Source organism: Micromys minutus, assembly GCF_963924665.1.
Source record: "Micromys minutus genome assembly, chromosome: X".
NCBI lineage: Eukaryota > Metazoa > Chordata > Mammalia > Rodentia > Muridae > Micromys > Micromys minutus.
In genome coordinates this window covers 17778887-17850975 of record NC_137970.1, presented here as the reverse complement: position 1 = coordinate 17850975, position 72089 = coordinate 17778887, and the positions used below count along the sequence as shown (strand labels likewise).

At 39.6% G+C, this 72089-nt stretch overlaps 1 protein-coding gene across 1 annotated transcript; it reads right to left on the bottom strand.

Moving 5' to 3' along the window:
* Positions 1-38610: 38610 nt before the first annotated feature.
* On the bottom strand, positions 38611-39024 carry LOC308414310 (uncharacterized protein; the record flags this gene model as incomplete). The annotated part of the gene is made up of 1 exon (XM_080909538.1): positions 38611-39024. One exon carries the CDS (start codon positions 39022-39024, stop codon positions 38611-38613), a length of 414 nt encoding a protein of 137 aa, XP_080765664.1.
* Positions 39025-72089: the final 33065 nt, after the last annotated feature.

Genomic DNA, 72089 nt, shown 5'->3' with positions numbered 1-72089 from the left:
CAATATCTCTCAACATCAATGGACTCAATCCTCTTATACCATGATACAGGCTAACAGAATGCAATCCAAAGCAGGATTCATCATTCTGTTGCACACAAGAAATATATCTCAGTAATAAATTAGCCATTATCCCAGAGTAAAGGGATGCACAAAAAAAATCCTAGCAAAGAACCCAAAAGTAAGCTGTTGTTTTCATTTTGATGTCTATTCAAATAACTTACAACCAAAATTAACCAAAAGAGACAGAGAAAGAAACTTTATACTCATCAAGTAAAAAATAAGCCAAGATGTCATATTGATTCAGAACACATATACCTCAAACTAAGGGCACCCACATTCTTAAAAGAAACATTGTTAGAGGGAGCAGAGAGATCTCTGTGGAGTGCACACGTGGAGCGCGCCCTCTGACCAGCGTGATCCAGGGACCAGGAACAGAAATTTGGAACTTCTGTTTCCACCCAGCAGTGACTTCAGGGCGTGGAGCAGAGGCCGGCCCATCTGCCACGCAGACTGCCAGCTCCTAAGGTTGAGAGACTGGTGAGTGGGAGATCTGGGTGGACGGGGAGCAGAGAGATCACTGTGGAGTGCGCACGCGGGGCACACCCTCGGACCTGCCTGATCCGGGGACCAGGAACAGAACTTTGGAAACTCTGATCCCACCCGGCTACCCTGAGGCATAGAACAGGGCTGGGCCCATCTGCCACCTGGACCAGTGGAGATCCAGGGACACAGACCAGATACAAGGGAAAGGCGAGAACATATCACTGACAACAAAATGGCAAGAGGAAAGCAAAAGAGTATATCCCAAGGAAACCAAGACAACCTGGCAACACCAGAACCCAGCTCTCCCATAACAGCAAACATCGGAATTCCAAACACTCCAGAAAAAGAAGACACAGACCTGAAATCATACCTCAAGATGCTGATAGAGATACTTAAACAAGAATGGGAGGAAAAGCAAAAAGATTCAGAAGCTTTTAAAGAGGAAACAAGAAAAACACTCAAAGAACTCAAAGAACTAGAGGAAAACAGAACCAAAGAAATAAAGGAATGGAAGAGGGAAATTAAAGCGGAAATTGACACAATAAAGAAAACACTAAAAGAGATAACCCAGAGGTAGAACACCTAAAAAAGAAATCAGGAGTCACAGAAGCAAGCATTTCCAATAGACTACAAGATATGGAAGAGAGAATTTCGGGGGCATAAGACAACATTGTAAACATAGACAAAACAGCAAGAGAAGATGCAAAAACCAAAAAGCTCCTAACCCAAAATGTCCAGGAAATCCAGGACACAATGAGAAGACCGAACCTAAAGATAATAGGAATAGAAGAGGGAGAAGAGTATCAACTAAGAGGCACAGTAAATATCTTCAACAAAATCGTAGAAGAAAACTTCCCTACCCTCAAGAATGAGATGACCACGAGCATAAAAGAAGCCTTCAGAACTCCAAATAGGTTGGACCAGAAAAGAAATACCTCCCGACACATAATAGTCAAAACACCAAGTGCCCAAAGCAAAGAAAGAATACTAAAAGCAGTAAGGGGAAAAGGTCAGGTAACATATAAAGGCAGGCAAATCAGAATCACACCGATTTCTCAACAGAGACTATGAAAGCTAGAAGAGCCTGGACAGACATCATGCACACCCTAAGAGAGCACAAGTGCCAGCCCAAGCAGCTATACCCAGCAAAACTATCAATCACCATAGATGGAGAGATGAAGATATTTCAAGACAAATCAAATTTTAAACAATATCTGACCATAAACCCAGCACTACAATGAATTATAGGTGGAAAACCCGATACAATGAGGGAAAATACAGCCTAGTAAAAACAAGAAAACTCTTAAGCAATAAAACCAAAAGAATAAAAAGACACAGACACAACTCAACCCACAAAAGCAATAATGGCAGGAAACAGAAACAACTATTCCTTGATATCTATTAACATAAATGGACTCAACTCCCCAATAAAGAGACATAGGCTATCAGACTGGATACATAAACAAAATCTAGCCTTTTGCTACATACAGGAAACTCATCTCAGAGACAAAGACAGACACTATCTCAGAGTAAAAGGGTGGGAAAAAAACTTCTGAGCAAACAGCCCCAAGAAGCAAGCTGGAGTCGCTATTCTAATATCGAATAAAGTAAATTTCCAACCAAAAGTTATCAAAAAAGATAAGGAAGGACACTTTTTACTCATTACAGGGGAAATCTGTCAGGAAGAACTCTCAATCCTTAACATATATGCTCCAAAAAAAAGCACCCACATTCATAAAAGAAACTCTAATAAAGCTCAAAAAATACATTTCACCCCACACAATAATAGTGGGAGACTTTAATACCCCACTCTCCCCAATGGGAAGATCATGGAAACAGAAACTGAACAAGGACACTGCAAAGCTAGCAGAGTCTTTGAACCAACTAGAATTAATAGATATATACAGAAAATATCATCCTAAAGTAAAAGAACACACCTTCTTCTCAGGACCCCATGGCACCTTCTCGAAAATTGACCACATAATTGGACACAGAGCGAGACTCAATCGATATAAGAAGATTGAAATACTCCCACGCATCCTCTCAGATCACCATGGTCTACGGATGGTCTTTAACAACAACAAAGACAACAAAAGGCCTATGTACACATGGAAACTAAACAATGCTCTGTTAAATGATAGCAGGGTCAAAGAAGAAATAAAGACAGAAATTAAGAACTTTCTAGATTTCAATGAAAATTAAAACACAACATACCCAAACCTATGGAATGCAATGAAAGCAGTACTGAGAGGAAAACTCATAGCCCTAAATGCTTCCAAAAAGAAACTGGAGAGAGCTTACATCAGCAACCTGACAGCACAGCTAAAAGCCCTAGAACAAAAGGAAGCAGATATACCCAAGAAGAGTAGAAGGCAAGAAATAATCAAAATTTGGGCAGAAATAGACCAAATAGAAACAAAAAGAACCATTGAAAAAAATCAACAAACCCAAGAGTTGGTTCTTTGAGAAAATTAACAAGATTGATAAACCCCTAGCCAGACAAACTAGAGGGCAAAGAGAGAGTATACAAATTAACAAAATCAGAGAGGAAAGTGGAGACATAACAGCTGAAACTGAGGAAATTCAAGACATCATCAGATCCTACTACAAAAACTTTACTCCACAAAATTGGAAAATCTGCAGGAAATGGACAAATTCGTAGACAGATACTAGATCCCAAAGTTAACCAGGACCAAATAAACCATCTAAATAACCCTATAACACCTAAGAAATAAAAGAAGTCATCAAAAGCCTCCCAACCAAAAAAAAGCCCAGGTCCACACGGGTTCAGTACAGAATTTTATGAGACATTTATTGCAGATATAACACCAATACTCTCCAAACGATTCCAAAAGATAGAATCAGATGGAATGCTACCCAACTCATTTTTTGAGGCTACAGTAACCCTCATACCTAAACTACACAAAGACCCTACAAGGAAAGAGAACTTCAGACCAATCTCACTTATGAACATTGACGAAAAAATACTCAAAAAAATCCTTGCAAACAGAATCCAAGAACACATAAAAATGATCATTCATCATGACCAAGTAGGCTTCATCCCTGGGATGCAGGGATGCTTTAATATAAGGAAATCCATCAATGTAATCCACGATATAAACAAACTCAAAGAACAAAATCACATGGTCATCTCACTAGATGCTGAGAAAGCATTTGACAAAATTCAACACCACTTCATGTTAAAAGTCCTGGAAAGAACATAATCCAAGGTCCATACTTAAACATAATAAAAGCAATATACAGCAAACCAACAGCCAACATCAAATTTAATGTTGGGAATCTTGAAGCAATCCCACTAAAATCAGGGACTCAACAAGGCTGCTCACTCTCCCCCTACCTATTCAACATAGTACTGGAAGTCCTGGTTGTATTAATTAGACAGCAAATGGAGATCAAGGGGATACAAATCTGAAAGGAAGAGATAAAAACATCACTCTTTGCCGATGACATGATAGTGTACTTAAGTGACCCCAAAAACTCCGCCAGAGAGCTCCTACAGCTGATAAACAAGTTCAGCAAAGTGGCTGGATACAAAATCAACTCAAACAAATCAGTAGCCTTCCTATACTCAAAGGACAAACATGTGGAGAAATAAATTAGGGAAAAGCTACCCTTCACAATTGTCACAAAAACTATGAAATACCTTGGTGTCACTCTAACTAAGCAAGTGAAGGACCTGTAAGACAAGAACTTCAAACCTCTAAAAAGGAAATTGAGGAGGATCTCAGAAAATGGAAAGATCTCCCATGCTCATGTATTGGAAAGATCAACATTTTAAAAATGGCCATCCTACCAAAAGCAATCAACAGATTCAACACAATCCCCATCAAAATTCCAACCCAGTTCTTCATGGAATTGGAAAGATCAATGTGCAATTTCATATGGAATAACAAAAGACCTAGAATAGCGAAATCCATCCTCAACAACAAGAAAACATCTGCGGGAATCACTGTCCCTCACCTCAAGCTATATTACAAGGCAATTGTGCTAAAAACTGCATGGTACTGGTACAGAAATAGGCATGTGGATCAATGGAATAGAATAGAAGATCCAAAAATGAGCCCTCACGTATATGGTCACCTGATTTTTGACAAAGGAGCCATAAACATTCAATGAAAAGAGGTCAACTTATTCAACAAATGGTGCTGGTCCAACTGGCACTCAACATGCAAAAGAATGAAAATAGACACTTTCTTATCTCCCTGTACAAAGCTCAAGTGTAAGTGGATCAAAGATCTTCACATTAAACCAGATACACTGAAACTATTAGATGAGAAAGTAGGGAAAACTTTAGAACATATAGGCAGAGGAGAAAATTTTCTGAACAAAATACCAATGGCTCAAGCTTTAAAGTCAAAGATTAACAAATAAAACTTAATGAGATTGCAAAGTTTCTGTAAGGCTAAGGACATTGTCAAGAAAACAAAATGGCAGCCAACAGAATGGGAAAAGCTCTTTACCAACTCCACATCATATAGAGGCCTAATATCTAAGGTATACAAAGAACTCAAAAAGCTAGACACCAGAGAATCAAATAACCCTATTAAAAAATGGGGTACTGAGCTAAACAAAACTTTCTCAGTTGAGGAATAACGAATGGCTGAGAAATATCTGAGGAAGTGCTGGACATCTTTAGCCATCAGGGAAATGCAAATCAAAACAACCCTGAGATTCCACCTCACACCAGTCAGATTGGCCAAGATCCAAAACTCATTCGACAACAGATGCTGGCGAGGTTGCGGAGAAAGAGGAACACTTCTCCACTGTTGGTGGGGTTGCAAACTAATACAACCACTCTGGAAATCTGTCTGGCGATACCTCAGAAAATTGGACATAATACTACCTGAAGACCCAGCTATTCCTCTTCTGGGCATATACCCCAGAGACCCCTTAGTACACAACAAAGATTTATGCACCCCAATGTTCATAGCAGCTCTATTTATAATAACCAGAAGCTCGAATGATCCCAGATGTCCTTCAGAAGATGAATAGATACAAAAATTGTGGTACATTTACACAATGGAATACTACTCAGCCCCCAGAAACAATGACTTGACCAAATTCTTACGAAAACGGCTGCATCTAGAGAATATCATTCTGAGTGAGATAATCCATTCACAAAGAACAGACATTATATGCAGTCACTGATAATGGGATGCTAACCCCAGAGGCTTGTTCTGCCCCAGAAACAACTCACAGACTGTATGAATTCAAAGAAATAAAGAAAAGAAAACAAAACAAAACAAAAAAATCTCTATACAACAAGAAAATTTTGACTATTTCCATGTTACATTTTATTTTACATGTACTTTATGTTCATTGTAACTATTAAGTTTTCAATGTGTCCTATCAAACCTTTAAATAATCAAGTACTGACTAAAAATATATTCATACAGTTTTATGTAAAAATTATTTTAAAATCTGAAAAAAAATTACTGACAAAAATGTATTGTATAATTTTATGCGAACAATGCTTACAATCTGTACATTTATCTTTGTTTTGTAAAATTAAGTTGTTAAAAAAAAGAGCTTCTCTTGAGTCTCCTTTTGAGATGTAATTTTTTGTGGTTGTTGATTAGGTTTTGGTTTTTTAGAAACAGGGCTTCTCAATATAGCTCTGGCTGTCCTGGAACAGACTCTGTAGACCAGACTGTGTCGCGGGCCCCACTTCTCACCGGCAGGAAAAGGCGTCCAACAACAGGATTCTTCTGCGAACAACCTTTATTCTACAATACTCTGAGCAGGGGATCTCCCTGAACAGGGGTCTACTCCTTTGAGCAGGGGACTTCTCCTTTGAGCAGGGGACTTCTCCACGTGGGAGAGAAAAGCATTGCTTATATATGCCCAGGAGACTTGTGTCGCTACCTGATTGGTGCGCCGTCCAGTAACTCAATAGTATGCCCCGAGAGCAGGCTATGACATATGTGGCGCATGCGCATTAAGTCTCTTGGCTGGGCAACAGCTCTGTTTGCTGAGTTCTCGGCGGGAAGCCGGCGCCATGTTTGGGTGTGGCACAAACGGCTCCCTACATCTCCCCCTACTTTCTTAAATAAAAACATGGCCAATCAATCATCAGGCTCTTGTTGGACCTTTACGGTTCAAGACCATGATCAGCAATAATTTTGGGTTAGGCCAAAATTTTTATTTGTGCCATGGGAACAAGCCCTGCAGGGTGCAAAGGCTGCCTTAGTGTAGGACACCCGATCCTGGTGCAATGCCTCGAAGGGCTCAGGGTGTAGGGGCTATCCATACACAGACCCAACATTTTTCCTAAAGCATACTAAGCCAAACAGAGGGAGAGGTACCCATTTTGAGTACAGCAAGAGCTTGTGCTATGACCACTTTGTCACGATACTGTTGAGTATAGAGTTTGCACACCATCTAGAGCAGAAACACAGTCTCTCTGCAGAAAAGCATGCCAAAATTACTTGATAAGGCAAGAGTTCTATAATCCCCATAACCCTGCTATCTCTGTGTCTAAGGGCAAGTACAGTACATCAATGGTTACAATGGTGTCAAACAAACAAGAAAATAATTATGCATTAAGGCATATGGGCATCGGTTTTGGGAACACCGACAGAATCTTCCAACTTGGTTCCGCTTGAATCGTCATGCAGCACAGGCTCATCAGAAGCAGGTGGAACAGCTTCTTGTTCTGGTAGCACTCGACGTGTTAGATGTTCTGGGATCCAAATTGGACTTTCTTCTCCCTGTGGAAAAACACAAATAGCTCCCCTGGATCGTATTAAAATAGGATCCGGGCCTTTCCAATTACCAGTGAGGACATCTTTCCATTTCACTAGCTCTTTAGGTGGCACAGGCCATTGTCCATGGCGCTCGGCAGCTGAATGGCCATGAGCGTCCAAATTTAAAAAATTTAAAGTAAGAAGTATAGTCGAAATGGCCATTTTAGGCATAGGGGGTATCTCTCCAATTCCCCCTGATTGTTTGTTTAAATAAACCTTCAGGGATCGATGAGCACATTCAATGATGCCTTGACCCTGAGGATTATAAGGCAATCCTGTCAGGAGTGAAACTCCCATGTGATGGCAAAATTGCTTGAATTTTCCTGAGATGTATGCAGACCACTGTCCGTTTTTAACACTTTAGGAATGCCCCATGCACTCCACACTTCAAGACAATGAGTAATAACATGAGAAGCCTTTTCTCCTGATAAAGGAGAAGCAAAAATAACTCCTGAGCAAGTGTCAATGGACACATGTACAAAATATTGAGTATTGGTCACACATAATCTTGAGAATTTTTATTGGCAGCCCAGCTGGGCAACCTACCACAATATTTCCATCTGTTTTTGAACCAGATCAATTTTTCTTTTAGGTATTATTATAAACAGTTCCTATATTAGGAGAAAAATTAAAGCGGTCATTAACTGCCCAACGTACTCCCAGAGATTGACAGACAGTCTAAGGATGCCGGGCTGAATCTCTTTTTCTTATATAAAAATGTGACAACTTAGGTTGGGCTGGAATAAACAAATTACCCTTTGTGCTGGGAAATAGGCCAGCAACGGCAATCTAGGCAATCCAGGTGGCATCAGCCTATCTAGGTTTTTTGAATAATTAGCAGTAACTCTATAAACTGACTGACTCTGCCAACTCGCCAACTCTTTGACTTGTTTATGTTCTAGAGGGTGATAACTGTGGATGTTGTTATTCTCCTCAAACACTGGAAACATTTGCCTGAGGGCATGGTATGTCTCTGGCGGACAAAAGGAGAATTCACACTTCCTCTCAGCATGAGGTGGAAAAGCAGAGACTGCCTTTTGTTTTGTTAAAGTTTTTGGTTTCCCCTGAAACTGCTCTGCCCCAAATTCTTTTGTCTCTTGATTTTCTAAAATTTTCTCTTCAGATTGAAAATCAGTTTGTGATCCTTGTTCTGCCAGCTCTAGGGCCTTTTGTTCCTTTAGCGGATACAAAGCATTCTCTCCGGGAAACTTGTACTCTGTTTCCCCGGACAAGATCCTCTCTTCTCTCAGCGGTTTTTCCACCATATCTCTGTTTCTGACTTGTTTTGAACATGTCTCTCGGAGACTACCTCTTTTAATTTTTTTTTTTTTTTTTTTTTTTTTTTTTTTTTTTTGCCATCTCTCCATTTCTAACTTGTTTTGAACATGTCTCTTGGAGAGTACCTCTTTTAATTTTTTTTTTTTTTTGCCATCTCTCCATTTCTAACTTGTTTTGAACATGTCTCTCGGAGAGTACCTCTTAAGCTTTTTTCTTGCTCGCTCCCTCTTTCATTATGCTCCGTTTCTGACCCACCCTCTTGGTGCTGTGTGATAACTCTCTGTCTAGATAACTTCCACAACAGTAATGTTGCGACAGTTACCACAAATGCAAGCAATAATTCTTCTACTTCCGGAGAAAATCCAAGAAGAGAGATGCCTAAGTTTTTGGCACGCTCTTTTGGCACCTCGTAAAATCCAAAGAGAGACATGTCTCTTGAAGCTTACGATTTACCTTTTCGCAGTTCTGAATCCACTTCAGCGAACTGAAGGGTCCCCTTGGTGCTCCCAGGATTTTTGGCACCACTTGTTGTGCGGCCCACTTCTCGCCGGCAGGAAAAGGCGTGCAACAACAGGATTCTTCTGCGAACAACTTTTATTGTACAATACTCTGAGCAGGGGATCTCCCTGAACAGGGGACTACTCCTTTGAGCAGGGGACTTCTCCTTTGAGCAGGGGACTTCTCCACGTGGGAGAGAAAAGCATTGCTTATATATGCCCAGGAGACTGTGTCACTACCTGATTGGTGCGCCCTCCAGTAACTCAATAGTATGCCCCGAGAGCGGGCTATGACATATGTGGCGCATGCGCATTAAGTCTCTTGGCTGGGCAACAGCTCTGTTTGCTGAGTTCTCGGTGGGAAGCCGGCGCCATGTTTGGGTGTGGCACAAACGGCTCCCTACAAGACTGGCCTTGAACTCAGAGATCACCCATGTCTGTCTTCCTGAGTGCTCGAAATAATTGTGTGGATCACAATTAGAATAAAAAGGCTTACAGAACCAAAAAAAAGGAAACATTGTTAATGCTAAAATTGGACGTTGATCCCAACACATTAATAGTGGGAGACTTCATCACACAATATTCACAAATAGTCAGGTCAACCAGAGAAAAACTAAACAGAGAAATAATAAAAACTAAACAAGATTATAAATTAAATGGACCTAAATGATATCTACAGAATATTTCACCCAAACACAATAAAATATACCTTCTCCTCAGCATGTCATGGAACCTTCTCTAAAATTGACCACATAATTTTTCACAATGCAAGCCTCAACTGACAAAAAAAAATTGAAACAACTCCGTGTATCTTATTAGTTCACATTATTAAATCTTGATTTCACCAACAACAGAAACATTAGAAATCCTGTAAACTCATGAAAATTGAACAATCAATGATCTCTGAGTCAGAGAAGAAATAAAAAAAATTAAAGACTTTCTTGAATTCAATGAAAATGAAGCCACAACATATCAAATTTATGGGACACAAGGAAAGTAGTGTGAAGAGAGAAATTTATAGTGTAAAGTACCTCCATAAAAAAACCAGAAAGTTTTCATACCACCAATTTAAAAGTACACTTAAGTATGCACTCACTGATAAGTGGATATTAGCCTACCTCATGGAATACCCAAAATAAAATTCACAGAACATATGAAGCTCAAGCAGAAGCAAGACTGAAATGAGAATGCTTCAGTCCTTCTTAGAAGTGGGAACAAAATATTCACATGAAGAAATACAGGTACAAAGATGGAGCAGAGACTGAAGGAAAGGCCATCCAGAGACTTCTCCACATGGGATACATTCCATATGCAGTCACCAAACACAGTCAATATTGTGGATGCCAAGAGGTGCTTTCTGGCAGGAACCTGATATGGATGTCTCCTGAGAGGCACTGCCAGAGCATTACTGACACAGATAAAGATGCTTGCAGCTAACCATTGGACTGAGTACAGGGATTCTAATAGAGGAGTTAGATAAAAGACTGAAGGCGCTGAAGGGGTTTACTACACTGAAGGAAGAACAGCATCAACCAACAAGACCCCACCCCAGAGCTTCCAGGGACTAAACCACAAACCAGAGCACGCCTGGAGGAACAGATGGCTCCAACCACATATGTAGCAGAAGAAGGGATTGTCTCGCATCAATAGAAGGAGGTGACCTTGGATCTGTGAAGGCTTGATTTCCCAGTGTAGGGTTATGCTATGGTGGTGAGGTGGGAGTGGGTTTGTGGTAGGGGGAGTATCATAGAAGCAGAGGGAGGGGTATGAGAGAGGGTGAGAGTCAGAAAAGGGAATAACATTTGAAATGTAAATCCATAAGATATCCAATAAAATCATTTTCAGAAACAAACAAATAAATGTCTAGCCATAAATAAACAAATGAATAAATAAATAAATGTACACCTAAAATCTTTAGAAAAAAGAAGCAAACTCACCCAAGAGAAGAGAAGATGGCAGGAAATAATCAATGTGAGGGCTGAATTCAATAAACTAGAATCAGAGAACATTACAATCAACAAAACCAATAGCTGGTTCTTTGAAAAGATCAACAAGATAGATAAACCCTTAGCTATATTAAGCAAAAGGCAGAGAAAGTGTATGCAAATTAACAATATCAAATAAAGAGAAGTAACAATAGACACTGAGGAAATTTAAAGAATCATGGGGTCTTACTTGAAAACCCCACACTTCCCAAAACTGGAAAATATAAATAAAATGGATTTTCTAGATAGATACCACTTTTCAAATTTAAATCAAAATCAGGTAAAATATTTAAATAGTTCCATAACCCTATTTAAATAAATAGTATATAGAAGCACTCATTAAAAGTCCCCCAATTGAAAATGTAAACAGGAACAGATTGTTTTAGCCCAGAATTCTACCAGAGTTTCAAAGAATTGCTGATACCAATACTTCTCAAACTATTCCTCAAAATAGAAACAGAAGGAGCATTGCCAAACTCATTCTATGAAGCAACAGTTACCCTGATAACTAAACTACACACTGAACAAAGAAAGAATTTGAGACCCATTGTCTTCATGAACATTGCTGCAAAAATTCTCAATAAAATACTCACAAATGGAATTCAATAACACAACAAAGACATAACCCACCATAACATATCAAATGCACTGTCCACTATGATCAAGTAGGGTTTTTCCCAGAGATTTGGGAATTGTTCAATATATGCAAATTCTCCAACATCATCAAACATATCAACAAACTGAAAGGAAAAATCATGTGATCATCTTTTTAGATGCTGAAAAGGCCTTTTGCAAAATCCAATACTCCTTTATGTTAAAAGACTTGGAGAGAGCAGTGATACAAGGCATACGACCAAACACAATAAAAGCAATATACAGCAAACCAATAGCTAACTTCAAATTAAATGGAGAAAAATTAAAGCAATTCCACCAAATTCAGGGATGAGACAAGGTTGCCTCTATCTATTGAACATAATATTTGAAGTTCTAACTAGAACAATGAGACAAACAAAAGAGATCAGGGGGATATAAATTGAATGGAACAAGTCAAATTATCTATATTTTCAGACGATAGGATAAGGTAAATAAGGGATACCCAAAATTCTACCTGAAAATTACTACAGCTGAAAATCACCTTCAACAACATGACTAGCTAAAAAAATTAACTCAAAAGAGTCAGGAGTTCTCAGGTGTACAAACAATAACCAGTCTGAGAAAGAAAGGAGGGAAACAACACCCTTTACAATAGCCACAAATAATATAAAACATCTTTGTTGAAATTGTTACCAAGTAAGTGAAAGTCCTATATGACAAAAACTTAAGTTTTCTAAAGAAAGAAATTGAGGAAGGTATCAGAAGAAAGATCTTCCATTTACAAGGATAAATAGGATTAACATAGTAAAAATTACCATATTTCCAAAAGCAATCTACATAATTAATGCAATTCACATCAAAATTCCAACACAATTCTTACAAAACTTGAATAATAAACTCTCAACTTCATATGGAAAAGCAAAAAAAAAAAAAAAAAATACAGGAGAGCTAAAACAATCCTGTACAATAAAATAATTTTTAGCAGTATTAGCACCCCTGATTTCAAGCTGTACTACAGAGCAATAAAATAGTAATAAAAACTGATGGCATTATAAAAACAGACAGGTTGACTAATAGAATAGAATTGAAGAGCAAGAAATAAACCCACATATCTACAGACACTTGATATTTGACAAACAAGCCAGAACCATACAACGGGAAAAAAAATTGCCTTTAACAAATGGTGCTTATATAATTGGATGTCTTCATGTAGAAGAATGCATATATATATTCATATATATATATATATATATATATATATATATATATATATATATATATATATATATTCATACACACACACACACACACACACACACACATATATATATATCACCCTGCAAAACCAAAAACTTCAAGTCCAAATGGATCAAAGTCCTTAACATAAAACCTGACACACTAAATCTAATAGAAGAGAAAGTGAAGAACTGCCGTGAACTCCTAGGTACAAGAGCCAAATTCCTGAACAGAACACCAATAGCTCTGGCGCTAAGATCAACAATTAATATATGGGACCTCATAAAACTGAAAAGCTTTTTTAAGGCAAAGGACACTGTCAACAACACAGGGCAGCTTACGGATTGCGAAAAGGTTTTCACCAGTTCTACTTTTGATAGAGGATTATTATCCAAAATATATTTTAAAAAGTCAAGAAATTAGACACCAACAAACCAAATAACCCAAATAAAAATGAGATGCATAGCCAAACATGGAATTCTCAATAGAGGATGAGAAGCAGTTAAAATGTTTGATGCCCTTAGTCATCAGGGAAATGCAAATCACAACAACACTGAGATTATACCAATCATAATGGCCAAGATCGAAAACTCGTGAGACAAGCACATGCTGGCAAATATGGTGAGGGAGGGGAACACTCCAATGTTGTTGGTGGGAGTATGTCATGTTGGCTGTTCAGTGAAGGCAAAGTATAGTCTATACAATGGTAGACTGTGTGCTTGACTCAATGCTATAGGCATGCTGGAACACAGCTGGCAGGCAGCCTAGGGGAGACAGGATGACATCCAAGGATTCCTAGTCAGATCAACAATGAAAGGTTACACTGGGATTTGACCTAGTCAGAATGGCCAAAGCATTACAGCTCTTGGGCCAGGCAGCAATCTCTTCTGCTACCTTCACAGCCCCAGTACTAGTGGTGGCAGTAGTGATGAGTTGAGGTAGTCACCCAGAAGCTGTACCAGGAGGCACTAAGGGAGGGGTGGATGCAGCTGCAAGTGGCAGTGATCTACAGTCAGTAGCTTCAGTGGCAAGCAACTGAGGCTCAGCCAGCTAGGAGGAGTCCTTTGAGAGAGAAAATTCTCCCTTGCAGTGTCATAGCTCAACAAGACACCCACCCTCGAATAATTCTTGGTGAAATGCCTCTTGTATTTTATTCCATGTAAATAGATATCAACATATATTGTATCGGGATCCAAGGGTAGAGCCACATTAATCAGGAAACAAGGGGTACACAGACAAGTCAGCCAATGCACAGTTTATTCAGTTTCAGCTTCTTTTAAAGGAAAAGCAGAATAAAAACTTTCCAGTTGCTAGTTTTCACCTGGTGCTATTTTGCTTATCTTGGTTTAGAGTGACCCAAACCTTCTTGCAGACTGAGGTTCTGGCAGCAGTCCAAATTTTACTTGCTTCTTATAATTAAAAACAAAATTACATTCTCATAAGGACAGTGACGGCAACTTTCCCGGGTTTGCAGCTTACTAGATAGAACACAAAGATCTTCTGTAAGCTCTACAATCACTCTGGAAATCAGTCTGATGGTTCCTCAGAAAATTGGACATCGTAGTACCTGAGAACCCAGCTACACCACACCCGGGCATATACTCAAAAGAAGCTCCAACTTCTAACAAGAATACATCCTCAACCATGTTCATAGCAGCCTTATTTATAATACCCAGAAGCTGGAAAGAACCCAGGTGTCCTTCAACAGAGGAATGGATACAGAAATTGTGGTATATACGGGCATATACTCAAAAGAAGCTCCAACTTTTAACAAGAGTACATCCTCAACCATGTTCATAGCAGCCTTATTTATAATACCCAGAAGCTGGAAAGAACCCAGGTGTCCTTCAACAGAGGAATGGATACAGAAATTGTGGTATATATACACAATTGAGTACTACTCAGCTATTAGAAACCATGCCTTCATGATATTCCTAGGCAAATGGATGAAACTTGAAGCTATGATCCTGAGTGAGGTAACCCAGTCACAAAAGAACACTCATGGTATGTACTCACTGATAAATGAATACTAGACCAAAAAGCTCAGAATACCCACGAAAAAAATTCACAGAACTTATGAAGCACAAAAAGAAGGAAGGCCAGAAGGTGGATGCCTCAGTCCTTCTTAGAAGGGAGAACAAAACAATCATGGGAGGAAATTAACAAATAAATAGAAAAGTAAGGATTGGAGAAAAGATAATCCAGAGACTGCCCCATATGCAGCCACTAAATTCACATACTGTTGCTACTGCCAAGTAGTGCTTACTGGCAGGAACCTGATATGAATGCCTCCTCAGAGGATCTGCTAGAAAATTACTGATACAGAGGAGGATGCTTACAGCTAACTGTTGAACTGAACACAGGGACCCCAATGAAGTAGTTAGGGAAAGGATTGAAGAATCAGAAAGTGTCTGCATCCCCATTGGAAGAACAAAATTATCAACCAACAAAACCTACCACAGCTCCCAGGGACTAAAACATCAACCAATGAGTTCACATGGAGGGACCCATGGGTCCAGGTGCATATGCAGTCGAGGATAACATTGTCGGACATCAATGGAAGAAGAGGACTTTGGTTCAGCAAAGGCTCATTTTACCAGTGTAGGGGAATTCCAAGGTGCTGAGGTGGGAGATAGTGGTTTGGAAAGGGAGCACCTTCATGGATGCAATGTGAGGGGAGTTGGTATTGGGGGTAAGGAGAAGCAATGGGAGGGGGGTTGGTATTGGTGGAAGGGGATAACATCTATAATGTAAATACAGAGAATATCCAATAAATAGATAGAGAGATAGATAAATAAATAAAGTTTATATGATGATAAAATGAAACTGCTTCCTTTTTTTCAGTATGCAAGACTGACAGACTCACCCTAGGTTGCCAAGCAACTAGCAAGGTGGGATCAATCTCCTCATGTCATTTCTCCACAGTTAGGGACCTTTAACCATTTTGGAGGTAACATAGGATCCAGTGGTAGATACTTCCCATTGGCTCAGTTTGAGATTTTAGGGATGCTTTATTTGCATAAACATGGGTTTCAGGTGTTCTCTTTACGTGACTGTTCTTTATGGCCCCCTCAAGGGAATATTATGGTAACATGTTTCAGGACATGTAGAACCTGCCTGGGATCTGGTTCCAAGAACTGCCATTCTCAATTATGAGAATTGCCAGTGTTTTTGAACCTGCTTCAGCCTTAGCAGGTCTTCTGGCTGGTGGCATTATTCACTTGCCCTACAGAAATGGAAACTTGTACCACCACTTACAAAACCAATTTAGAGATTTTTCAGAAAATTAGGATTTTGCCTACTCTAAGACTTAGTGGTACCATTATCCTCTGAGCTGGTGGGGCTCCCTTGGTATCCCCCTACCCTGGCACATCAAGTGCTAGGCACTTGTTCTCCTACTGATGCCAGACAAGGCAGACCGGATAAAGGAACACACCTCATGAATAGGCAACAGCTTTTAGTATAGCCCACCATTCCAGGTGTTCAGGACTTACATGAAGGTCATGATACACATTCTTTACATATGCCCAGTAAGGCCTAGGATTGAACCAGGAAAAGAGAACCATGATCACCAAATGAAAAATTTTACATAAACAAATATGCAGAAACTCACATACATTCATATATACAAACTTATGAAAAAATATGTAGACAGGGACCACCCGCCACAAGGAACAGCAGAAATCCAGGGACACACGGCTGGTGAGAAGGCGATCCGAGTAGCTGGGGAGCAGAGAGATCACCTCCAATTGTACAGAAAGCACGCCCCCCCTCCAGCTTGGTCAGGGAACCAGAAACCTCGCATTGGGCTGTCTGTTTCCAGCAGGCAGACCTTGGGTGCAGAACAGGTGCTCAGGCCATCTGCAACCCAGAACAGTGGAGATCCAGGGACACAGGCCTGGTGAGAAGGCATTCCTAGTAGCCGGGAAGCAGAGAGATCTCTGCCGAGCACATGGATGGTACGCCCCGTATTCCCCACTGCTTGGTTCAGGGAAGCAGGAACCCTGCTTTGGGCTGTCATCGCTGGTGGCCCTTGCATACAGAATAGATATTCAGGCCACCTGCCACCAGGAACACTCGAAGGTCCAGGGACAAAGGCCAGGTAAAAGAGAGAGGCAAGAACCAATCACTGACAACAAGACCATGAATAAACACAGACAACAAGATGGCAAGAGGAAAGTGAAAGAATGTACCCCAGAAAAACCAAGACAATCCGGCAACACCAGAACCCAGCTCTCTCATCACAGCAAACAGCAGAATGCCAAACACTCCAGAAAAAGAAGACTCAGACCCAATATCATACCTCAAGATGATGATAGAGATCCTTAAACAAGAATGAGAGGAAAAGCATAAAGAATTAGAAGCTTTTAAAAAAGAAACAAGAAAAACACTCAACAAATTCAAAGAACCAGAGGAAAAGAGAACCAAAGAGATGGAGGAATGGAAGAAGGAATTTAAAACGGAAATGGACACAATAAAGAAAACACTAAAAGAGACAAACATACAGGTAGAAAACCTAAAAAAGAAATCAGAAGTCACTGATGCAAGCATTTCCAACAGACTACAAGAGATGGAAGAGAGAATCTCAGGGGAAGAAGACAACATTGAAAACATAGACAAAACAGTCAGAGAAGATGCAAAAACCCAAAAGTTCCTAACCCAAAATGATCAGGAGATCCAGGACACAATGAGAAGACCAAACCTAAGGATAACAGGAATAGAAGAGGAAGAAGAATATCAACTAAGAGGCACAGTAAATATCTTCAAAAAATCATAGAATAACACGTCCCTACCCTTAAGAATGAGATGACCATGATCATAAAAGAAGCCTACATAACTCCAAATACAGTGGACCAGAAAAGAAATTCCTCCTGACACATAATAGTCAAAACAGCAAGGGCCCAAAGCAATGAAAGAATACTAAAAGCAAAAAGGAAAAAAGGTCATGTAACATATAAAGGCAGACCAATCAGAATCACACCGAACTTCTCATCAGAGACTATGAAAGCTAGAAGATCCTGGACAGACAACATGCAGACCCTAAGAGAGCACAAATGTCAACCCAAGCTGGTATACCAAGCAAGACTCTCAATCACCATAGATGAAGAGACTAAGATATTCCAAGACAAAACTAAACTTATACAATATCTGACCACAAAGAGCACTACAACACATTATAGGTGGAAAACCCAATGCAACAAGGGTAACTACATCCTAGTAAAATCAAGAAAACTCCTAAGCAAGAAAACCAAAGGAAGAAAGACACACAGGCACAATTATACCTCTAAAAAGCAAAAATAGCAGGAAACAGGAACCACTATTCCTTAATATCTGTTAACATAAATGGACTCAATTCCCCAATAAAAAGATATAGGCTATCAGGCTGGATACATAAACAAAACCCGGTTTTGCTGCATACAGGAAACTCATCTCACAGACAAAGACAGACACCATCTTAGAGTAAAAGGTTTGGACAAAAACTTCCAAGAAAATGGCCCCAAGAAGCAAGCTGGAGTGGCCATTCTAATATCAAATAAAGTAGATTTTAAACCAAAAGTTATCAAAAAAGATAAGGAAGAACACTTATTACTCATTACAGGGGAAATTTGTCAGGAGGAACTCTCAATCCTTGACATATATGCTCCAAATACAAAAGCACCCATATTCATAAAAGAAATCCTACTAAAGCTCAAAAATGTATTGTAACCCACACAATAATAGTGGGAGACCTCAAAACCCGACTCTCACCAATGGAAAGATCATGGAAACAGAAACTGAACAAGGACACTTATGAACCAACTGGAATTAGTAGATATCTACAGAACATATCATCCTAAAACAAAAAAATATACCTTCTTCTCAGCACCTCACTGGACCTTCTCCAAAATTGACCACATAATTGGTCACAAAATGAGCCTCAATAGATGTAAGAAGATTGAAATACTCCCATGCATTCTTTCATGGAGTAATGCTTGTCTTCAATATCAATAAAGACAACAATAAGCCCATATACATATGGAAACTAAACAATGCTCTATTAAACAATAGCAGGGTCAAAGAAGAAATAAAGAAAGAAATTAAGGATTTTCTACAATTCAATGAAAATGAAAACACAATATACACAAACCTATGGGATGCAATGAAAGCAGTACTGAGAGGAAAACTCATAACTCTGAGTGCTTCCAAAAAGAAACTGGAGAGAGCATTCACTAGTAACTTGACAGCACAGTTGAACAATCTAGAACAAAAGGAAGCAGATACACCCAAGAGGAGTAGACAGCAAGCAATAATCAAACTCAGAGCAGAAATTGACCAAATAGAAACAAAAAGAACCATTCAAAAAATCAACAAAACCAAGAGCTGGTTCTTTGAGAAAATCAACAAGACTGATAAACCCTGAGCCAAACTAACTAGAGGGCAAAGAGAGAGAATCCAAATTAAAAAATGTGAAATGAAAGTGGAGACATAATAACTGAAAGTGAGGAAATTCAAGAAATCATCAGATCTTACTACAAAAGCCGATACTAATCAAAACTGGAAAATCTGGAGGAAATGGATGAATTCCTAGACAGATACCAGATACTAAAGTTAAATCAGGACCAGGAAAACCATCTAAATAATCCCATAACACCTTAAAAAATAGATGCAGTCATCAAAAACTTCCCAACCAAAAAAGAAGCCCAGGTCCAGATGGGTTCAGTGAAGAATTCTATCAGACATTATTGAGGACCTAATACCAATACTCTCCAAACTATTCCACAAAATAGAGTCAGATGGAACACTACCTGACTCATTTTTAGAGGCCACAATAACCCTCTTTCCTAAGTCACACAAAGACCCTATAAGGAAAGAGAACTTCAGACCAATCTCACTTATGAACATTGATGCAAAAATACTCAACAAAATCCTTGCAAACCGAATCCAAGAACACATCAAAATGATCATTCATGATGATCTAGTATGCTTCATCCCTGGGATGTAAAGATGGTTTCATATATGGAAATCCATCAATGTAATCCACCATATAAACAAACTTAAAAAAAAAACCACATGGTCATCTCACTAGATGCTGAGAAAGCATTTGACAAAATTCAATACCCCTTCACGTTAAAAGTCTTGGAAAGAACAGGAATCCAAGGCCCATACCTAAACATAATAAAAGCAATATATAGCAAACCAACAGCCAACATCAAACTTAATGGTGGGAAACTTGCAGCAATCCCACTAAAATCAGGGACTAGACAAGGCTGCCCCTACATGTTTAACATAGTACTGGAAGTCCTGGCCAGAGCAATTAGACAGCAAAAGGAAATCAAAGGGATACAAATGGGAAAAGAAGAAGTAAAAACATTACTATTTGCAGATGACATGATAGTGTAATTAAATGATCCCAAGGACTCCACCAAGACCTCCTACAGCTGATAAACAAGTTCAGCAATGTGGCTAGATATAAAATTAACACAAACAAATCAGTAGCCTTCCTCTACTCAATGGACAAACACGGAGAAAGAAATTAGGGAAAAGATACCCTTCAAAATCCTAACAAAAATATGAAATAACTTGGTGTGACTCTAACTAGGCACATGAAGGAACTGTATGACAAGAACTTCAAAACTCTAAAGAACAAATTGAGGAAGATCCCAGAAAATAGAAAGATCACCCAAGCTCTAGGATTGGAAGGATAAACATTGTAAAAATGGACATCTTATTAAAAGCAAACTACAGATTCAATGCAATCCCCTTCAAAATACCAACCCAGTTCTTCATAGAGTTGGAAAGAGCAATGTGCAATTTTATCTGGACTAACAAAAGACCTAGAATAGCGAAATCCATCCTCAACAACAAGAAAACATCTGCGGGAATCACTGTCCCTCACCTCAAGCTATATTACAAGGCAATCGTGCTGAAAACTGCATGGTACTGGTACAGAAATAGGCACGTGGATCAATGGAATAGAATTGAAGATCCAGAAATGAGCCCTCACGTATATGGTCACCTGATTTTTGACAAAGGAGCTGTAAATACTCAATGGGAAAAGGACAGCCTATTCAACTAATGGCGTTCGTCCAACTGGTACTCAGCATGCAGAAGAATGAAAATAGACCCTTTCTTATCTCCTTGTACAAAGCTCAAGTTCAAGTGGACCAAAGATCTCCACATTAAACCAGGTACACTGAAACTATTAGATGAGAAAGTAGAAAAAACCTTAGGACACATAGGCATAGGAGAAAATTTCCTGAACAGAACATCAATGGCTTGTGCTCTAAGGTCAAAGATTGACAAATGGGACTTAATGAGATTGTAAAGTTTCTGTAAGGCTAAGGATACTGTCAAGAAAACAAAATAGCATCCAACAGAGTGGGAAAAGATCTTTACCAACTGCATATCAGGTAGAGGCCTAATATCCAATGTATACAAAGAACCCAAGATGCTAGATACCATAGAACCAAACAACCGTATTAAAAAATGGGGTACATAGCTAAACAAAATGTTCTCAATTGAGGAATATCTAATGGCTCAGAAGCATGTAAGGAAGTGCTCGACATCATTAGCCATCAGGGAAATGGAAATCAAAACAACCTTAAGATTCCCCCTCACACCAGGCAGATTGACCAAGATCAAAAATTCATATGACAGCAGATGCTGGCGAGGATGTGGAGAACGAGAAACACTGGGGTTGTAAACTAGTACAATCACTCTGGAAATCAGTCTCATGATATTTCAGAAAATTGGACATAATACTACCTGAAGACCCAGTTATTCCTCTTCTGGGCATATACTTCAGGAAGCTCCAACATACAACAAAGACACATGCACCACAATGCTCATAGAATCTCTATTTATAATAGCTAGAAGCTGGAAAGAACCCAGATGTCCTTCAGTAGATGAATGGATAAAAATATTGTGGTACATTTACACAATGGAGTACTAATCAGCTACCAGAAACAATGACTTTATGAAATTCTTAAGAAAATGGATGCATCTAGTGAATATCATCCTGAGTGCGATAACTCAGTCACATAAGAGAAGACATAATATGCATTCACTGATAATGGGATACTAACCCCATAAAGCTCTGAACACACCAGAAACAACTCACAGACTATATGAAGTTCAAGAAAAGAAAAAAATCAAAAGAAAAAAAAAACCATTATGCTTAATCCTTACGAAAACTTTGAGTAATTCCAGGATATATCCTGTTTTACATGTACTTTATGCTCATTCTATTGATTAAGATCTCAATGCACACTGTCAAACCTTTAAAAAAAAACCAAACACTGACAAAAATGTATTCCTCTACTTTTATGCAAAAATGCTTAAAATTTGTACAATTATCTTTGTTTATTAAAATACAGTTGTTAAGAAAATAATAAATAAATAAATATATTTTTATGTTAAAAAAGAAATATATATATAACACTTAATGTAAATAAGATGGTCCCAGAACAGATTTATGTCATAATTATACACACACGCACACACACACACACACACACACACACACACACACACACTCATACTTACATATGCATATGAAGCAAAAGACCAAGTGACAGTGTAAAAAGAACTCACTCATTCTGGATAATGACCTTTTAATCTATTCCTTTCTAGTTTTTTGTCCCTTGTTTAGGGAATAGATCACATGTTTTTCACAATCATCCACCCTTTTATCCCAAATGTTCACTAAAAGTTTAAAAATAAATTCAAATCATAATAACAAGTTTACAACAAAGATGTTTACATATGTAGCCATTACGACTAGACATTCATTATATTTTAATAGTTCTACGGGTTATGGAGGTTTATGGACCGTAATTAAGTTATCATTAAAGTTTTGTTTAGATAAACTCATTCCACATTTTATTTTCTGTCCTTGAACCTACAATAAACATCAGTTCCTTTTTAATGATCTTTGGTTAATTGTTTTACAATCTCTTAGAACTTGTTCTAAGTTATAAATACCTTCTTACTATCTCAGAAGCAATTTATTTATGATGCTTGAAGACTAGCAAAGTTCTAATTGAAGTCTGGATATCAGAGAGGGCTTAATAGCAGTCCTTAATATAAATGGCTTAGTAAATGTTAATACATTTGTAGGAATTCATAAAGGATTATCATTAAGAACTCATCTACATGTCTTTGTAGCATCACTACTTCATATTTCTGCATAAATCTGCTCAAATAATGTGCTAATATCTAGTGATATATATGAATAGTCATATTTATATTCATATATATTCACATATATATGAATAATAATAGGAAAGCATTTTTTACATTTAAAAATGACATTGTTTTATTTTCACTATCAGGGGTGGGCTGTAAATGTAGTAGTGTGGTAGGCTCTGTGCAGGTGTGGATGGGGGAGGGAGTGGAGGAGGTGATTACTTGGTGGTTGGAAGGGAATGGAGAAGGTTAGATATGCTTCTGGGAAGTTCAGAGAAAGGACTCATGGCATGCTACAGCTTAACCACCAATAAGGTTGAGAAACTTTTGAAAATCTAGGTGCCCATCATCATGAAAAGAAGCTGGACTGTTGAGGTCCAGCTTCTTCATTATGCAGTCAAGGACACTGGGGTCCTTCTGGTTCTTCATGAAGGTGGCCATCTTTGTGTTCATGAAGGAAAGGAACTCAGTTTTGAAGCATTCACAGCTGTTTCAATCCTTCTCACTGTACTTTTGGAAAACAGCAATCAGGAATGCATTTCTCAGTCTCTGTCAGCATTTTTGCTAAGTTGAGGATCAAGGCCTGGCTGCTACTGTGGCTGACATTGGCTAGGACCAGGAAAGCATATTAATAGCAGGAGTCAAACCTTACATTTAATCCCTTTTGCCTTTCCTAGAAGGAACAAATCCATCATGCCTTTACAGTCAATGGTAGAACCATCTCAGGAAGAAGGTCTGCTAGTTTTTAGCTTTTCATAGATGGCTGCTGGTAATTGGGATAACAAATGCTTATGAGTAAGGGATCTTAAGGTGATGCTTTGAATGTCAGATAAGGGGCCTAGATTAGTGTGTAAGAGCAAATAACACAAACCAACAATATACTTCCAGCAATGGAGTGATTCAGCAAAGCAACCAGGGGGGTGTAAACTCAGTATTGGAGATTTAATGGACACTGTGTCAGGTCATCATGAGCTGGCAGTGGGTAAATACCTTATATTTTGTTTCCTTGTTATAAAATAATCACTGGTATTTATGGTCTATTCCCTACAGGAATAGTAGAATAATTTTGGAAGTAGTAATTTCACAGCCCAAGGGTTTATTGTATATACAGGATGTATACATGAAATTTATCAAACTGAAATTAAATATTGACGTATGTTAAGAAAACCATAGTCTTAGAGCCAGGTGATAAGATTTTTCCTTTACTATTGCTACCATATCATAAAGGAAAAGCACTTTAACTGGAATATTTGGAGGTTCTGGGAAGAAAATATTTTGACAAATTACAATTAATGATAAAAGGTCTAAATGATATATGATATTGAAAATGAAGGTTTATGAACACTGAGGATGATGTGTTTATAATTTCTGAATACTCTTGGTATTAAAATTGGTCTTTGCAAAAAGTCTACACTCAGTTTATAGGTATGGTAATGATATTCCACATGAAACAGTGTTGAGTAGATTAAATGTATAGGGTTCTGAGGTCAAGCAAAAAAGTTAAAAATGTATATGGTTGGCAGAGCCATAAACCCATGGGGAAGGAATTTGTTGGAACAGTAGTGAATTAAAACTAATACTCATTCAAAAATAGTTCATAAAGTTGTGTATAAAATGGGTTATATTTCTTTAAAAAGGTATTGGATAAATTATCAAGGAAGATTAAAAGTTATATGTATTGTCCCCAAACAGAAAAAAGCACGACAAAGACATGGTTTTCCAAATTTAGATATAAGGCCACTGTTAACAATATACCACAGCCCTGCCTTTAAATTGGCTAACCAATAAGCTCGTGTGGATAGACCAGTGAACCTTAACAAAGGAAGAATTACAGTCTGTATTAGGTTTTACTGCTGTGAACTGACACCATATAACCAAGACAGCTCCACAAAATTGGAAAATCTGGAGGAAATGGACGAATTCCTAGACAGATACAAGGTCCCAAAGTTAAACGAGGACCAAGTAAACCAAGTAAATAACCCTATAACACCTAATGAAATAGAAAAAGTCATTAAAAGCCTCCCAACCAAAAAAAGCCCAGGTCCAGACGGGTTCAGTGCAGAATTTTATCAGACATTTATTGGGGATATAACACCAATATTCGCCAAACTATTCCAAAAGATAGAATCAGATGGAATATTACCCAACTCATTTTTTGAGGCTACAATAACCCTCGTACCTAAGCCACACAAAGACCCTACAAGGAAAGAGAACTTCAAACCAATCTCATTTATGAACATTGATGCAAAAATACTCAACAAAATCCTTGCAAATCGAATCCAAGAACACATCAAAACCATCATTCATCATGACCAAGTAGGCTTCATCCCTGGGATGCAGGGATGGTTTAACATAAGGAAATCCATCAATGTAATCCACCATATAAACAAACTTAAAGACCAAAATCACATGGTCATCTCACTAGACACTGAGAAAGCATTCGACAAAATCCAACACTCCTTCATGTTAAAAGTCCTGGAAAGAACAGGAATCCAAGGCCCATATTTAAACATAATAAAAGCAATATACAGCAAACCAACAGCCAACATCAAACTTAATGGCGAGAAACTTGAAGCAATCCCACTAAAATCAGGGACTCGACAAGGCTGCCCACTCTCCCCCTACCTATTCAACATAGTACTGGAAGTCCTGGCTGGAGCAATTAGACAGCAAAAGGAGATCAAGGGGATACAAATCGGAAAGGAAGAGATAAAAACATCACTCTTTGCCGATGACATGATAGTGTACTAGAGTGACCCCAAAAATTCCACCAGGGAACTCCTACAGCTGATAAACAAGTTCAGCAAAGTGACCGGATACAAAATTAACTCAAACAAATCAGTAGCCTTCCTATACTCAAAGGACAAACATGTGGAGAAAGAAATTAGGGAAAAGGTACCCTTCACAATCGTTACAAAAACTATGAAATACCTTGGTGTGACTCTAACTAAGGAAGTGAAGGACCTGTATGACAAGAACTTCAAACCTCTAAAGAAACAAATTGAGGAGGATCTCAGAAAATGGAAAGATCTCCCATGCTCATGGATTGGAAAGATCAACATCTTAAAAATGGCCATCCTACCAAAAGCAATCTACAGATTCAATGCAATCCCCATCAAAATTCCAACCCAGTTCTTCATGGAATTGGAAAGATCAATGTGCAATTTCATATGGAATAACAAAAGACCTAGAATAGCGAAATCCATCCTCAACAACAAAAAAACATCTGCGGGAATCACTATCCCTGACCTCAAGCTATATTACAAGGCAATTGTGCTGAAAACTGCATGGTACTGGTACAGAAATAGGCAAGTGGATCAATGGAATAGAATAGAAGATCCAGAAATGAGCCCTCATGTATATGGTCACCTGATTTTTGACAAAGGAGCAGTAAACATTCAATGGAAAAAGGACAGCCTATTCAACAAATGGTGCTGGTCCAACTGGCACTCAACATGCAAAAGAATGAAAATAGACCCGTTCTTATCTCCTTGTACAAAGCTCAAGTGTAAGTGGATTAAAGATCTCCACATTAAACCAGATACACTGAAACTATTAGATGAGAAAGTAGGGAAAACCTTAGAACACATAGGCACAGGAGAAAATTTCCTGAACAAAACACCAATGGCTCAAGCTCTAAGGTCAAAGATTAACAAATGGGACTTAATGAGATTGCACTGATAGTGGGATGCTAATGCAAGAGGCTTGCACTCTTCCAGAAACAACCCACAGACTATATGAAGTCCAAGAAATAAAGAAAACAAAACAAAACAAAAAATATTTACAAAACAAGAAAACTAACTATTTCCATGTTACATTTTGTTTTACATGTACTTTAGCTCATTGTAACTATTAAGTTTTCAAGGCATACAATCAAACCTTGAAAAAAAATCAAGTACTAACTAAAAAATATATTCATATAGTTTTATGTAAAAATTATGTTAAAATCTGAAAAAAAGTACTGACAAAAAATTGTATAATTTTAAGCAAAAAATGTTTAAAATCTGTACATTTATCTTTGCTTTGTAGAATAAAAAAATAAAACTAAAAAAAAAAAAAAAAAGAAAATGGCTGCATCTAGAGAATATCATCCTGAGTGAGATAACCCAGTAACAAAAGAACAGACATAATATGCAGTCACTGATAGTGGGATGCTAACCCCAGAGGCTCGCACTGCCCCAGAAACAACTCACAGACTGTGTGAAGTCCAAGAAAAAAACAAAACAAAACAAAACAGAACAAAAAAATTGAATTAGTAAATCTATAATAATTTTGGTCATATGTAAAAAAAATCCACAATTGGTCAAATTGCTGATACTGACTGACTTTGTGGAGAAGGGCAGGGAAGGGGGCATCCCCAATGGACACATTTACAACATAAGCCCTATACCTAAGGCTTAGGAAATATTTCATAAGATGGGAAAGCATGATTACATAAGCAATCGGAACCAGACTTCATCCACGAAAAACTGTCTTCTGTATGTGACAGGAAGCTCTACCAGGAATCTCTTAACAGTATGTTCACCTAACAAGACCTACACAATGACATAAATTGACATGCTACCATGGACAGTGAACACTGCACCATGCCTTACACCTAGAAAAAAAATATGACACCACACCCAAAAACAAGAGGAAATAATCTATCAGTCAATATTTTCTCTTCCTTGTTAGGCTGCATTTGAACTGTTCTTGTTCCTGTGATAGTCTTCTCAGCAGAGTTCACTAAAGAGGGAGGACCAATTTGTAATAACCATGCACATGCATGGAACCAGATTAGAGGAATGATTAATCCTTGTAAAATTTGGTGTGTGTGGTTACTGTAGGAAATGAAATACATATAAAATTATATCGGAGATATTTTTGACTATACATTGTGCCATGAATCTTTAGGGTTGTTTTTTTTTTTTTTCTTCTTCTTTGCCTTGATTGAGTCTAAACTCGGGGCAGTTCGCATGCCAGGTAGACTCTCCACAACAAATCTATATCTCTAGCTCAAATGTAATTTACCAAAAATTTTAGAATATTCCACATACTACCCGTGTTTGCTTATCCTCCCACATTATTGCGGGACAAGAATTTGGCTAATAAAGCAGTTGCATATTGGAGGGGGTATTGTTGTTCCCACAGTTCATAGTCTGAACCCTACAGTTAATAAATAGGCTCCCAGAGTTTTACAAGTAGTTTCAGTGATTGTTAAAATATAATGAAAGTATGTCTACTCTAGGACACTTCCAGATCAAAGCAGCCTATTTTCATCAGGACTGGTGGCCTGCTGGCATATTGCTCAGCACTCCAAGGAGCTGCAGAAGTGCTCTCACTCCTGAGACCATGGGTAAGTCCACACTACATCTCTTGTATTCTGTTGGTAATGCTTGTGTCTATGACTCCCTATTTCCAACATGCTATCTCGGGAGAGACTATGCAGAACTCTCAGTGAATAGGTAGCTAGGTGCGGCATGGAAACAGATTGTTCAAGACCAAACCCAGAGCAGGCCCACTGGCATTAAAACTCACAGCCTACACACAGAGCTGAATTCCCAGGAGCATCTCCCTCTGGAGCCCATGGGCCCACAGACCCACGGGAGAAACAAGTTCCAGTCAGAGACAACAAGATCACATAGCATCACCATTAACAAGATGGCAAGAGGCAAGTGCAAGGATCTAAGAAACAGAAACCAAGATAACACGGCAACATCGGAACTCAGTTCTCCCAACACAGCAAATAGTGGATATCTCAACTTAACCAGAAAAACAAGACACACACTTAAAATCACACTTCATGATAATGATGGAGATCTTCATGAAACACATGAATAACACACTTAAAGATGTACAGGCAAGCCAGGAAAACACACGCAAACAAGTTGAAGCCTTTAAGAGGAAACACACACACACACACAAATACCCAAAAAATCACTCAAAGAACTACAGGAAAGCACAAATGCTAGCCAAGGTTACTATATTTAGCAAAACTCTCAAGTACCATAGATGGTAAAACCAAGATATTCCAGGTACAAAGCAAATTAACACAATATCTGTCCACATATCCAGGACAACAAGGATAAATGATAAAAAACTCCAGCACAAAGAGAAAAATTTCACCCTAGGAAAAGCAAGAAATTAATCTTCTTGCAACAAACCCCAAACAAGAAAAGAAAACAAACATAATTTTACCTCTCACAACAAAAAATAACAGAAAAAATAATCACTATTCCTTAATATCTCTTAATACCAGTGTACTCAATTGCCCAACAAAACGACAAAGACTATCAGACTGAATATTTAAACATCAGCCAGCATTTTGCTACATACAGAAAACTCATCTCAACAACAGTGACATGTACTACCTTAGAGTAAAAGGTTGAGAAAAAATTTCTAAGAAAATGGTCCCAAGAAACACACTGGAATAGCTATTCTGATATTAAATAAAATAGATTTTCAACTAAAAGCCATCAAAAAATAAAAGAATACTTTTTACCCATCAATGGAAAAATCTACCAAGATGAACTCAATACAAGGGTACCCACATTATAAAATAAACTCTACTAAAGCTCAAAGAATATATTGCACCACACACAATAATAGTGTGAGTTTTCAACACCACACTTTCATCAATGAACAGAACATGAAAGGAGAAACTGAACAGAGACACAATGAAACTAAGAGAAGTTATGAACTAAATGGATTTAACAGACATTTATAGACTATTTCATACTAAAAGAAAAGAATATAATTTCTTGTCAGCACCTCATGGCACCATCTCCAAAACTGACCATACAGTCAGTCACAAAACAGGCCTCAAATGATACAAGATCATCAAAATAATTCCATGGATCCTATCAAATCACCATGGACTAAGGCTGTTCTTCAATAATAACACAAATAACAAAAAGCCCACATACTCATGGAAGCTGAACAGTGCTCTACTTAATGATAGCTTGTTCAAGGAACAAATAAAGAAAAAAATGAAAAACGTTGTAGAACTTAATGAAAATGAAGGCAGAACATACCTTCTCTTGAGACACACTGACATCAGGACTGGCAGCAATCTTCCCTCAGAGAACTGAGCGCCCAGGGGAGACACAGGAACACCCTCCACACTGAGCCCACAGGTGAGCCCAAGCTCTCTCTCCCCTGATTATCTGGAGAGGATCACTGGGATCTCTTGGGGAGAAGAGATCACAGTCCAGTCTGGGATCGGACTGGTCCAGACTCCATCTCGGCCCAGAGCCACAGACAGATCAGGCACACTGACATCAGGACTATTGGCCTGCCCACAGAGAACTGAGCACCTATGGAAGACAAAGGAGAGGTGAAACAATGTTCCCTCCCCACAGTTTATCCAGGGAAGACTGCCTGGAACTCAAAGAGTGCAGGTGGAGTTGCTGCCTGAGAGTGCACAATTCCAGCCCAAGGCCAGACCCAACCAGTTTCAACAGGACTGGCTTTCTGAGGCCTACCCACAGTTTGCTGGGCACCTGGAAGAGCCACAGGAGGACTCTCACTTCCGAACACAGGGGCTAGTTCATATTCCCTCCCCACTGTCTATCAAGGGAAAAGCCACCAGGAACTCTCAGGGAGCAGGGGGTTGTGCTGCCTAGACACAGACACATTCATGCAAGTGCAGAACCAGCCCAGTTCCATCAGTATGTGGCAAAGCCTTCGGAACTCACAGCCTCCCCAGAAAGACAAACACCCAGGAACAATCTCCCTCTGGAGACCCACAGGAGAGACAAGCTCCAGTAAGAGACAACAGGATCACCTAGCACCACCACCAATAAGATGGCAAGATGCAAGGGAAAGAATATAAGAAACAGAAACCAAGACAACCAGGCAACATCATAACCCAGTTCTCCCAAAACAGCAAGTAATGGTTATCACAACATACCAGAAAAACAAGATTTAGACTTAAAATCATACCTCATGATGATGATGATGGAGGTCCTCAAGAAGCACATAAATAACACACTTAAAGAAGTACACGAAAGGCAGGAGAACAGAAGAAAATAATTTGAAGCACTGAAAGAGGAAACAAAGAAATCACTTAAAGAGCTAAAGGAAAGCACAAACGATAGATGAAGGAACTGAAAACAGAATTAGGAACAATGAAGAAATCACAAAAGGAGACAACCCTGAAGTTGGAAAACTTAGGAAGGACATCGGGAATCATAGATTCAAGCATCACAAACAGACACATGATGGAAACTACACCAAAAGAAAAGCAATGATAATAATAATAATAATAATAATAATAATAATAATAATAATAATAATAATAACAACAACAATAACAACAACAACAAAAAAAAAAAAAAACAGGCAAGAAAACCAAAAAAGAAAAGCACACAAACGTAAGTCTAACTCTAACAACAAAATAACAGGAAACAAAAAATCACTATTCCATAATTTCTCCTAACATCAATGGACTCAATTCCCCAATCAAAAGACATAGACTATCAGAATTGATATGGAAACAGGATCTAGCATTTTGCTGCATACAGGAAACTCATCTCAGAGACAAAGAAAGACACTTCCTCAGAGTAAAGGGCTGGGAAAAAACCTTCCAAGCAAATGGTCCCAGAAAATAAGCTAGAGTAACTATCCTAATATCACATAAAATAGAATTTCAACCAAAAGTTATCAAAATAGATAAGGAAGGACTCTTTTTACTCATTACAGAAAAAATCTATCAAGATGAACTCTCAATCTTGAACATCTATGCCCCAAATACAAGGGTACCCACATGTATAAAAGAAATTCTACTAAAGCTCAGAGCATTTATTACACCACATACAATAATAGTGGGAGACTTAAACACCCCACTCTCATCAATGGACAGATCATGGAGACAGAAACTGAATAGAGACATGGTGAAACTAACAGAGGTTATGAAACAACTGGAATTAACAGACATCTACAGGACAGTTTATCCTAAAACAAAAGAATATACTTTCTTCTTAGCATCTCATAGTACCTTCTCCAAACTTGACCATATAGTCACAAAACAGGCCTCAACAGATACAAGAAGATCAAAATACTCCCATGCATCCAATCAGATCACTATGGACTAAGGCTTGTCTTTAATAACAACAAAAACAACAAAAATCCCACATACACATGGAAGCTGAAAAATGCTGTTCTCAATGACAACATGGTCAAGAAAGAAAGAAAAAAAAAAGAAAGAATTTTTCTTTTAGAATTTAGCAAAAATTATACCACTACATACCCAAAATTATGGGATGCAATGAAAGCAGTACTGAGAGGAAAACTCATAGTTCTGAGTGCCTCCAGAAAGAAACTGGAGAGAGCATATACTAGCAGTTTGACAGCATAGCTGAAAGCCCTAGAACAAAAAGAAGCAGATATACCCAAAAGGAGCAAATGGAAAGAAATAATCAAACTCAGAGCAGAAATCAACCAAATAGAGAAAAAAAGAACTATACAAAGGAAAAACACAACCAGGAGGTGATTTTTTGAGAAAATCAACAAGATTGATAAGCCCTTAGCCAGATTAACTAGAAGAAACAGCAACACTGTCCAAATTAACAAAATCATAAATGAAATGAGAGACATAACAAGAGAAACTGAAGAAATTCAAGAAATAATCTGACCCTACTACAAAAGCTTATGCTTAACAAAACTGGAAAATATGGAGGAAATGGATAAATTTTAAGACAGGTACCAGATACCAAAGTTAACTCTAGATCAGATAAACCATCTAAACAGTCCCATAACACATAAAGAAAGAGAAGCAGTCATCAAAAGCCTCCCAACCAATAAAAGCCCAGGATCAGATGGGTTTAGTGGAGAATTCTATCAGACTTTTATAGAAGACCAAATACCTATACTCTCCAAACTATTCCACAAAATAGAAACAGAAGGAACACTACCCAAGTCATTTCTTGAAGCCACAATTATGCTTAGAACTAAACCACACCAAGATACTACAAAGAAAGAGAACTTCAGAAAAATTTCTCTCATGAACACCAATACAAAAATACTCAATAAAATTCTTGCAAACCGAATCTGAGAATACATCAAAACAATCATCTACTATGATCAAGTAGGCATTATCCCAGGGATGCAGGTTCAACATACAGAAATTCATCAACATAAACCAAAATATAAACAAACTCAAAGTAAATAACCTCATGATTCTCTCACTAGATGCAGAGAAAGCATTTGACAAAATACAACACCCCTTCATGATAAAAGTTTTGGAAAGATCATGAGTCCAAGGGCCATACATTTACATAGTAAAAGCAATATATAGCAAAGCCATAGCCGAGATCAAATTAAATGGAAAGAAACTTGAAGCAATCCCATTAAAATCAAGAACTAGACAAGGCTGCCCACTCTCCTTCTACATATTCAATATAGTACTGGAAGTCCTGGCCAGTGCAATTAGACAACAAAAAGAAATCTAAGAAAATCACATTGCAAAGGAAGAAGTCAAAACATCACTATTTGCAGATGATATGATAGTATAATTAAGTGACTCCAAAAATTCCACCAGAGAACTTTTACAACTAATAAAAAATTTCAGCAAAGTGGCTGGCTATAAAATTACCTCAAACAAATCAAACTCCTTCCTCCACTCAATAGGTAACATGCTGAGAAAGAAATTAGGGAATTGAGACCATTCACAATAGTCACAAAGACTATAAAATAACTTGGGGTGACCTTAAACAAGGAAGTAAAGGAACTGCATGACAAGAACTTCAAGACTCTGGAAAAGGCAATTAAAGAATATCTCAGAAGATAGAAAGATCTCCCATGCTCATGGATTGGCAGGATCAACATTGTAAAAATGGCCATCTTGCCAAAATCAATCTACAAATTCAATGCAATCCCCATCAGAATTCCAACTCAATTCTTCATAGATTTAAAAAGAGCAATTTGCAAGTTCACATGGAATAACAAAAAACCTAGAATAGCAAAATATGTTCTCAAGAATAAAAACACTTCTTGGGGAATCACCATCTCTGATCTCAAGCTATATTACAAAGCAATTGTGATAAAAACTGCATGGTATTGGCACAGAGATAGCCAGATAGATAGATGAAACAGAATTGAGGACCTAGAAATGAACCCACACACCTATGGTCACTTGATCTTTGACAAAGGAGCTAAAAACATCCAATGGAAAAAGGACAGCCTCTTCAACAAATGGTGTTGGTTCAACTGGCATTCAGCATGCAGAGGAATGAAAATTGATCATTTTCTATCTCCTTGTATAAAGCTCCAGTCCAAGTGGATCAAAGATCTCCAAGTAAAACCAGCTACACTGAAACTATTAGAAGCAAAATTGGGAAAGACCTTAGAACACATAGGAACAGAGGAAATTTTCTAGAACAGAACACCAGTGGTTTATGCTCTAAGATAAAGAATCAACAAATGTGACCTCATGAAATTGCAAAGCTTCTGTAAGGCTAAGAACATTGTTAAGAAGACAAAACTGTAGCCAACAGAGTGAGAAAGAATCTTTACCAATTCTACATCTGATAACATTCTAGTATCCAATACATGTAAAGAAATTAGGAAACTAGAATATAGAGAATCAAATAATCCTATTAAAAATGGCTTACAGAGCTAAACAAAGAGTTATCAGCTGAGGAATATTAGATGTCTGAGATGCACCTAAATAAATGCTCAGCATTCCCAATCATCAGGGAAGTACAAATCAAAACAACCCCGAGATTCCACCTCACACCATTTAGAATGGCTAAGATAAAATAATTCAGGTTACAGTAGATACTGGAGAGGATGTGGAGAAAGAGGAACACTCCTCCACTCTTGGTGAGGTATAAGCTGGTACATATACTCTAGAAACCAGTCTGGTAGTTCCTCAGAAAATTGGTCATAGTACTACCTGAAAACCCAGGTAGTTCACTCCTGGGAATATACCCCATAGATGCTCCAACATACAATAAGGACACATGCCCCATGTTTATAACAGCCTTATGAATAATAGCCAGAAGCTGGAAAGGACCCAGATGTCCATCAATAGATGAATGGATACAGAAATTGTGGTACATTTACACAATGTAGTACTACTCAGCTATTAGAAACAATGACTTCATGAAATTCATAAGCAAATAGATGGAACTAGAGACTATCATCCTGAGTGAAGTAACCCAGTCACAATATAATATACATGGTATGCACTCACTGATAAGCAGATACTAGCTCCAGGAAGCTCTGAATGCCCAATATCAAGAAACAATTCACAGACATTATTAAGCTTAAAATGAAGAAAGGCCATAATGGGGATGCCTTATAAAAGAGAACAAAACTCTCATGGTAGGAAATGCAAAGTCATATAGAGGAACAGGGATTGACAAAAAGACCACTCAGAATCTGCCTCACCTTGGGATTTGCCACATAAACAGTTACCAAATCCAAGCACTATAGCTGATCCAAAAAGTACTTACTGGCAAGAACCAGACAGAGATGCCCCCTCAGGGACTATGCTAGAGTCATATAGATACAGCTGAGCATGCTTGCAGCTAACCACCTGTCTGAACTCAGGAATCCCAATGAAGTTGATAAAGAAATGACCTAAGGAGCTGAAAGTGGTTGCAACCTCATGGGAAGAACATTATCAACCAACCCAAACCTCCAAAACTCCCATGGAGTAAAACACCAACCTTTGTGCACACATTGAGAGATCGATGGATCCAGTTGCATATGTAGCTGAAGATAGCATTTTCTGGCATCAATGTGAGAAGAGGCTTTTGTTCTATGGAGGGCATGTTTTTCCAGTGTAGAGGAATGCCAAGGCAATGGGGTAGAGAGGGTGATCAGGAGGGAGTGCACCTTTGTGAAAGCAAATGGAGGGGGAGGGGGAGGGGGAACAGGAGTAGGGAAGGGTTAAGGGATAACATCTCAAATGCAAATACAGAGTATCTAATAAAAAAGGGGGAAATGCTCAATGTTCCTAGTCATCAGGGAATCTAATCAAAGCTAATCAATACAACCCCATGATTCCACCTCACATCATTCAGAATGGCTAAGATAAAATCTCAGGTGACACCAGATGCTGGTGAGTATGTGGAGAAGGAGAAACACTTCACTGTTGGAGAGACTGCAAGGTGTTACAACCACTCTGGATATCAGTCTGGCAGTTGCTCAAAAAACTAGACATAGTGCTACCTCAGGACTAAGCTATACCACTCTTGGGCATATACCCAAAAGAAGATACAACATATAAGTGGGAGACATGTTCCACCATGTTTTAGAAGCCTTATTTATAATAGTCTGAAGCTGAAAATAACCCAGATGTCCTTCAACAGAGAAATGGATACAGAAATTGTTGTATATTAACCCAATGGAGTACTACACAGCTATTAAAAACAACGACTTCATGAAATTCCTAGGCAAATATATGGAACTTTATATTTAAAGCTGTCATCCTGAATGAGCTAACCCAGTCACCAAAAAAAAAAAAAAAAAAAAAAAAAAAAAAAAAAAAAAAAAAAAAAAAAAAAAACCAAAAAAACAAAAAAAAAACCTCTCATGATATGTTCTTTCTGATAAGCAGATACTAGTCCAAAAAGCTCTGAATACCCAAGAAATAATTCACAGAACTTATGAAGCTCAAAGAGAGGGAAAGCCAGAGGGTTGATGCCTCAGTCTTTCTTAGTAGGAAGAACAAAACACTCCTGGGAGGAAATAAAGAGACAAATAGAGGAGCAGGGATTGGAGAATAGATCAGCAAAGGACTGCCTCACCTGGGGATCCACACCATTTGCAGCCACTATACCCAAGCACTATTTCTGATGCCAATTCATGCTTACTGGCTGGAACCTGATATGATATGGTTGCCTCCTCAGAGGTTCTTCCAGAGCCATACTGATTCAGAGAAGGATGCTTGCACCTACCCATCGGACTGAACAAAGGGTCTCCAACGAATGAGTTAAGAATAAGAATGACGGAACTGAAAGTGTTTGCAACCTCATGGGAAGAACAAAATGATCAACTAACCAAACCTACCACAGTTACCAGAAATTAAAACACTAACAAATGAGTTCACATGGAGAGACCCATGATTCCATGTACATATGTAGCAGAGGATGGCATTCTCTGGTATCAATGGGAGCAGAGGCCTTTGGTCCAGCCAAGTTTCATTTTTCCTGTGTAGGGGAATGCCAAGTCACTGAGGTGGGAGAGGTTGTTTGGGAGAGGGGCCACCTTTATTAAATCAATGGAAGGGGGAAAAGGAATGGGTTTGGGAGTAAGAGGATAACATCTGTAATGTAAATAGAGAGAATACTTTGTGTGTGTGTGTGTGTGTGTGTGTGTGTGTGTGTGTGTGTGTGTGCAAATATTTATATGAAATATCTATACTAGCCACGTTATCCAGAGATTGGGTCTTTGTCCCATGGGAAGATTATGTTCATGCAAAACCCTTCATTCTATTGTTCAGGGCAACTGTTTTCATACTAGGGAGCCAAAATCTGGAAACCAAAATGCCCTTCTGGCAAATGAGCAAGAGAACCAGCTATATGCCAAAATCATTGTATGGCACAAAGCCATGAAAGGACTAGGAGTAGAGGGTTCATCTCATATTTCTAACCCTGGTGCAGGGTACTCAAAGATAGGGCCCAACATATGCTGGGCAAATAATTTGCCAACAAGGTGAATTTCTAAAGAATGGGATTTTGACATATGCCAGCAAGTATTTGGTAATGAAAAGAAAAGGACAGAACCAAATATTTTTAAATGAAATTCTTGAAATGAAACGACTATGGAAATAGTAATCAATGCTGTGATGCGTCAGTTTTAAGCACAATATTGGATCTCATCCTAAAATCTAGCATGACTCAGACTTTCCTGATGGGACAGATGTGACACTTGGTTATGGTGGTCTTGCGTGGATTTACACATAGGATACAGAGACAGAAAGCTCTACACACTCATTAAACAAATACCAGTGCCCTGCTTTTGATATGTTGCTGTATAACTGAAGGTAAACTAAAAGGGAACTAACTAGATGAAGAGGGCTCTACATGCTCTGATTCTTCTGCGTCTATAACAGTCTTGAAACAAAAATTTCACACACACACACACACACACACACACACACACACAAAACACACCACCCCTCCATTAGACCTAGCACTCCTTATGGGCTTGAGTCAATAAAATGGAATGGAAGCAGTTTGTAAAGAGCAAATCCAAAACCCTACATAGTTGTTCTCAATTTATTGGCAACAAGTAAGGGAGGAAAAGCCGAAAACCCGAGAAGGGGAAATGCTAGCTAGCCCCATGGGGACAGCAGCATGGGGAGTATAGAAGCATCGCTATGTGGTTGTCCGTGCTGAGGAGCATCTCTTCCTAGAATGCCTCAGGAAGAATGCCAAAACTTCTAAGGAAAGATGACTACATTTGTGGAATAGATTAGACTCGCGATCCAGCTGTATTAGTGTCACCAGGTTGGACATAGTTACTCCTCCTGACCATGCTCCCAAAAAGATGTTGATGTTCACGATCCTGTAGGTTTGGATCTTCCTTCTCGTGAGGATGACAGTGTCAGAGTCATTCTGTCCATTCGTGGAGAACATTTTGAAGCATCCTTCTGCTTTTCCGCTGCCACTGCGTTTTGTTCTCTCCTTTCGGTGTGGTGTCTTGTACAAGATGGGGCTGGGTGGTCTGAGGGTTGAGTGTCAAGTTACTGAGGTCTAGTGTTAGCTTTTCCCAGGGAGTTGACTGAGAGGTTATTTCTGTCCCAGTTTCCATGGAGACCCTGGATGTGTTCCCCACACACTTCTGGCAGCAGTGGCATTCACATCTGAACATAGCATCTACTACATCTCGTGGGGAAGAGGATTTCTTTTTCAAGTCAGCTTTGCAGGGTAACAGAAACCTGACATGTTTCTTTTTCTTGAATTCAACTGTCTTCACTTTCTTTTGAGGTGATTTTGAACTCTCTTGATGTTGCTCTGCATCCATCTTTTCGAAGGGAAGAAAATCATATTAGAAACACAAAGGGACTATTGGAAACAACTCATGCTGTACACACTCCTGGAACATCTATGGACACCCAGACACACATTACAAAAAGAGCCTCTCATGGATTCAGGGATGGAAACCTTAGTTTAAAACTACTTCCTGCAGCTATTTTTCATTTTGTTTTGTTGTGTTGTATTTTGATTTTTGTTTGTTTTGCTTTGTTTATGGTACCAACTCACTGACAAGCAAAGGATTCAGCACGATTTGTATTTGGAATATCTATTTGAGCATGGTTTGCCTTCAGTATTGGGTATGTGTGCCATGAGAAACACCAGGACAGAATTTCAGCAAGTGGAGCATGCAGATCATCATTTCTTATTGGTCAGATACTGGTGTCTTTTGAAAGAAATAGCCTCTTCTTTAAGGTTTCCTTTAAGACTTTACACACTCTACAAAATGTGATTGGATTCAGTCCTGTCTCAGAGGGCATGCCCTGGCATCATGCATGTTCTATATGACCCATAGCTTAGGCTGTGCTTCATTGACTAACCCTTGTTGAGACAAGTGGAATGCAAGATTTGAGACAGGGTTTCTTTGTGTAGACCTGGCTGTTTTGGATCTCAATGCATCTCTATCTCCATCTCTCTCTATCTCTATCTCCATCAATATATCTATACCTGTATTCATCTTCATCCATATCTCATCTCCATCTCCATCTCCATTACTATCTCTATCTCCACCTATATTACCATCTCAACGTTCATCTCCAACTCCATCTTGATCTCCATTATATCTCTATCACTATCCCTATCTCGATCTCTTTCACCATCTCCATCTTCATCGTGATCTCCATCTCCATTACCGTTTTCATCTCTATAAACATATCCATCACTATCTCTATCTCCATCTCAGTCTCCATCACCATTACCATCTCCATTTTCATCTCCATCTCTCTCTACATCACTATCTCTATCTCCATCTACATCTCCACTTTAATCTCCATCTCCATTTCTATTTCCATCACTATCTCTATCTTCATCATTATCTTTATCTCTATCTCCATGTCCATCTTCATTACCATCTCCATCTCTATCTCAATCTCCATCAATATAACTATCTCTACCTCTATCTATATCTCCATATCCATATCTATATCCATTTCCATCACCATCTCCCAATCTATCTGCATCTCCATCACTGTCTCTATCTCTATCCAGATCATTATTGTCATCTCCATGTCCATCTCTGTCTCTATCTACATCACTATCTTTATCTCATTCTTTGTCTCCATCTCCATGTCTTTCCTTATTTCTATCTCCACAACTATCTTTAACTCTATCTCTACCTCCATCTCCATTTCTATTTCCATTTCCATTTCCAACCCTATCCCTAACTCAGTCCCCATTATTGATATTATCTCTATATTCATCTCAATCTCCATTACCATATACATCTCTACTTCCACTTCCATCACTATCTGTATGTCTACCTCAATCACTATCTTTACCACTATCTCCATCACCATATCCATCTGTATCTCATTACTATCTCTTTTTCCAGCTCTATCTTTATCTCTATCTCCATATCCATTTCCATCACCATCTCCATCTCTATCTTGATCTCTTTCCCCATGTCTGTTTCTGTCTACCTGCGTATTTCTCTATGTTCCTATTTACATCACTATCTCTATTTCTATGTGTATCTCCATCTCCATTAATTTTCCATCTCTATCTTCATTTCTGTCTTGTATTTCTCTATCTCCACCTCCATGTCAAACTTCATCTCCATTTCAAGCTTTATCTCCATATCCTTCTTATCTTGATTCTATCTCCATCACCATCACTATCTTTATCTCTATCTTCATCAGTATCTCCAGCACCATCTCCTTTTCTATCTGCATCTCATCACTGTCTCTATCTCTGACTCCATCACTATCTCCATCTCTATAAATATCAGTATCTCTATCTCTATTTCAATCTCCATCACCACCTCCATCTCTATCTGCATTTACATCATAATTTTATCTCTATTTCTATCTCCATCTCTATCTCTATTTCTATATCCATCTACATCTCCATTTTCATCTCCATCCCTATCTCCATTTCTATCTCCATCAATATGTTTATATCAATGCCTATCACCATCTCCATCTTTATCTGCATCTCCATCACTGTCTCTATCTCTGTCTCTATATCTATCTCCATCACTATCTCTATCTATATCTCTATCTCCATCTTTATTTTCACATCCATCTCCACCATCATCTCCATCTCTATTTCCATATATATCACTATATATCTTTCTATCTCTATCTCCATCTCCATCACAAAGACCATCTTCACCTTCACCTCCACCACCAAATCCACCTCCACAGAGTCCATCTCCATCATGATCTCCATCTCTATATCCATCAATATATCTATCTCCATCTTTGTCACCATCCGCATCTCCATCTGTCTATCTCCATCTCCATGAACAAATCCATTTCTATAACCACCTTCATCACTACCTCAATCTCCATCTCCATCACTGTCACCATATCTATCTCCATCATTGTCTCTATCACTATTCCTATCTACATCTCTGTCTCAATCTCCATCTTCATCTCAATCTCCATCTCTATCACCAACTCCATCTCTATAACCATTTTCATAACTATCTCTATCTCTAACTCCATCTCTATCACCATCTCCAACTCAATCTCAATCTAGATCTCTATCTTTATCAATATCTCTATCCTCATATCCATTTATATCTCCATGTCTATCTCTATTTCTGCCTCTTCACCATCTCTGTCTCTTTATACATCCATATCTCTATCTCCATCTCTATCTCCATTTCATCTACATCTCCTTCTTTATATCCATCTCTATCTCTATTTCTATCTCTAAATATATCACTATGTCTATCTGCATCTACATCTCGATTTCCACCTAGATCTTCAACTTTATCTTTATCTACATCACTATCTTTATCTCTATCTCTATATCCACCTCTATCTCCATCTTCATTTGTTTCTCTATTCCTATCCCCATCACTATGCCAATCTCCATCTTTATCTCTATCTCCATCACTATCTCCATTTCCATTACAATCTTCATCTCTTATCTTCAACTTCATTACTAACTCTATATCTTTATCTCTATCTGTATTTGTCTCCATGCCATCTCTGTCTCTATCTACATCATTATCTCTATCTCAATGTCCATGTCCATCACTTTCTCCATCTCATCTCCATATTTATCTCTATCTCTATCTCCATCTTCATCTGTCTATCTCTAACTCTATCTCTTCATCACTATCTCTATTTCCATCTTTATCTCCATCTCATTCTCCATCAATATCTTCATTTCTACCTCTATCAGAATCTCTATCTTTATCTCTATCACTATCTTTATCTTTATATCTATCTCCATCTCTATCTTTATTGACATTACTATCTCTGTCTCCGTCTCCATCACCATATCCGTCTGCATCTCCATCTTCATCTCTATATTCATTTCTATCTCCATCTCCATCACTATCTCTATCTCCATCTCTATCTCACTATATATTTACATCACAATCTTTATCCAAATCTCAATCTACATTTCTATCTCCATTACTATCTCTATCTTTATTTCTATCTCCATCACTATCTCTATCTATATCTACATCTCTATCTCTCTATATATTTACATCACAATTTCTATCCAAATCTAAATCTCCACTTGCATCTCCATCTTTATTCCGATCTCTATCACCATCTCAATCTCTATCTCTATTTCCATCACTATCTCTATCTCTGTCTCCATTTCCATCTCCATTTCTATCTCCATCACTATGTTTATCTTTATCTCCTTCTCCATCTTCATCACCATCTCCATCACTATCTCTGTTTATATATTTATCTCCATTTCCATTTCAATCTTCATTTCCATATCTATCTGCATCTCTATCACTATCTCTAACTGTATCACCATCTCCATCTCCATTTTCATGTCCCTTTCCATAAATTTTTTTATCTCTATCTCCATTACTATCTCTATCTTCCTTTTCATCTCTATTTCTATTTACATCAGTATTTCTATTTCTATCTCTATCTTCATCTCCATCTCTATCTCTATCACCACCTCTCTCTGTCTATCACCATCTCTATCTTTATCTCTATCTCCATCTCTATCTCTACCACCATCTCCATATCAAACTCTATAAATATCATATCTCTATTGTCATCTCTAACATTATCTGTATCGATTTCACCATTATTATTTTTCATTTCCATCTCCATCAAGATTTCTATTTTGATCTGTATCTCTTTCTCCATCTTCATGTCTATCTCCATCTTTATCTCTGTCCCTATCCACATCACTATCTCTATCTCTCTCTGTATCTCCATCTCCATCATTATCTCCATCATTATCTCCATCTCTATCTCTATCACCATCTCTATTTCGTTCTTCATGTCCATCTTGATCTCCATCACTATCTCTATCTCCATTTCCACCACTATTCTCATGTCTATCTCCATCACTACAACTATCTTTATTTTCATCTCCACTCCATGTCTACCTCTATCTCCATTTCTTTTTCCATCTCCATCTTTATCTCAATCTCCATCACTATCTCTATCTCTAGTTCTATCTCCATCACTATCTCTGTCTCCATCACTGTCTCAACCTCTATCTTTCTTTCCATCAGCATATTCATCTCCATATCTATCTCCATCATTAACTTTATGGACTAGACTATGCTTAAACTGAAAGATATACCTGCATCTGCCTCCTGAGGCTAGGACTAAAGACCTGTGCCATCATGGTTATCTCTTTAAGAAGGTAGTTATGGAAACATGTAATACAAAATTGAACTTCCATATAGTTCAACCATAACACTCTTGGCAAAGGAGCCAATACTTACCCTGAAAAGAGCCAATACTACCTTAGTACAGTGATACCAAATGTCCATACTAGCAACAGAAGCCAAATAATAGATAAAACCCAGATGCCAGTCAATGGGCTAAAGGATAACAGAAACATGGTGATCTTACATAAGAAGGTTTTACATGGCTACAAACAAGCACAAAACTACATTGCTTGAGGAAAGAAGGTAGATTTTGTGTGAAATAACCTGGAGTTTAAAATACAAATGTCACATGTTTCCTTTCATATGTGTAAGACAAAAAGAAGTAAGATGAAGTCAATAAAAAAGGCATAATATTAAAGAAAGAAATATAGGGGATGTAAGTGGAGATTTGGAGAGAGATTGGGGGATAATTACAGATTAGAAAAGGGGTGAATATAGCCCACACATAGTATGCATACATATGAAAATGTCATAATGAAAGCCTCCCTTTGTATGATTAATACAGACTAAGAAAAACTGCAAAAGACAAAGCCACTCATGGTGGGTGGCTGGGAGGTGTGTCCTGTGTGTGTGCTTTTGGGGTATCAGATGTAGCAATGTGGGAACATGGCAGCATCCAAGCAGGCATGGTGTGGGAGGAGACGAGAGTTCTACATTTTTATCTGAAGCCTGCTATCTGAATACTCACAGGCAGTTAGGGATAGTTTATTAAAGCTTACACACCTACTCTAAAAGGCCACATTCCCAATAGTGCTACTCATTGGCCCAGTCTATACAAAACATCACAGATCTTTAAAAACATTTCCTCCAAACCCTCAACTCCCTAAATAGTCCAAAATAGAAGGTGTCCACAGCATGACCAATTGTCCCAAATTTCTGTATATCCCAGAGCAAATGCCATATGGTAGCAAATCCTTCTATACTTAACTGTCTTTACAATATTTCAGGGACATCCTCTACCTGCCCTGCATTTTAGATGCTCTGCCACAAGCTCTGAAGGAATCTCCTACCTCTCTTGTATTCATTCCTCTTGTGCTTACTATTCCTCTAGATACTATTTGGGCCCAAATTCCTCCCTGTCTTCAACTACTGCTCAGGTAGGACCTTCTCAGGGAAACTGGCCCTGGACATTCCATTTAAAACAGCATGAGATGAGGCCATGCAGTGGTGGGGTACACCTTTTATTCTAGCACTCTAGAGGCAGAGGAACAGGGATCTCTGTGTATTCAAGGCTTCATGCTCTGCAGATAGAGACCCAGGATAGCCAGCACTGTGTAGAAAATATATCATGCCTCAGACAAGATTAATTAGAAACACAACAAAAATAACAACAGAAGTGTAGGTCCTGGCACTATAACCTTTAGGGTACAGCACTGACTCACACATTGTCGGTATCTCATAGCTACAGAGTAGACTTAAGTCCCTTCCAAAAGAGAGAAATCATGCCAGGTACTGGAAAGCTAGTCAAGAATCCACCACCTAGTAAAGTCATGAATCTTAAAGGAAATACTGCAACTGACATTATACTATAAGCTAGCATAGTCACCTCCACTATATTCTAGGTATTTTTCTATAAACCCATAGATAAGTGTTGTCCTCAACAATCACTGAGGAAAACTTTTCTTTGCGACAAACATATCAAATACAGAAAACAACAGCTAATCAGCACACAGAGTTGTGAAACCAGGTCCCATATGATATACATCTGCAACAAAACTGCGCCTCAGGCTCAGGGATCACTGTGGAAGAGGGGGCAGAAATACTGTAATAAACAGAGGATTATGGATTAGCTGTGAGAGTCTGTGGAATAGGAATGTCAGCATATAGACTTATAAGGTCTCAGCAACATCACTGCAAAACCGTGAGCTGACCAAGGATGACACCAATAGACATGCTAACACAGAGAAGGTCCAGTGTTGGGCACAGCAAACAGGAATATGAGGTCTAATCCCTGTATGAAGAAATACACAAAACTAAGGAATGCTAAGACTAAGAGACCCAGGCTTCCCCAAGAATATCCACACTAATTATTTATCCAATACCAAAAGCTTGGCATTCAAAATATACTCCTCCAAGCAATTTCATAGAGACTAAACAGGATGTATGCATGTGTTTAAAATTAGACACACATATATGAATATGACAATTGTTAATGAGAAAGGAGAAAATGAATTTGAAAGGGAGCAAGGAGGATAAAGAGGGAGGTTTAAAGAGAAGCAAGGAAAGGAGAAATGATGCAATTTTAATCTTAAAAAGTTATTTTTAAGTGCATAGCCAACATTCACCAATGGTAACACCCCTCCCCTGCTCTGCTGTACTAACAGAAAACATTCCCTCCTACTGCGGGAGATAGCTGAGCATGTTGATTCATTAATCTCGATGTTGGTTTCTCTGGACCACAGCACCAATAAATTGAATGAGAGCTGACATTTTTAACAGTGCACTGGAACATGTCCATCTCCTGGTCCACTACCTGCCACACAGAGGATACTCACTCAAAAAACTTGGATTAAAAGACATGCCTGCAAGATGCACAGGTTCTTTTCCAATTGGACCAACAGAGAACCTGGGGCACAGGCCTGATGAGGTTGTGTCATGAGTACCCAGAGCACAGAGAGAGCTTGGTGATGCTTGTGGGAAAGGTTTCATTTCCTGCCTACAGTAAGGGCTGGGATTCTGTCAGAGAGAACCAGGATCTAACCTGGAAAGACAGTGCTCGAAGATCAGCTCCACAGGCATTTTAATACCTGGACCAGAAGTGAGCCTAACACATAGGCCCATGGAGGGCACACCAGGAGTTCTCAGAGAGCAGAGAGTGCTGTGCTCTCTAGAAAAGGGTCTTTTTGGCCTAGTGAAAGAGTCAGGTACCCACCCAGCAGTACTCAAGACCTGTGGACAGAGGGCTGAGCACCCAGAATAGCCTCAGAAGAGCTCCCACACCTGAGCCAATGAAGAAAGAGCTGAGTCACTGCCACCAGAGCTCCCTGATTGCCCCACAAAAAGCTGAACACTCAGAAGCAATTTTCTTCCTGAGCCCATAGGCCCTCAGATCTACAGGAGAGACAGGGGCCAGTCACTTGACATCAAGAGCATTTACAATCACAGATAACAAGATGACAAGAGGAAAGCAAAAGAACTTAAGCAATAGAAACCAAGACAAGCTGAAAATATCAGAACCCAGCTCTCACATCCCAGCAAGTAGTGGATTGCCAAACACTCTAGAAAAACAAGACTCTGACATGAAATCATACTTCACGATGATGATGCAGATCTTGGAGAAGCACATGAATAACTCCCTTAAATAATTACAGGAGAACACACATACACAACAGAAGCTCTTAAAAAGGAAACACAAAAATCACTCAAAGAACTACAGAAAAACACAACCAAACAGGTAAAGGAATTGAAAATGAAAATAGAAACAATAAAGAAAAAAAAAGGAAAACCCTGGAGATAGATAACCTAAAAAAGAAATCAGGAGTCACAGAAGCAATCATCACCAATAGACTACAAGAGTTGGAAAAGAGAACCACATGGGCTAACGACAACATAGAAAACATAGACAAAACAGTCAGAGAAGATGCAAAAACCAAAAAGCTCCTAATCCAAAATGTCCAGGAGATCTAGGACACAATGAGAAGACCAAACCTCAGGATAATAGGAATAGAAGAAGGTGAAGAATATTAACTAAAAGGCACAGTAAATATCTTCAACAATATCATAAAAGAAAACTTCCCTACCCTTAAGAATGAGATGACCATGAGCATAAAAGAAGCCCACAGAACTCCAAATAGATTGGACAAGAAAAGAAATCCTTCCTGACATATAATAGTCAAAACACCAAGTGTTTAAACCAAATAAAGAATACTAAAATCAGTAAGGGGAAAAGGACATGTAACATATAAAGGCAGAGCAATTAGAATTACACCCGACTTCTCAACAGAGACTATGAAAGCTAGAAGATCCTGGACAGACATCATGCAGACCCTAAGAGAGCACAAGTGCCAGCCCAGGTTACTATATCGAGCAAAACTTTCAATGATCATAGATGGAGAGACAAAAATATTCTGAAACAAAACTAAATTTATACAATATCAGAACACAAATCCAGCCCTACAAAGAATAATAGATGGAAAACCCAACACAATGAGGGAAACCTAAGAAAAAGCAAGAAAACCAAAAGAAGAAAGAGACACAGACACAACTCAACCTACAAAAGCAATAATAGCAGGAAACAGTAACCACTATTCCTTGATAGCTATTAACATAAATGGACTCAACTCCCCAATAAAGAGACATAGGCTATCAGACTGGATACATAAACAAAACCCAGCATTTTGCTTCATACAGGAAACTCATCTCAGAGACAAAGACAGACACTCTCTAAGAGTAAAAGGCTGGGGAAAAAACGTACAAGCATATGGGCCCAAGAAACCAGCTGGAGTAGCCATTCTAATAATGAATAAATTCGATTTTCAAAAAAAGTTATTAAAAAAGTTAAGGAAGGCCACTTTTTCCTCATTACAGGCAAGATTTATCACGATGAATTCTCAATCCTAAACATATATGTTCCAAATACAAGAGCACCCATATTCATAAAAGAAACCCTACTAAAGCTCAAAACATATACTACTCCATACACAATATTAGTGGGAGATTTCAATAACCCAGTCTCATCAATGGACAGATCATGGAAGTAGAAAATGAACAGAGACGCAGTAAAACTAGCAGAGGTTATGAACCAATATGAATTAACAAACATCTATAGAACATTTCACCCTAAAATAAAAGAATACACCTTCTTCTCAGTACCTCACAACATCGTTTTCCAAAATTGACTCTATAGTCGGTCACAAACCTGCCTCAATAGATATAAGAAGATTGAAATACTGCCATGCATCCTATCATATCACCATGGACTAAGGCTGGTCTTTAATAACTACAAAAACAAGAAAAAGCCCATATACATATGGAAGCTGAACAATGCTCTACTAAATGATAGCATGGTCAAAGAAGAAATAAAAAATTAAGAATTTTCTAGAATTTAATGAAAGAAATTAATAAAAAAGAAAGAATTTAATAAAAAAAGAAATTAAGTATTTTCTAGAATTAAATGAAAGCACAACATATGTGAACTTATGGGATGCAATGAAAGCAGTACTCAGAGGAAAACTCATAGATCTGAGTGCCTCCAAAAAGAAACTGGAGAGAGCAGACACTAGCAATTTGACAGATCAGCTAAAAGCTCTAGAACAAAAAGAAGCAGATACAACCAAGAAGAGTAGATGTCAGGAAATATTCAAACTCAGAGCAGATACCAACCAAGTAGAAACCAAAAGAACTATACAAAGAATCAACAAAACCAGGAGCTGGTTTGTTGAGAAAATTAACAAGATTGATAAACCCTTAGCAATACAAACCAGAGGGTGAAAAGTTAGTACTGACAAAAATATATTCATAGTTTTATGCTAAAATTCTTTAAAAAATCCGTTCATCTATCTCTATTTTTTTAAAATAAAGTTGTAAGAAAAAGAAAAGTTGTGCCTGCCATGCAGAAAGGAATCCCTAAAATATATCCTTTGTTCCTATTGCCCTCCCTCCCTGTTGGTTGTAGCTGGAATGTACAGTCAGTAGAGGAACCCTGCATTCTTGTGCACCACAGAGGGACGGGAGGGCTTTTGTAGGGTTAGCATGAGGCACATAGGAGCTGGGCCCACCAGAGCCCTGAAAATTACTCTCCATTGACTAGGTGCCTCTTACTCTCTAGAGAGAGACCCTGTAAGAAGTCACCAAACATTTGATGCTGTTTGAAAAGACTTGTATAGATGCTCTTCAACAGAAAGCATCAGCTAGGTTCCCGTGTTTCTTTTTTTCTTGACCCAAGGAACCGGTCAAGTCTCAGGCTCACCTATGAAGTCCTTCAAATTCCTATTTGTCTTGGGTTCAGCTGAAAATACTAACAGCAATGCTAGTACGCTAAAACAGGGACAGTTTCACTGAAATGACTTTGTTCCTGATTAATGAACAACTAAGAACAACAAGCATGAAACCCATTTCCAATCATGCACCCATATTATAATACTTGAGACCCTGTAGATAAAGGGGAATAAAGTTCATAGTGGAGCAGTGACAATAATGAGTGTATGGAGCCAGTCACAAGGACAGCACAGACAGGAATCATGATACAAAGAGCTCTAGAGCCTATGAACTCTCCCATGTTTCAAATGGAAAATCCACATTCCTGTTGGAAAATGGGTCATTTGGAAGCAACTATGGGGATGGGGTTAGTAGATACATTTAAGGATATGAAAAAGAACATAAAAAAAATAGTGCTAAAGAGTAGAATCTGCTCTTTTTAAGTTTTTTAAAATATTGGAAATTATATACTTGTTGCAGAGAATATATCCTTTTTATAATGAATCCTCTCCCATACAATACTGCATAGCAAACATCCCAGCCCTTAACAGAGCTCACTTAAAGTAGGGACAGGAAAGAGTCCTATGAAAGCCAAACTAAAAAAGTCACCACAAACTGGAGAGGACATGGCTGTGTCTGACAGTAGACTGACTACCACAAATTACTCCCAAGACTACCTGTTGAAGAAAATATCTACAGAGCGTTCAGGTGGGAACACACACACACACACACACACACACACACACACACACACACCCAAGCCCAAGAATCTGAGTGCTTTTCAGGGTGATCAGATATGAACAGCATTGCTTTTTGTAGGGATAAGGATGTCAGTGTTTGAAAGCAGAGAAACACAATACAAAAATCAAGCCTGGAGTCTGTTATTCCCCACAACACTACTTAATTTTGTGGTTACCACCTCACCTACAAAAACTTGCATTCTCCACGATAAACAGGATACCATAGGACATTCTCCAATGGTGCAAAGAAACTGTTAAGAGACAAGGCATAAGCCCACCTTGTTTGCAGACAACCTGTTAGAATTCCAGAGTTAACTTCTCTCCTGTAACAGATATGTACCTCAAAGCAGAGCTCCATCTGTCCAACCATACAATATTCCACTTTCAGGCAACATGAATATTATTGTTTTTCACATTTGGCAAGGACACATAATATCTCTGACCTTGTACATTACTGCCATCTGGAGAGTTCACCTACTTCAAAAGAGGGGGATAGCAAATCTTTGTTCCTTTTAGGAGACCTCTCCTTACTTTAAAATTGCAAGTTCAATTGAAATCATCTGTACAGCTCCTGCTTCAAGCCTAACCTCACATTTCAAGTGCTGTCCACCTGCTCTTATCAGTCGTGGATTTGATGCTCCCTTTCATGCCCTTACTGTCAAGAGAAATGTGAGGTGTCATTCCCTAGTACACAAGGGGGAAAGTAGTATTTCGATTGTTTAATGAGTAGATTCAGAATTTGCTAATCTACTTAATCCTGATTTTTTTCTGAGATCTTTTGTGAGACTCTTGAATCACCCTTTTCTGGGTGCAAAGAACCTACAGGCCTGCTGTGTGACTAGAAAAGGAAGCATAGACTTATCCTGTCTCCTCCTTGAACTAATACCAAGACATAGATATTAGTGATGGTGTTGGTTGAGGAGGGCCAACATTTACTTCAAGGGCAGACTTATGAAAGGTCACTGGTACAAGATTAGGGTGGGCTGAAAAGAATTTGAGATACTGTGTGCTATGTCAGAACTTCTTTCCCTCCTTTCTCCTTCCTTCCTTCCTTCCTTCCTTCCTTCCTTCCTTCCTTCCTTCCTTGCTTGCTTCCTTCCTTCCTTATTTTGTTTCATTTTTTCTTGTTTATTCTGTTTTCTATTTAATTTATCTTCTTTCTTTTCTCTCTATTCTCTTGTCTTTTTCTTTTTGTCTCTTTATACTCTTTCTCTCTCTTACACACGTCCATCCTTCACTTTTCCAGATATTTCTCTGCATATCCTGAGTGTCCTGGAACTCACTTGGGAGACAAGGCTGTCCTGAAACTCACAAACTACCTGCCTCTGCCTCCTGAGTGCTGCCAGGACTGGGTTCTCATTCCCTGTGTTTGTATCTCAGCTGCACCATTTGTAAGCCTGTATCTATATGCTAGCTCTACCACTGCATCTCCGTCCAAGCTCCACCATTTGTGAGCTTGTGTCTATGTCCCAGCTGCAAGACTGCATCAATGCCCCAGCTTGACCATTTCTGAGCTTGTATCTATACCAAGGTTCTGCCTATGTCCCAGCACTATCATGGGGATCATTTATATCACAGTCCCACTACTTGTGACCTTGGGTCTATGTCCCAGTCCTATCACATGTGAGCTTTTTCTATTTCCCAGGTCACTATTTATGAACTTATCTGTATGTCCCAGCTCCATCACTTGTAGGACACACTGTGCTGCTTCTCTCAGTAACAAAGTACACCAGATGTGTGCTTTCCCTTCTGGCAACTGCTCTAGTGCAGAATGCCATACTGACAAAGCCCTCTGTTCATACCACGGGCTATGACTCTGAAGTGGGGAGAGTCCATCCTCCTCTTTCTGTTCTTCACAAGGCCCCTGGACATCCGTTGAGAATCACAGTCTTTCTCGAGCTCTATGTTCATATCTGAAGGAAGGTGAACTTACCTCTTCAGTGGTCTCTCTCGATGATTATGGCTGAAACAGATCTCTAGGTATGTCTAGGAACAATGATTTCTTTAAAGTACTTCTTGTATTTCTCATTGGGTGTTCTTTGGAGTGACTAATGGGTGTCTTTCAGAGGACTCTGTAGGGAAATCAAAGTTAAACATTTACTATAAATGGTACAGCCTACCTTTCCAAACAAATCTACTGAGTATTTGATCAACGTTTCCCTGTGTCCAGCACCAAGCCTGGTGCACCTTAGTTCTCAAGAGTTTCCTCTCAGAGCACTTCTTGGTTGCAAGGCTCTGATTAGGGACTATGGCCATATTTTGTCACCAGGGAATATCCCTGCAAGATGAAGGTCTTGAAAATATGCATGGTCTGTGTGCACCATCCCCATGTGCCACTTAATACAGAATCCGGCAAAAAGATACATAACTCTCACATGATGGTGGGGGGGACGGACTGTATTATAAACTCTGCTAAAGTTCAGAGTTTTACACCAAGCAGTTCCAGCAATGGCCCACCCAGATATTGATCATCTCTTCCATTCAAACTGACAGAAATCTCTGTTCTTGTCACACTTGAGCCTTCTATATTCCTCAGATCTTTTTAGTATCTATGAAGGATAATTCTGGTCACATGCGAGATGCCATGCTTTCTCCTTAGGTTGGGTAGTCACTTTGCCTTATACCTGCCATGGACTAAACCTGGATGTTTCCCTAGAGGGTCTATACACATGCTGTAAAAACCTTATTCACATAGGACCACCAACCCGAAATCCAGAGCTCCTGCCAAGCCATACACAGGCTCCTACTGTGGTGAGTTCATCAAGTGCCCAACGTGGACATGCACAAGAAAACGGGGTCTCCTAGATCTCACTATAAAAGAACATCAGCGGCTGGACTCAGATTAAAAACTGTTCCCTCAAATGCAGACACCCACAGCCAAACACTGGGCACAGAGACAGCCCAACATGAACATCTCCGTCGGCTTCCTTCCTTTTGAGCTCTCTGATGCCAGTAACAGAGAGAGGACTGTAGGAGCCAGAGGAGGCAAGGATACCAGGATAGCCTCGGCCTAGGTTTGACTTAGCAGGTCTCACAGGCATCACAGAGACAAAACTGGCAATCAGGGAGTCTGTATGTGTTTGTTTTAAGTCCTCTGCAAATGTAGATGTTAGCTTGGTGTTTTTGTGGGACTCCTCACACTGGGAGTGAAGGTGTGTCTGACTCCTTCCCTTAATCTTGGGACCCCTTTCTTTCTACTGTGTTATGCTTGCCAGCATTGAATACTGCCTGCCCCTCTGAATGTTGTTGTGTCATGCTTGGTTGGTACTCATGCTTGGTTGGTACCCATGCTTGGTTTATACCCATGCTTAGTTGATACCCATGCTTTCTTGGTACCCTTGGCAGGCCTATATTCTGAACTCAAGCAGAGGAGGAGAGGGCATAGGACAGGGAGGAGAGTGACTTGGGAAGAGTGGACTGGGGAATAACCAAGGTCCTATTGTAGTCTATGAGAGAAGAAAGATTGTGTATCTTTTCAAATGACCTCCTTATTTTCTCCAACACTAATGACTATCTGTGGCAGCCAAGAAAAACTGGAAACAATTGTTCTCTTTGACATGAAGTTTGGATTTCTAAAAACACTGCAATTCTAGTTGCCATCATCCATACCAATGCAGAAGTCTGCTTGGCCAAGATGTGCAAATCACTGGTTTTCATGGACAACCTTGCTTAATCAATAGCCATTACAAGTGAATGTGAAGGTGAAAACTTGCTTTGAAAAGCCTCTAACCATGCCTGCAACCCCCAGAGAAAGGGTACTTGACCATGTCCAGGAAAATAACACCTTTTCCAGACCATGATATTCCATGCGGAACATATATTCTCCAGAGGGTTTGAGATCTTTAGATCACAGATATGTCACTAGAGACAGCATATAACTCCTCCTTAGGGAGGGCACACATAGGTAATGAGCAAACATCAAATATGTGCGTGCTCTCAAGAAACACCAATTCTCTCCTCACCTGTGGATAGCAGACCACCTTTTGGTGTCTCTGGACCTTGTCCCACGTGGCCTGGATGCCAAACTCTTCTTTAGTTCTTCCTGCTTCCAGATGTTGTCCAATCGAAGGTGTCCGTGGGAGGAGACAGGCAGCTGAGCACTCAGAGCTGAGCTCTATGGCCAGTGGTAAGAAGATGGGCCTTTTGCACAGGTCTCTCAAGAAATGGAGTCTGAATGTCCAGAGACTCCAGGGTGAAGTAGGATTCTTGAGAGGAGTGACTTTCTTCCTGCAGGGAGAGGGCAAGATAGTAAAAGAAATAAATACCAGGGTACTGATGGTGATCGGCTTGTTGTAGTGATGAGCCAGCTATTTATGTTTCCTTTCTTGTGAAACCAAGTTCCATTATCTGATTGAAGGACCCTGAGACCATCAGCCCCCCATCCCATTCCCAGCCCCAGTGGACAGTGGGGCAATACTGGGAGGCACCATGCTTAAGCCTCTGGGGTCTGGCTGGGAGTCATTGTGACATGAGACATGTTTCCATGGTGCTTATTGTGACCTACCTGTGAATGGATGGAGAAACTGGGTATGAACTCTGTCCTCAGTGTGGTGATTTAGGGGAAAGTGTGCATGTTTAGGGTCACAAAAAAGGACTGAGAATCTCTGTGTAATAGGCAGGGACTGCCTTTCTGTATGAATCCACCAGAGAGCACAAATTTCACTTGTTTCCTGTGTCTCCTTCTATGAGTAACACTCTGAAACTGGTCAGTAGGTCTTTCAGCCATCATCAATTAGAAATCAAGACTGTGCTTGCTACTCAATCAGTGTGTGTGTCAATGTGAACCCCTATGTAATCATCAATTACAATGAGTATATTCGTTGAGAGAGAGAGAGAGAGAGAGAGACAGAGACAGAGACAGAGACAGAGACAGAGAGACAGAGAAAGACAGAGAGAGACAGAGAGAGAGACAGAGAGAGACAGAGAGAGACAGAGAGAGACAGAGAAAGAGAGAGGCTGAAGATCAAAGCAAGGACTTTCTGTATGTATCATAGGCTTTTGTTTATAGAGAGAACTGCAGTGCCTGCCCCAAAATGGCATTGTAGGTTTAGAAATGCATGGTTTCTATACAACATTGCACACATGAATACCACTGTACTCAGCCTAATGCCCAGGCTGCAGTGTCCTTAGAGGATCCCCTCTGACCTCCACCTTAATCCCTTCCTTACCAAAACAGAACCTCTGAAGAGCCAGGCATCATCTAAGAGCAGCAACATTATCTTTCCCCAGGTGATTGCAGCAAGGTTAAAGTGCTGAGCTCTTCCCCTCACCATCTCTCTGATTGACAGCAGGAAGTGGAACAGGGAGGGTTGTGTCTTCCTGTACCCAGTGGTGTCTAGAACAGGCCCTGGAAGCTCCAGGCAAAGCTACAGATTAGTCTTAACTGCTGTGCCTTGCAGTGTGTGCTGTGTGTGTGTGCAGTGTGTGCTGTGTGTGTGTGCAGTGTGTGCTGTGTGTGCCTGTGCTGTGTGTGCTGTGTGTGCTGTATGTGCTGTGCTGTGTGTGCTGTGTGTGTTGTGTGTGCTGTGCTGTGTGTGCTGTGCTGTGTGTCCTGTGTGTGCTGTGTGTGCTGTGCTGTGTGTGCTGTGTGTGCTGTGCTGAGTGTGCTGTGTGTGCTGTATGTGCTGTGTTGTGTGTGCTGTGTGTGCTGTGCTGTGTGTGCTGTGTCTGCTGTGCTGTGTGTGCTGTGTGTGCTGTATGTGCTGTGATGTGTGTGCTGTGTGTGCTGTGCTGTGTGTGCTGTGTGTGCTGTGTGTGCTGTGCTGTGTGTGCTGAGCTGTGTGTGCTGTGTGTGCTGTGCTGTGTGTGCTGTGCTGTGTGTGCTGTGCTGTGTGTGCTGTGTGTGCTGTGTGTGCTGTGTGTGCTGTGTGTGCTGTGTGTGCTGTGCTGTGTGTGCTGTGTGTGCTGTGCTGTGTGTGCTGTGCTGTGTGTGCTGTGTGTGCTGTGCTGTGTGTGCTGTGCTGTGTGTGCTGTGTGTGCTGTGTGTGCTGTGTGTGCTGTGCTGTGTGTGCTGTGCTGTGTGTGCTGTGTGTGCTGTGTGTGCTGTGCTGTGTGTGCTGTGCTGTGTGTGCTGTGCTGTGATTGCTGTGCTGTATGTGCTGTGTGTGCTGTGTGTGCTGTGCTGTGTGTGCTGTGTGTGCTGTGTGTGTGCTGTGCTGTGTGTGCTGTATGTTGTACTGTGCTGTGTGTGCTGTGCTGTGTGTGCTGTGTGTGCTGTGCTGTGTGTGCTGTGTGTGCTGTGTGTGCTGTGCTGTGTGTGCTGTGCTGTGTGTGCTGTGCTGTGTGTGCTGTGTGTGCTGTGCTGTGTGTGCTGTGCTGTGTGTGCTGTGTGTGCTGTGCTGTGTGTGCTGTGTGTGCTGTGTGTGCTGTGTGTGCTGTGCTGTGTGTGCTGTGCTGTGTGTGTTGTGCTGTGTGTGCTGTGTGTGCTGTGTGTGCTGTGCTGTGTGTGTTGTGCTGTGTGTGCTGTGTGTGCTGTGTGTGCTGTGCTGTGTGTGCTGTGCTGTGTGTGCTGTGTGTGCTGTGCTGTGTGTGCTGTGTGTGCTGTGCTGTGTGTGCTGTGCTGTGTGTGCTGTGTGTGTTGTGCTGTGTGTGCTGTGTGTGCTGTGTGTGCTGTGCTGTGCTGCCATCTGCTGTTGACTCCCAATTCCACAGCTGCTCCTGCATCTTGGTTGGTGGTGGCCCCCAGTTTCTAGTCTCCTCCCAGACCACTCTCACCTGATGTTCCCATAGATCCTGGACACCAGATACCCACTAGATTTCATAGTCACCAACCATTTGTGAACATAAGGCTTCTCTACTCTCAGACATTGGTTGAAAGCCCCTACCGTCTCCCAGATTGTTCCTACAGCCTTGTAATCCTCCATTGTTCAAACAGTCTTTGAGAAACCCAAGTGTTACCAAACCCTGCCAATTATCTGACCCACTACTTCTCCTCTTCCTCTGTTTCACTCACAGTGGGGAAGGGAATGAAACACAAGAAAGATCCCTGCTACACAGAGACCACTTCTTTTTCTGCTTTTGTCATTCTTACTTGAACAGTGCATGTTTGCATGTGTGGTGTGTGTATGTGAATGGTCATGTGGGTACATGTATATGTGTGTATGTATATATATATATATATATAATCACACAAGCATAGATAGATAAAGAGAGACAGAGATAGAGATAGATAGTAGTGAATGTTTTCTAGGGAGGTCCATGGGCATAGTAGCTTGGAATAGCCAGAGAACTGCAGTGTATTGGATGCTGAAGAAGCTTTATCTCAGTTGAAACACAGATGGTGAGAGACCTCGGTCTATTGTGGACATAGGGAAACAAAATCAACTTTCACAGTGTCCATGAAGGTGATGAAAACTGAAAAAAGGACAGCGGAAAAGGATGTGACACCTTTGTGGAATGGGGTGAAAAGGAAGCCCTGTCTTTTTTTTTTTTTTCTGGTTTTGGTTTTGCTATGTTTATTAAAAAGCTTCATATAGAGTTTCCTTTGGCTCCTTCAATAGTTTTCTTTTCTTTTTTTTTAACAACTTTATTTTACAAAACAAAGATAAATTTACAGATTTTAAGCATTTTTGCATGAAATTATACAATACATTTTTGTCAGTACTTTTCTTCAGATTTTAAAATAATTTTTACATAAAACTGTATGAATATATTTTTGAGTCAGTACTTGATTTTTTTAAAAGGTTTGATAGTATGCCTTGAAAACTTAATAGTTACAATGAGCATAAAGTACATGTAAAACAAAATGTAACATGGAAATAGTCAAAGTTTTCTTGTTGTATAAAGATTTTTTTGGTTTGTTTTGTTTTGTTTTCTTTATTTCTTGGACTTCATACAGTCTGTGAGTTGTTTCTGGGGGAGTGCAAGCCTCTGGGGTTAGCATCCCATTATCAGTGACTGCATATTATGTCTGTTCTTTTGTGACTGGGTTATCTCACTCAGAATGATATTCTCTAGATGCAGCCATTTTCTTAAGAATTTGGTCAAGTCATTGTTTCTGGGGGCTGAGTAGTATTCAATTGTGTAAATGTACCACAATTTTTGTATCCATTCATCTTCTGAAGAACATCTGGGTTCTTTCCAGCTTCTGGCTATTATAAATAGAGCTGCTATGAACATTGTGGTGCATATATCTTTGTTGTGTACTAAGGTGTCTCTGGGGTATATGCCCAGAAGTGGAATAGCTGTGTCTTCACGTAGTATTATGTCCAATTTTCAGAGGTATCGCCAGACTGATTTCCAGAGTGGTTGTTTTAGTTTGCAACCCCACCAACAGTAGAGAAGTGTTCTTCTTTCTCCGCAACCTCACCAGCATCTGTTGTCATCTGAGTTTTGGAACTTGGCCAATCTGACTGGTGTGAGGTGGAATCTCAGGGTTGTTTTGATTTGCATTTCCCTGATGGCTAAGGATGTCGAGCACTTCCTCAGATATTTCTCAGCCATTCCATATTCCTCAACTGAGAAGGTTTTGTTTAGCTCTGTACCCCATTTTTAATAGGGTTATTTGATTCTTTGGTGTCTAGCTTTTTGAGTTCTTTGTATACCTTAGATATTAGGCCTCTATCTGATGTGGAGTTGGTAAAAATCTTTTCCCATTCTGTTGGCTGCCGTTTTGTTTTCTTGACAATGTCCTCAGCCTTACAGAAACTTTGCAATCTCATTAAGTCCCATTTGTTAATCTTTGACCTTAGAGCTTGAGCCATTGGTGTTTTGTTCAGAAAATTTTCTTTTGTGCCTATATGTTTTAAAGATTTCCCTACTTTCTCATCTAATAGTTTCAGTGTATCTGGTTTAATGTGGAGATCTTTGATCCACTTACACTTGAGCTTTGTACAAGGAGATAAGAAAGGGTCTATTTTCATTCTTTTGCATGTTGAGTGCTTGTTGGACCAGCACCATTTGGTGAATAGGCTGTCCTATTTAAATTGAATGTTTATGGCTCCTTTGTCAAAAATCAGGTGACCATATATGTGAGGGCTCATTTCTGGATCTTCTATTCTATTCCATTGATCCACATGCATATTTCTGAACCAGTACCATGCAGTTTTCAGCACAATTGCCTTGTAATATAGCTTGAGGTCAGGGATAGTGATTCCCGCAGATGATTTCTTGTTGTTGAGCATGGATTTCGCTATTCTAGGTCTTTTGTTTTTCCATATAAAATTGCACATTGATCTTTCCAATTCCATGAAGGACTGTGTTGGTATTTTGATGGGGACTGCGTTGAATCTGTAGATTGCTTTTGGTAGGATGGCCATTTTTATAATGTTGATATTTCCAATCCATGAGCATGGGAGATCTTTCCATTTTCTGAGATCCTCCTCAATTTCCTTCTTTAGAGGTTTGAAGTTCTTGTCGTACAGGTCCTTCACTTGCTTAGTTAGAGTCACACCAAGGTATTTCATAGATTTTGTGACAATTGTGAAGGGTACCTTTTCCCTAATTTCTTTCTCTACATGTTTGTCCTTTGAGTATAGGAAGGCTACTGATTTGTTTGAGTTAATTTTGTATCCAGCCACTTTGCTGAACTTGTGTATAAGGTATAGGAGTTCTCTGGTGGAATTTTTGGGGTCACTTAAGTACACTATCAAGTCATCAGCAAAGAGTGATGTTTTTATCTCTTCCTTTACAATTTGTATCCCCTTGATCTCCTTTTGCTGTCTAATTGCTCCAGGCAGGACTTCCAGTACTATGTTGAATAAGTAGAGGGAGAGTGGGCGGCCTTGTCGAGTCCCTGATTTTAGTGGGATTGCTTCAAGTTTCCCACCATTAAGTTTGATGTTGGTTGTTGGTTTGCTGTATATTGCTTTTATTATGTTTAATTATGGACCTTGGATTCCTGTTCTTTCCAGGACTTTTAACATGAAGGGGTGTTGAATTTTGTCAAATGCTTTCTCAGCATCTAGTGAGATGACCATGTGAATTTGTTCTTTGAGTTTGTCTATATGGTGGATTATGTTGATGAATTTCCTTATATTAAACCATCCCTGGATTTCTTGCCGTCTACTCTTCTTGGGTATATCTGCTTCCTTTTCTTCTAGGGCTTTTAGCTGTGCTGTCAAGTTGCTGATGTATGCTCTCTCCAGTTTCTTTTTGGCAGCATTTAGGGCTTCGAGTTTTCCTCTCAGTACTGCTTTCATTGCATCCCATAGGTTTGGGTATGTTGTGTTTTTGTTTTAGTTGAATTCTAGAAAGTCCTTAATTTCTTTTTTTTTCTTCCTTGACCCTGCTATCATTTAACAGAGCATTGTTTAGTTTCCATGTGTAAGTAGGCTTTTTGTTGTCTTTGTTGTTGTTAAAGACCAGCCGTAGACCATGGTGATCTGAGAGGATGCATGGGAGTATTTCCATCTTCTTATATCGATTGAGGCTCATTCTGTGTCCAATTATATGGTCAATATTCGAGAAAGTGCCATGGGGTGCTGAGAAGAAGGTGTATTCTTTTACTTTAGGATGATATGTTCTGTATATATCTATTAATTCTAGTTGATTAAAAGTCTCTGCTAATTTTGCAGTGTCCTAGTTCAGTGTCTGTTTTCATGATCTGTTCATTGGTGAGAGTGGGGTATTAAAGTCTCCCACTATTATTGTGTGTGGTGAAATGTATTTTTTGAGCTTTAGTAGGGTTTCTTTTATGAATGTGGGTGCTTTTTTATTTGGAGCATATATGTTAAGAATTGAGAGTTCCTCCTGACAGATTTCCCCTGTAATGTATAAAAAGTGTCCTTCCTTATCTTTTTTGATAACTTTTGGTTGGAAATTTACTTTATTCGATATTAGAATAGCCACTCCAGTTTTCTTCTTGTGGCTGTTTGCTTGAAAGTTTTTTTCCCACTCTTTCACTCTGAGATAGTGTCTGTCTTTGTCTCTGAGATGAGTTTCCTGTATGCAGCAAAAGGCTGGATTTTGTTTATGTATCCAGTCTGATAGCCTATGTCTCTTTATTGGGGAGTTGAGTCCATTTATGTTAATAGATATCAAGGAATAGTTATTTCTGTTTCCTGCCATTATTGCTTTTGTGGGTTGAGTTGTTTCTGTGTCTTTTTCTTCTTTTGGTTTACTTGTTTAGGAGTTTTCTTGTTTTTATTAGGCTGTATTTCCCCTCATTGTGTTGGGTTTTCCACCTATAATTCGTTGTAGTGCTGGGTTTGTGGTCAGATATTGTGTAAATTTTGATTTGTCTTGAAATATCTTCATCTCTCCATCTATGGTTATTGATAGTTTTGCTGGGTATAGCATCTTGGGCTGGCACTTGTGCTCTCTTAGGGTGTGCATGATGTCTGTCCAGGCTCTTCTTGCTTTCATAGTCTCTGTTGAGAAATCGGGTGTGATTCTGATTGGCCTGCCTTTATATGTTTGTTACCTGACCTTTTTCCCTTACTGCTTTTAGTATTCTTTCTTTGCTTTGGGCACTTGATGTTTTTACTATTATGTGTCGGGAGGTATTTCTTTTCTGGTCCAACCTATTTGGAGTTCTGAAGGCTTCTTTTATGCTCGTGGTCATCTCATTCTTGAGGGTAGGGAATTTTTCTTCTACGATTTTGTTGAAGATATTTACTGTGCCTCTTAGTTGATACTCTTCTCCCTCTTCTATTCCTATTATCCTTAGGTTCGGTCTTCTCATTGTGTCCTGGATTTCCTGGACATTTTGGGTTAGGAGCTTTTTGGTTTTTGCATCTTCTCTGGCTGTTTTGTCTATGTTTACAATATTGTCTTATGCCCGGAAATTCTTTCTTCCATCTCTTGTAGTCTATTGGAAATGCTTGCTTCTGTGACTCCTGATTTCTTTTTTAGGTTTTCTACCTCTAGGGTTATCTCTTTTAGTGTTTTCTTTATTGTGTCAATTTCTGTTTTAAATTCCCTCATCTCTTTGGTTCTGTTTTCCTCTAGTTCTTTGAGTTCTTTGAGTGTTTTTCTTGTTTCCTCTTTAAAAGCATCTGAAGCTTTTTGCTTTTCTTCCCGTTCTTGTTTAAGTATCTCTATCAGCATCTTGAGGTATGACTTCAGGTCTGCATCTTCTTTTTCTGGAGTGTTTGGCATTCCAATGTTTGCTGTTATGGGAGAGCTGGGTTCTGGTGTTGCCAGGTTGTCTTGGTTTCCTTGGGACATACTCTTTTGCTTTCCTCTCGGCACCTTGTTGTCAGTGATATATTCTTGCCTTTTTCTTATATCTGGTCTGTGTCCCTGGATTTCTACTGGTCCAGGTGGCAGATGGGCACAGCTTTGTTCTATGCCTCAGAGTCACCCCGTGGGAACAGAGGTTCCAAAGTTCTTTTCCTGGTCCCCGGATCAGGCAGGTCAGAGTGTGCGCCCCACGTGAGCACTCTGCAGAGATCTCTCATCTCCCCGGCCGCCCAGATCTCCCACTCACCAGTTTCTCAACCCCTAGGGGATAGCGGTCCGCTTGGCAGATGGGCCAGGCTCTGTTCTGGATCCTGAAGTCACCGCTGGGTGGAAACCGAAGTTCCAAAGTTCTGTTTTTGTTCCTTGAATCAGGCAGGTTGGAGGGTGCGCCCTGCGTGTGCACTCCGCAGAGATCTCTCTGCTTACTGGCTTCCCAGATCCCCCACTCACCAGTTTCTCAACCTTAGGAGCTGGCAGTCCGCGTGGCAGATGGTCCGGGCTCTGCTCTGCACCCTAAAGTCGCCGCCGGATGGAACAGAAGTTCCAAAGTTCTGTTCCTGCTCCCTGGATCAGGCAGGTCGGAGGGCGTGCTCCATGTTCGCACTCCGCAGAGATCTCTCTGCTCCCTGGCTGCCCAGATCTCCCACTCACCAGATTCTCAACCCCTAGGGGCTGGCCAGGAAGCCCTGTCTTATCTCCACTGTTTTATATAGTACATCATCTCAGCAACAGCTTGATGCAGGAAGAGGCTGCTGGTTTCAGAAATCATGTTCTAGGCTCTTATTGTGAAATACACACTGAAGGACCAGTTCTTCATTTTCAAAGTCATTTTTGCCTCCTCCCTTACTCCTCATAACCAAGGTGGCAAGGGAATATGTGAAAGGGGAAGAGGCAGATGTGATTGAAATGATAAGAGAATACTTCTCTTCATGGATACCACATTCTCACTGGCTGTCAAGGTTTTTCACAGCTTACAGATTACATAGTGGCCTTGTGTAAGAGAAAGTTTCAGGGCCTTATGATCTTGAATACTGGTGCCAGAACCATTTACACAACATACATAGGAAGCCCCTTGTCATCCATGTGTTCTAGAATGAGCAGGAGAACAGGTGCTTTAGCTTTCCCAGGACAACAGGTATTCTAGCATGCCCATGAACACAGGATCACAGGAACACAGGTGTGATAACAGGCCCAGGAATCCAGAGGAATCTAGACCTCTAGGAGTCTAGACACTCTGATATACTCAAGGACATCATGAACTTCATCAGCTGTATACTTCAGTATTTCAGAGGCAGCTTGACTCCCAGGAACTCCGATACACTCATAATCACAGAATCATGGGATCCCAGATTTCCAGAATCCCAGAAACACCTGGTCTTTGGGGATTTCTGACTTAATCAAGATATCAAGGAGAATAGGCTCCAGTCAGAGACAGCTAATGCAGGTAGCACTAGAGACAACCAGATGGCAAGAGGCAAGCACAATAACATAAACAACAGAAACCAAGGCTACTTGACAGCATCAGAACCCAGTTCTCCCACTACATCTAGTCTTGGATATCCCATCACACCTTAAAAGCAAGATGCAGATTTAAAATTATATATCAGGATCATGGTAGAGGACTCCAGGAAGGACATGAATAACTCCTTTAAAAAATACAGAAGCACACTACAAAATAGGAGAAGAAATTGCACAAAATCATCCAGGATCTAAAAATGGAAACGGAAACAATAAAAATTTAAAAGGAGACAGCTTTAGAGATAGAAAGCCTAAGAAAGAGATGAGGAATCATAGATGCCAACATCACCAACAGAATACAAGGAAGAATAGAGAATCTTGGGTGAAGAAGATACCATAAAAATTATTGATACAACAGTCAAAGAAAATGCAAAATGCAAAAATCTCCTAACCCAAAACATACAGGACACAATAAGAAGACCAAATTTAAGAATAATAGGCATAGAAGAGAGCAAAGATTCCCAATATAAAGGACCAGTGAATATCACCAATAAAATTAGAAAAAAAAACTTTCCTAACCTAAAGAATATCTTTTCCCACTCTCTTGACTGCCGTCTCTTCTCTTTCTTGTATTCATTTAGTAAAGCTTACTGTTCCAATTTCTACATTTTTTATTTTCATGATTTGCTCAGTTTGACTTATTTTCATTAATTCTGTTTCATTGTTCAGGTCTTGAGCAATACTAAACTTTTTTTTTTGGTCACTATTTGTATTTTCTTGAATTTTAAAAGGAATTTATGCATTGCCTCTCCAAGGTCCCCTATCATATTCATAAAGGGCATTTTAAAGTATTGTGCTTCAGGTATTTAGGATACTAAGGCCTGCTGTGGTTTAGATGGGCTCAAATGGAGATATGCCATCCTAGCTGCTGTTGATTTGTTTTTACACTGCTGGCAATTGTTTATACATTGTCTGGCAATGGGAAAATTGCAATTGTTGAGGGTGTTATCTGGTTTTCTGGATATTGGTAGGTGCTCTGTTCCTTGGCTTTGGTTTTCTCTCTGGATTTTCAGAGTTTGTGTTGGCTACATGTTGTTTGTTTTCCTGAGCTGGTCATCTAGTTTCTTCACAAAGATTGCATGCTGGAACTGGAGGCTGGGATACTACAAACAGTTGGGGAAAGAAAGGTGGTAGCAGGAGATAGCCTCTGTGACTTATTGGGCATGCAGTCAGATAGGGAAAGGAGACTGCAGCATGTATTCTGCTATAGAGCTGGAGAAAGGACTGGAGGGATGGGATTCAAGATCAGTTGTGAAAGTCTGTTTGTGTTTCCAGCCTCCTTGTTGATGACCTAGAGTTATCAGGAAGTGACTGCTAGAGTTGGGGTGTGGGACAAAGCAACAAGTGTGGAAGGAGGTTAGGAGAGGATGCATGGTGAGTTCTACAGCAGATTGGAGTCTGAAGATTAAGGGAGGCGAGAACCTGTGTTCTGCTGCAGAGCTGGCTATAATCTTGGGAGAATCATCTCAAGTCTCAGGAACAGACAGAGTAGAGAAGTTGGCTGGGCAGCCGACCTGATACTGGGTTTTCTGGCAAGTGCCACCGGTAGTTTAGCAGGAGGGTGCCTGCTTCAGTTGGAGGTTAAGACACATCCACCAGTGGGAGGTAATGGTCTATGGGATCCTCCCAAGAGAAAGGAAGGCTGCAGCTGATGTGGTATTCCAGCTCTGGAGAAGAGACTTAAAAGTTGAGTCAAGGGCACTAACAGAGAGAGGGGAAAGCCTGCAAGCAAGCTAACTTGTTTTCTCTGATGTCACAAGCTTTTGAGACAAAAGTCATGTGAATGTCTAAATCTGAGAAATGTTCTCCTGGCCCTCCTAGTCCAGAGAATTTTGGTTGGGGCAGATGTCTGCTACACTTAATAATGGGTTGTTTGAGTATACATACTTGGAACCTGGGTGCCTGTGCTTTCTATACCTGATGGTCCATAAGTTGGGACTCATGGAGACCTTGAGAACAAGCATCAATCTTCATCACCTATCTTCGATAGGATGTATGGAGATTTAAACCTCCCTGCTATAATCAGAATTTAAAGTAAACCCTACATGTCACGCGCCCTATGTCCCGCCAGCAAGAACAATGTGCGACAACAGGATACTTCTGCGAACAACCTTTATTGTACAGTACTCTTGATCAGGGGACCACGTGGAAGAAAAATACACTGCTTATATATGCCCAGGAGACTCGTGTTGCTACCTGATTGGTGTGCCCTCCAGTATCTCATTAGTATGCCCCGAGAGCGGGCTGTGATGTGTGTGGTACATGCGCACTACATCTCTCGGGCTGAATAACAGCTCTGTTTGCTGAGTCATCGGCGGGAAGCCGGTGTCATCTTTGGGTGGTGCACAAATGGCTCCCAACACCTACAGAAACAACCACTTCAAAATTCTAGGCTTATCTACCTAGCCCAGTTCCATGGAAGAGATGTGTGTGTGTGTGTGTGTGTGTGTGTGTGTGTGTGTGTGTGTGTGTGTGTGTGTTTGAGAGAGAGAGAGAGAGAGAGAGAGAGAAGAAGAAGAAGAAGAAGAAGAAGGAGGAGGAGGAAGAGGAGGAGGAGGAGGAGGAGGAGGAGGAGGAGGAGGAGGAGATCCAGACCATATTGGGAAGAGAACAAGATAAAAGGTTTCATGGCCACCAGGCCATTCTCCTGCCTTAGGTTTTGAGCTTACAGAGCAGAATAACAGGGGTAGCAGCCAAAGACTATTCATACTTGAGCTCTCCTGACAAAGTGGAAGTTCATGTTGTCTTTCTCAGGTTTGGCTTTGCAAGAGCACCTCCAGAAATCATTAGACTGCCACAGGCATTGGATGTGGTTCCTATGAGATGTATAGCCTTGTCGTTGTGGATAACAGGCTTTGATCGAGGGAGTGGATGGTTTTCTGTGCTGTGAGGCTCTGCTCTTGCTAGAATACGAGGCAAAGAACACTGGTGGAGGACAGTAACTTTACCTGGGCCTACAGCCTCATTGGGAGAGAAATAGGGTTAGGTACTAATGAGTCTTTTAGACAAGCAGTCATTGAGTGACTATTATAGCTAAACAAAGTGAAGCAGGGCTCTGAAACAAGGAAAGGGAGACATACAGACAAATGCACTCACTGAGGGATAGACAGGCAGAAATTCTGAGATGCCAGCTTTCACCATTACCTGTAATTGTGCTTGAAGGCAAAGTGAGGATTTGATGCCTTTTTCTTTCCTTTAGAATCCAAAGTAGTTCCTAGGTGCCATATATTCCTAAGCCCTGAGTCAGACAGTGGGGCTGAAAAGGAAAAGGAGGAGGAGAAGGAGGAGGAGGAGGACAAGGAGGGTGCACATAACGTTCTGGGTTACATGGGATCTGTGCCACATACTTATTTTTATTCAGTGTGTCTCTCCACAATTAGATGGGCTGTGCTCTAAGTGGTTTGAAAATGATGGACTGAGTGAACCTGTCATAGACAGGCTTTACATGCCCACTGTTGGGAATAAAGACATTTGCTGCCATAAGCATTTTTTGTTTCCTGAGGATAACAATAAAATGGACAAAAACTCCTTATTTCTCTAGAAAGTGTCAGAAGATTATCTCCTTCCTGGGACTCAGGATGAACAGACACAAAGCTGCTGGAGCAGAATGGGAATCCTCAAGTGTGGAACTTTACCACTCTCTCCCTCTCTCCTTTTCTTCTTTTTCTTCTCTCCATCTCTCCCTCTCCCTCTCTCTGATATTTTCCTTACTTACAATCCAACCTGACAGCACAGCTAAAAGCCCTAGAACAAAAGGAAGCAGATATACCCAAAAAGAGTAGACGGCAAGAAATAATCAAAATTAGGGCAGAAATAGACCAAATAGAATCAAAAACAACCATTGAAAAAAATCAACAAAACCAAGAGTTGGTTCTTTGAGAAAATCAACAAGATTGATAAACCCCTAGCCAGACTAACTAGAGGGCAAAGACAGAGTATACAAATTAACAAAATCAGAAAGGAAAGTGGGGACATAACAACTGAAACTGAGGAAATTCAAGAAATCATCAGATCCTACTACAAAAACTTATACTCCACAAAATTGGAAAATCTGGAGGAAATGAATGAATTCCTAGACAGATACAAGATCCTAAAGTTAAATCAGGACCACGTAAACCATCTAAATAACCCTATAACACCTAAAGAAATAAAAAAAGGCATCAAAAGTCTCCCAACCAAAAAAAGCCCAGGTCCAGACGGGTTCAGTGCAGAATTTTATCAGACATTTATTGGGGATATAAAAGCCATACTCTCCAAACTATTCCAAAAGATAGAATCAGATGGAATACTACCTAACACAGTTTTTGAGGCTACAATAACCCTCTTACCTAAACCACACAAAGACCCTACAAGGAAACAGAACTTGAGACCAATCTCACTTATGAACATTGATGTAAAAATACTCAGAAAATCCTTGCAAACCGAAACCAAGAACACATCAAAACGATCATTCATCATGAACAAGTAGGCTTCATCCCTGGGATGCAGGGATGGTTTAATATAAGGAAATCCATCAACGTAATCCACCATATAAACAAACTCAAAAATCAAAATCACATGGTCATCTCACTAGATGCTGAGAAACCATTTGACAAAATACAACACCCCTTCATGTTAAAAGTCCTGGAAAGAACAGGAATCCAAGGTCCATACCTAAACATAATAAAAGCAGTATACAGCAAACCAACAGCCAACATCAAACTTAATTGGGAGAAACTTGAAGCAATCCCAATAAAATCAGGGACTCGACAAGCCTGCCCACTCTCCCCCTACCTACTCAACATAGTACTGGAAGTCCTGGCTGGAGCAATTAGACAGCAAAAGGAGATCAAGGGGATACAAATCAGAAAGGAAGAGATAAAAACATCACTCTTTGCTGATGACATGATAGTGTACTTGAGTGACCCAAAAAATTCCACCAGAGAACCCCTACAGCTGATAAACAAGTTCAGCAAAGTGACTGGATACAAAATTAACTCAAACAAATCAGTAGCCTTCCCACACTCAAAGGACAAACATGTGAAAAAAGAAATTAGGGAAAAGGTACCCTTCACAATCGTCACAAAAACTATGAAATACCTTGGTGTGACTCTAACTAAGCAAGTGAAGGACCTGTATGACAAGAACTTCAAACCTCTAAAGAAAGAAATTGAGGAGGATCTCAGAAAATGGAAAGATCTCCCATGCTCATTGATTGGAAAGATCAACATCTTAAAAATGGCCATCCTACCAAAAGCAATCTACAGATTCAATGCAATCCCCATCAAAATTTCATCCCAGTTCTTCAAGGAATTGGAAAGATCAATGTGCAATTTCATATGGAATAACAAAAGACTTAGAATAGTGAAATTCATCCTCAACAAGAAAAAAACATGTGCAGGAATCACTATCCCTGACCTCAAGCTATATTACAAGTCAATTGTGCTGAAAACTGCATGGTACTGGTACAGAAATAGGCATGTGGATCAATGGAATAGAATAGAAGATCCAGAAATGAGCCCTCATGTATATGGTCACCTGATTTTTGACAAAGGAGCAGTAAACATTCAATTGAAAAAGGACAGCCTATTCAACAATTGGTGCTGGTCCAACTGGCATTCAGAAGAATGAAAATAGACCCTTTCTTATCTCCTTGTACAAAGCTCAAGTGTAAGTGGATCAAAGATCTCCACATTAAACCAGATACACTGAAACTATTAGATGAGAAAGTAGGGAAAACCTTAGAACACATAGGCACAGGAGAAAATTTCCTGAACAAAACACCAATGGCTCAAGCTCTAAGGTCAAAGATTAACAAATGGGACTTAATGAGATTGCAAAGTTTCTGTAAGGCTAAGGACATCGTCAAGAAAACAAAACGGCAACCAACAGAATGGGAAAATATCTTTACCAACACCACATCAGATAGAGGCCTAATATCCAAGGTATACAAGGAACTCAAAAAGCTAGACACCAGAGAATCAAATAACCCTATTAAAAAATGGGGTACAGAGCTAAACAAAACGTTCTCAGTTGAGGAACACCAAATGGCCGAGAATCATCTGAGGAATTGCTCCACATCCTTAGCCATCAGGGAAATGCAAATCAAAACAACCCTAAGATTCCACCTCACACCAGTCAGATTGGCCAAGATTCAAAACTCAGATGACAGCAGATGCTGGCGAGGCTGCGGAAAAAGAGGAACACTTCTCCACTGTTGGTGGGGTTGCAAGCTAATACAACCACTCTGGCTTCATCTAGAGAATATCATCCTGAGTGAGATAACCCAGTCACAATAGAACAGACATAATATGCAGTCACTGATATTGGGATGCTAACCCTAGAGGCTTGCACTCCCCCAGAAACAACTCACAGCCTGTATGAAGTCCAAGAAATAAACAAAACAAAACAAAAATTTTACAAAACAAGAAAACTTTGACTATTTCCATGTTGCGTTTTTTTTTTGCATGTACTTTACGCTCATTGTAACTATTAGGTTTTCAATGCATACTGTCAAGCCTTTGAAAAAATCAAGTACTGATTAAAAAATATATTCATATAGTTTTATGTAAAAATTATTTTAAAATCTGAAAAAAACAGTACTGACAAAAATGTATAATTTTATGCAAAATATGTTTAAAATCTGTGCGTTTATCTTTGTTTTGTAAAATAAAGTTGTTTAAAAAAAACTTTGACTAATTCCAGGTTACATCTTGTTTTATATGTACAATATGCTCATTGTAACTAGTAAGATTTTAAGGCACAGTATCAAACCTTTATAAAAAAAACCAAGCACTTACAAAAATATATTCATATACTTTTATGCAAAAATGCTTAAATCTGTAAATTTATCTTTGTTTTTTAAAATAAAGTTGTTTGAGGAACAGTGGAAGTCCAGGGACACAGGCCTGGTGAGACAGTGCTCCAAGTAGCAGAGTAGCCAGGGAACAGAGAGGTCTGTACTGAGCATGCAGAAAGTGTGTCATTTCCCCCGCTTGGTTCAGGGAAGCAGGAACACTGCTTAGGGCTGTCTTTTTTCCGCCAGCGGCCAGTGCGTGAAGAATAGACGCTCAGGCCATCTGTCACCAGGAAAAACAAAGAGCCAGGGACATAGACCTGGTGAGACAGTGCTTCCAGTTACCAGATAATAGAGTGGTCTGGGCTGAGCGATTGGAACGTGTGCCTCCCCCCCTTGGTTGGTTTAGGGCAGCAGGAATCCTGCATTAGGGTGTCTGTTTCCACACTGCTGCCGGTGCATGGACAACAGGCACTCAGGACATCTGCCACCAGGAACAGAGGAGATCCAGGGACACAGACCAGGCGAAAGGGAGAGGCAAGAACCAATCACTGACAACAAGACCACGAATAATCACAGACAACAAGATGGCAAGAGGAAAGTGAAAGAACTTACTGCAGGGAAATCAAGACAACCTGAAAACGCCAGAACCCAGCTCTCACATCACAGCAAACAGTGGAATGCCAAACACTCCAGAAAAGAAATCATACCTCAAGATGATGAAAGAGATCCTTAAACAAGAACGGGAGGAAAAGTATAAAGAATTAGAAGCTTTTAAAGAGGAAAAAAGAAAAAACACTCAAAGAACTCAAAGAACTAGAGGAAAACAGAACCAAAGAGATGGAGGAATTAAAGAAGGAATTTAAAATAGAAATGGACACAATAAAGAAAACAATAAAAGAGACAACACTACAGGTAGAACACCTGAAAAAGAAATCAGGAGTCACAGATGCAAGCATTTGCAACAGACTACAAGAGATGAAAGAGAGAATCTTGGGGGCTGAAGACAACATTGAAAACATAGACAAACTGTCAGAGAAGATTGAAAAAACCAAAAGGCTCTTAACCCAAAATGTCCAGGAGATTCAGGACACAATGAGAAGACCAAACCAAAGGATAACAGAAATAGAAGAGGGTGAAGATTATCAACT